The sequence below is a fragment of the Staurois parvus genome, unplaced genomic scaffold (genome assembly GCF_062004578.1).
Source record: "Staurois parvus isolate SC_StPar_1 unplaced genomic scaffold, SC_StPar_1.0 ptg000154l, whole genome shotgun sequence".
NCBI lineage: Eukaryota > Metazoa > Chordata > Amphibia > Anura > Ranidae > Staurois > Staurois parvus.
The window spans coordinates 7,045,637-7,117,725 of NW_028317950.1; the positions used below are offsets into that span (position 1 = coordinate 7,045,637).

General features: G+C 44.3%; 1 protein-coding gene across 1 annotated transcript; it reads right to left on the reverse strand.

Annotated features, from left to right (window-relative positions):
• Window positions 1–15,680: 15,680 nt before the first annotated feature.
• On the reverse strand, window positions 15,681–49,239 carry CDK20 (cyclin dependent kinase 20). Its single transcript, XM_089674986.1, has 8 exons — window positions 49,051–49,239; window positions 31,466–31,579; window positions 28,619–28,807; window positions 28,419–28,540; window positions 26,243–26,305; window positions 26,043–26,166; window positions 25,812–25,967; window positions 15,681–16,864 (listed from the first exon to the last, which is right to left on the reverse strand). The coding sequence occupies exons 1-8, from the start codon at window positions 49,123–49,125 to the stop codon at window positions 16,685–16,687; spliced, it is 1,023 nt and encodes a 340-aa protein (XP_089531112.1). The 5' UTR covers window positions 49,126–49,239; the 3' UTR covers window positions 15,681–16,684.
• Window positions 49,240–72,089: the final 22,850 nt, after the last annotated feature.

The window sequence follows — 72,089 nt, forward strand, 5'->3', positions numbered from 1 at the left end:
CATTTTCTTCTTCTTAATGGACATTTTGCTGCTGAAATTGGGTTCATAAGCGAAGTTAAAGGCAGTGCTGGCTTGGAAGACCCCTGTGTCCCCATACTAGAGATGCCAACCATCCCTTATTAGCAGGGAGGTCCCATTTCCTCGAACCCTTGAATAATGATAAATAGCAGCTGTTGAGAGGATGCAGAACCCTACACAAGCCTACTGACATTTAAAGGAAACTACTTCCAAAAATGTACACTTGGATGTTTTGCATCTCCTCACCCAACTGGCACAAGTAGAAGCATCAAAAGCTCTGTCTGCCCCGGACACATGATAAGAAAATTGTACGAAACATTTTGCAGAACCACTGATCCAACGATTTTCTCTTTGTTAATGATCAGGATGTTTTAACGATATTGTGAACGAAAAAATCCGGTTGAACGACAGTGAAAAATGTTGCCGTTTTGCATACGAACGACTGATTTTCTATGCGATGGTATGACGGTCGTACGGAAAAAATCTATAAAGCGCTATCACGCATCAGCGGAAACAGAAGATGACTCGGATGTTTATGTCCAAGGAATCTTCGTAAACACGAACGAAAAATCCAAATGTTAAAAGTAGATTGGCCTTGCTTGCCTTTTACAGGCCCTTAAAGCACTATTTCTCTCACTGCCATGAGGTACTAATACATGAAACCAGCAATGGGGCACAATTCCTCCCAATGACACCAACAATGGAGCACAATTCCTCCCAATGACACCAACAATGGAGCACAATTCCTCTCAATGACACCAACAATGAAGCACAATTCCGCCCAATGACACAAACAATGGGGCACAATTCCTCCCAATGACACCAACAATGGAGCACAATTCTTCCCACTGACACAAATAATGGGGCACAATTCCTCTCAATGACACCAACAATGGAGCACAATTCCTCTCAATGACACCAACAATGCAGCACAATTCCTCCCAATGACACCAACAATGGGGCACAATTCCTCCCAATGACACCAACAATGGAGCACAATTCTTCCCACTGACACAAATAATGGGGCACAATTCCTCCCACTGACACCAATGGAGCATTGTTCCTCTCCCTGACACAAGTAATGGGGCACAGTTCCTCCCACTGAAACCAATGATGGTATGGTATGATTATTTACTTCCAGTGACATAGGGGCATTTTCTATTCCCACTGGCCACAGTCTGGCCCACTTAAAGTCTAAAGGACAGGAATCTGGCCCTTTAAAGTGGACCTCCACCCAAAAGGGGAAGTTCCACTTTGACTACTCCTCCGCTCCCCATTAAGGATTGGCACCTTTGGGGAGCAGGGGAGGGGGAGAGCGAGTACCCGAATTTGACAGGTACCCGCTCCCACTTCCGGTCCAATCGCCTAGGCGATCAGAAGCGGAACGCATCCTCCCTCCCTGTAGTCTTGTGGGACACGTGACAGGTCCCAGAAGACTACAGGACCATTCATGAAGTGCAGCGCTACTCTACTTGCGCATGCGCAGTGGATACCCGGCTCTGAATCTGCAAGCTATCACAGCCGGGTGCCCAAACTGAAGATGCCGGCCTCCTGGAATACAGGACAGCCGGTGAAACGGGCTGCGGGGGACACACCACGGGACCGAGAGACAGGTAAGTGGCTGTTTTTTAAAGGTCAGCAGCTACAGTTTTTGTAGCTGCTGACTTTTATTTTTTGATAGGTCAAGTAGAACTCCGCTTTATGATTGGAGACCCCTTCCTCAGTGCCTCTGCTCCTTTCTCTCTACCTGGCAGAAAAGAGCATATTTCAGGTGAGGTGTGCAGAATTTTATGGATGTCAGGCCTACTACCTGCCTTTTTCGTCAGTAGCAACCAATCAGGTTTCAGGATCAGGCTTGTGAACCATTTGAAGCGCACCATATTCTTCTTTACATGTTGGAGGAAAACTTGGCCACATGACTTTGAAAGGCAGATTTGTATTGGTCAATAAACTGTCACCAGCAGAAAAAAAAAATCCAATTTGCTTCACTATATCAGAACGTCAGTTTTTACAAACCTCTTTCTAGACCAATACACAGTATGTTTAAAAGTCATAGCAGGCAATGCCTTTCTCCCAGCCCAGTTCCACCCCTATGTTGTCATGGACCACAGTCTTACTCAAGGCCTGCTGTGAAACAAAACACATAAAATGTCACTTCACTCAACTGAATCAGATCTATTGCTCCTTTACAAAAGAAAACTACTAAACACGTGAATTGAAGGATATCTGCTGATAGAACAGAGCCTTAGGGACAAGCTGCACATGCCCAGTTTGGTATGTATTGCTAGAGTGGTTTTTTTTTTGGGAGCGTGCATGTGATCAGTCAGGGCCAATCAGCACTGTCCAGACAGAGATTCAGGGGTTATTCAGCCTCACAGGACAATCGGGAAAATGAAAACTCCTCCTACAAGCTTGAACCAGTGCTGGACACTGATAGAAGTTACAAGACTGCTACAGTTGTGTTGTGCATTGATATTGAAAATATGACTGATCATGCCAAAAAATGCTCTTTTATTGAAGGATGATGATCATATGAAGCCATTTATTATCAAATAGTTGTTTGGCTCCTTTTTAAATCATAATAACAGAAATCACCCAAATGGCCATGATCAAAAGTTTCTGGATTTAGGTCTGGACTTGGAATATGCTTTGATCTAAACCATTCCATTGTAGCTCTGGCTGCATGTTTAGGGTTGTTGTCCTGCTGGAAGGTGAACCTCCGCCCCAGTCTCAAGTCTTTTGCAGACTCTAACAGGTTTTCTTCTAAGATTGCCCTGTATTTGGCTCCATCCATCTTCCCATCAACTCTGACCAGCTTCCCTGTCCCTGCTGAAGAAAAGCATCCCTACAACATGATGCTGGCACCACCATGTTTCACAGTGGGGATGGTGTGTTCAGGGTGATGTGCAGTGTTAGTTTTCCACCATACATAGCGTTTTGCTTTTAGGTCAAAAAGTAACAATTTGGTCTCATCTGACCAGAGCACCTTCTTCCACATGTTTGCTGTGTATCCCCCACATGGCTTCTCGCAAACTGCAAACAGGACTTCTTATGGCTTTCTTTCAACAATGGCTTTCTTCTTGCCACTCTTCCATACAGGCCAGATTTGTGGAGTGCATGACTAATAGTTGTTCTGTGGACAGATTCTCCCACCTGAGCTGTGGATCTCTGCATCTCCTCCACAGTTACCATGGGCCTCTTGGCTGTTTCTCTGATTAATGCTCTCCTTGCATGGCCTGTCAGTTTAGGTGGACGGCCATGTTTTGGTAGGTTTGCACTTGTGCCATACTCTTTCCATTTTCAGATGATGGATTGAACAGTGCTCCATGAGATGTTCAAAGCTTGGGATATTTTTTTTAAAACCTAACCCTGCTTTAAACCTATCCACAACTTTATCCCTGACCTGTCTGGTGTGTTCCGTAGCCTTCAAGATGCTGTTTCTTCACTAACGTTCTCTGAAAAACCTCTGAGGGCTTCACAGAACAGCTGTATTTATACTGAGATTAAATTACACACAGGTGGACTCTATTTACTAATTAGGTGAATTCTGAAGGCAATTGGTTCCACTAGATTTTAGTTAAGAGTATCAAAGTAAAGGAGGCTGAGTACAAATGCACACCATACTTTTCAGATATTTATTTGTAAAAAATTTTGAAAACCATTTATCATTTTCCTTCCAGTTCACAATTAGGTGCCACTTTGTGTTGATTGATCACATAAAATCCCAATAAAATACATTTACGTTTTTGGTTGTAACATGACAAAATGTGGAAACTTTCAAGGTGTATGAATACTTTTTCAAGGCATTGTGTCTCCCTCCTATCTATAGGGAGGTCCTGTAGTTGTGATGACTCTACTGTACAGAAAGAAGGATCTTACTGGGTGGGTGCAATCTCTGATCAACAAATGGTTGACTCTGGGTAACATATTAAATACAACCTCTAAGTAGACTTCTAACATGTGAGGGGACAATCCATGTTCATCCAAGGAGCTAACTGGCCAACTATGCCTCAGCATCAGTGCTATAAGCCACTAAGAGTCATACGATTTGTGCCTTGGCATATGATCACATAATTGGCAGTGAAAGGATTCTGCAACAGCTGTTTCTTTAGGACAGGTAAGTATCTATTTGGTGTTTACCAAGCCACTGGACCGAAACAAATTTTCAGATTCGGAGGTGAGACATACAGCATTTTAACCACTAGCCTACAGGGCACTTATACCCCCTTCCTGCCCAGGCCATTTTCAGCTTTCAGCACTGTTGCACTTTGAATGACAATTGCGCGGTCATGCAACCATATTAAATTTTTATCATTTTTTTGTGACAGATAGAGCTTTATTATGGTGGTATTTAACCGCTTGCCGCCCTGCCACTGTATATATACACGTGTGCAGGGCGGCACTGGGGCGCAAAACCACGTTTTAAAATGACGTTTTCGCCGGCAGGGGGCGCGCGCGCTCCTGCCGACCCGCGGGTGACACCATTCGATCCCGGAGGGATCAATCATTAGATTTCGGCCAGTGATGTCTGGCTGAAATCAGATGATCGGTCCCTGTCCTATGTTGACATTTACACAGGACAGGATATGATGTCATTCTTCTCTGCCTGGACACATTCCGTTCCAGACAGAGAAGACACAGAAACCGTGAGTACAAAGCACTACACTAACAGTTAGAACACACCTAGGTCACATTTATCCCCCTGATCGCCCCCCCCCCCCCCAGTTAACCCTTTCATTGCCCTGTCACCAGTGTCACTGATCAGTGAATCGATTTTTACTGATCACTGTACCAGTGTCGCTGGCGACTTCCGATAGTGTTAGCGCCCCTCCCAGATAGTGCCAGTTTGCCCGCCAGTACACCAGTAATCCCGTTTAACCCCTTAATTCCCCCCCCCCCAGTTAACCCCTTCACTGCCCTGTCACCAGTGTCACTGATCAGTGAATCAATTTTTACTGATCACTGTATCAGTGTCGCTGGCGACTTCCGATAGTGTTGGCGCCCCTCCCAGATAGCACCAGATTTCCCGCTAATACACCAGTAATCCCATCTAACCCCTTGATCGCCCCCCCCCCCCCCCCGAGTTAACCCCTTCACTGCCCTGTCACCAGTGTCATTGATCAGTGAACAGATTTTTACTGATCACTGTATCAGTGTTGCTGGCGACTTCCAATAGTGTTAGCGCCCCTCCCAGATAGCGCCCGTTTGCCTGCCAGTACACCAGTAATCCCATTTAACCCCTTGATCGCCCCCCCCCCCCCCGAGTTAATCCCTTCACTGCCCTGTCACCAGTGTCATTGATTACAGTGAACAGATTTTTACTGATCACTGTATTAGTGTCACTGGTGACTTCCGATAGTGTTAGCGCCCCTCCCATATAGCGCCAGTTTGCCCGCTAATGCACGGGATTTTTTTTACCAAAAACATGTAGCAGAATACATTTTGGCTTAAATTTATGACTAACTTTGAGTTTACGATATATTTTTTTATAGCTGAAAGTAGAAATTTTTTTTTTTTTCAAAAATTTTGTGTTTTTTTTGATTATAGCGCAAAAAAAAAAAAGCGCACAGGTGATAAAATACCACCAAAAGAAAGCTCTATTTGTGTGAAAAAAAAGGACGTAAATTTCGTTTGGGTACAGCAATGCATGACCGCGCAATTATCATTTGAATTAGTGCAGTGCTGTATAGCAAAAAAAGGCATAAATTACAGTATCTATACCATAGTTTGTAGACACTAATAACTTTCACACAAAGCAATCAATATACACTTATTGGGATTTTTTTTACCAAAAACATGTAGCAGAATACATTTTGGCTTAAATTTATGACTAACTTTGAGTTTACGATATATTTTTTATAGCTAAAAGTAGAAAATATAGTTTTTTTTCAAAATTTGTGTTTTTTTTGTTTATAGCTCAAAAAACAAAAAGCGCACAGGTGATGAAATACCACCAAAAGAAAGCTCTATTTGTGTGAAAAAAAGGACGTAAATTTTGTTTGGGTACAGCATTGCATGACCGCGCAATTATCATTTGAATTAGTGCAGCGCCAAACAGCAAAAAAAGGCCTGGTCATTAAGGGGGGTAAATCCTCAGGAGATCAAGTGGTTAAATCACCTCTGGGGTTTTTATTTTTCTTAAACAAACCAAAAACCACTGAACATTTTGGAAACAAAACTTTTTTCTTCGTTTTTGTTATAAAATGTTCTAAATAAGTGATTTTTCTCCTTCACTGATGTGCGCTAATGAGGCTGCACTGATGGGCACTGATAGACTGCACTGAAGGACACTGATAGGTGGCACTGATGAGGAGGCACTGGTAGGTGGCACTGATGGGCACTGAAAGGCAGCACTCATATATGGCACTGATAGGCGGCACTGACTGGCACTGTTAGGCGGCACTAACTGGCACTTTTAGGTGGAACTGATGCACACTGATAGGCGGCACTGACTGGCACTGATCACAGGTCTGCAAAAAAATTTTTTTCAAGAGCGGTTTTGGTTATTCCATGTAATCTTTATGTTTTTTGGTGCGCTGAATCCGAAAATGACCTCCATTTTGTCATAGGACATCACGTTTCCTGACAATTTAGGTAACTATGTTAAATAAGGCAATACCTCAAAATAAATGGAAATAGACTTTTAAAATTAAAGTTTTATTACAATTTTTTCATGAAAATCTTTTTTTTAACTAAAATGAGCTCACCTACACACACTAAACTCGATTCTTCTTCCCTGTGAGGCTCCTCTTGGTGCATTTACGCTTGTGAGTAGCATCTGGAATGTCTCTCTGAAGCATCCAACAGTAGTCTGCCATCATTGTGATGCTCCATTTTCCCTGGTATCTCCTTTCCATCTCTTCAATGTCTTGGTGGAATTTTTCACCTTGTTCCTCACTCACAGCTCCCAAATTTTCAGGTAAGTAGTCAAGGTGGGACTGGAGGAAATGCGCTTTCAAACTCAGGCAACCTAAAGCTTGAAGTGCTTTCAGCATTCGTCCGATGATCTTTTTGTAGGGAGGATCTTTGTTATTGCCTAAAAATTTCTGTATGACTTCTTTAAATGCAATCCACCCTTCTTTTTGAGAATCCGTCATGGTATTGACAAACTCTTGATCAACTATAAGCCTTCTAACTAGAGATGAGCGAATCGAACATGACGAAGTGGAATTCGTTTCGAATATTAGGAAAAATTCGATTCGCGCCGAATCCGAAAATTAGCAAACTTCAGATGCACGAATCGAATTTTCCCCGAGCGGCCGATTTTCATCCCTTCTACAGCCGGCAAAAAGTGTCCCTGCAGAGAGCTCCGCTATTTCTGACAGTTCTCTGACAGTTCCTTCACATTTACAGCGGTTGAAACATTGTATCTATTTGTTTCCATTTAGGATACAGATGTTTTTATTCGGAAACAAATAGATACAATGTTTCAACAGCTGTAAATGTGAAGGAACTGTCAGAAATAGCGGAGCTCTCTGCAGATACACTTTTTGCTGGACTGGAATTCTTCTTCTTCATCCTCATCCTCTTCTTCTTAATCATCCTCATCCTCTTCTTCTTCATCCTCATCCTCTTCTTCTTCTTCCTCATCCTCATCTTCTTCCTCATCCTCTTCTTCTTCCTCATCCTCTTCTTCTTCCTCATCCTCTTCTTCTTCTTCCTCACCATCATCCTCTTCTTCTTCATCATCCTCACCATCATCCTCTTCTTCTTCTTCTTCTTCTTCCTCATCCTCTTCTTCTTCCTAATCCTCTTCTTCTTCCTCATCCTCATCCTCTTCTTCATCCTCATCCTCTTCATCATCCTCATCCTCTTCTTCATCCTCTTCTTCATCCTCTTCTTCATCCTCATCCTCTTCTTCTTCATCATCCTCTTCTTCTTCCTCACCCTCTTCTTCTTCTTCTTCCTCATCCTCTTCTTCTTCTTCTTCCTCATCCTCTTCTTCTTCTTCTTCCTCATCCTCATCCTCATCCTCGTCTTCATCCTCATCCTCCTCTTCTTCTTCTTCTTCTTCTTCATCATCCTCATCTTCTTCTTCTTCATCATCCTCATCCTCACCATCATCCTCCTCTTCTTCTTCATCCTCATCCTCTTCTTCTTCTTCTTCCTCATCCTCCTCTTCTTCAACCTCTTCTTCATCCTCATCCTCTTCTTCTTCATCCTCATCCTCTTCATCCTCATCCTCTTCATCCTCATCCTCTTCATCCTCATCCTCTTCTTCATCCTCATCCTCCTCTTCTTCCTCATCCTCTTCTTCACCATCATCATCCTCTTCTTCATCCTCATCCTCTTCTTCTTCATCCTCATCCTCTTCTTCTTCCTCATCCTCATCCTCTTCTTCTTCTTCTTCCTCTTCCTCATCCTCTTCTTCCTCTTCTTCATCCTCTTCTTCTTTTTCTTCTTTTTGTCTTCCTCTTGCAGGTCACTGCTCATGCGCAGATTTTTTATCGGCAAAAAATCATCCGATTTGCCCACTATTGCCGCGAAAATCGGCCGATCGGCAAAATCGGCCGATTTTTTTTCCAACTTTACAGAAAAAAAAAACGGCCAAAATACCGAAAAACGGCCGACCAAATAGCCCACTAACGATCCGAAAATCGGCCGATTTTATTTTCGGCCGAAAAATCGGCCGATTTTCGACCCATCTATGGCCTGCATTAGGGCCACAGAGACTTTAGGGCCACAGAATCGTTACTCAGGGACACAGAATCGTTACTCAGGGACACAGAATCGTTACTTAGGGCCACAGCTATCAAAGAATCAAAATTTAAAGTGACATACACCCTTTTTTTTTTTGGTGGCTGTCGTGCACAGTTGGCGCTGCAGTTTGCCGATTGTGCAAAATAAACTGACTTTCTGCTTCACAACCACTATTGTACGTTCAAAGAGTTAAATCCATTTACACGCCGGCTGGCGGTAATATTTTTTGGGTGATTAGTGCATTCCAGTGACATAAACGTACAGTTTCCAGCCAACGGCAAGCTGCAATTGACCGATTGTGTACAATAAACTGACTTTCTGCTTCACAACCACTATTGGCCTTCAATTGAAGCTGCTTCCGCTCCGCCACTCTGCCATTGGACTCTTGATAGTCGTCTCCCCACGCTGCTGCTGGGGGGACTTTTTAACATAGGCCTCTGTATGGCCTTCAATTTAAGCTGCTTACGCTTCGCCACTCTGCCATGGGCCCCTGTACCGCCTCCTCATGCTGCTGCCAGGTCCAGAGTGTGTCATGGGTCCCTGTACGGCCTCCCATTGCTGCTGTCTCCATCGCCACACTCTGCCATGTGCCACTTTCAGGTCTCCTCACACTGCTGGTGGGTTCCATTTTGTCATAGGGTGCTGTATGGTCTCCCATTGCTGCTGCCTCCACCGCCACACTGTGGCTCCACACTCTGGTTTTGGCCCCGTGACTGCCCAAATGAGTGAAGTGTGCGGTGATTCTAAGATCGACGGCACTCATCTGCATGTCATACTGACTGACAGTATTATTTCTCTTCCCCAGCAGACTCCAAGGGCATTTAAATTAAAGGTACAGTGTTCTGCACTAATATAAAGGCTCTCTGAAGCCTAGAAACCCTTTTTATAAGTTAAATTTGCAGCGAATATATTCGCATCGAATCAAATTTATTCCGCAAATTCGGCGAATCAGCCGAATCGAATTTTTGAATAATTCGCTCATCTCTACTTCTAACGTCTGGTCCGACGAACACACCTTCCTTCAATTTTGCCTCCGACAGGCCTGGAAACTTGGTGACCAAGTATTTGAAGCATTCTCCATCTCTTGGAAGTGATTTTGCTTCATCAATCCCAATTTTATGTGGAGAGGTGGTAGAAGAACCTTATGGGAAGGTACCAAAGTTTCTCGGAGGACATTTTTTTCACCGACTGTTAGCACCCTCGGCTGCCAACTCTTCTTGGTCCAGTGATTTTGTTGGTCTCGACTGTCCCGTAGACACAGAAAACAAGGGTATTTGGTATCCCACCCACTGGATTCTTCAGGAAAGATTAACCCCTTCTACCATTAGAGGCACAGACTCAGGGCTGAGGCTTACACTTACAGCATGCTGCTGAGTATCCCAGTAGTCAGACATGTCACTCAGAGCAGTGCTTGTATTCACCCCCTATGCAGGGGGGGAGGGGCAGAGATTGTGCACCTGCAAATAACAACAAAGGGCCAGAAGAGAACTAGGGAAATGAGGAAATAGAATTTTTTTTCCCTAAAACTTGCTTAGCTTATGTATATATTGCAGACCATCAGATTTACAGTGCTATTTTTTTTTACATAACTCGGACAACCCTTTTAAGGTTTTTTTGGCATTTTATATCTTAAATGCACTTATGTGAATTAATAGTAATTTGGACTTTAAATTTGGTTAAAAACCCATAATATAAAAAAACCCCAAAAATTTAAAAAATGTTATGAATTTGAAGACAATTTTGCATTTTGTGGCAAATCATGACGTCTATGAGTTTTTTCAATATTTTATTTGTTTTTTTAGCACACGAAAATACATGGAAATTAGATGAAAATAATCAAACAGCTTTTTAGTCGCAGACCTGTGTAGGCGGCACTGATAGGCAGCACTGATGCACACTGATAGGCGGCACTGACTGGCACTGATAGGTGGCACTGACTGGCATTGATAGGTGACACTAAAAGGCAGCTCAGATGGCCACTGATATGTGGCATTGATGTGGCACTGGTAGGTGGCATCAATGAGCACTGAGAGCTGGCACTGATGGACATTGACAGGTGGCGCTGCTGGGGCTACACAGATCATCAGGGCACACTGATCATCAGTGCTCTGATGATCTGTGTACGTGTCCCCTCTGAGGAATGCCGATTACCGGCTCTCCTCTCGAGCTGTAAGCATGACTGCTCGTGAGTAGAGAAATGCCGATAACCGGAATTTCCCTGTTTACATGTGATCAGCTGTGATTGGACACAGCTGATCACATGACCGAGCCGACATCTTCGGCTCTTTCCGTGGATCGGTGATCCGCTGTGTCTAAGGGACACAGCGCACTGCCGATCACCGTGCTGCACGCTCCAGGAGCCGCGCACGCGCGGTTAGAATGGGAGGACATCATATGACGTCCTCCTAGAACGAGAGAACCACCTTGCGCCCGTCATATTACTATATGGCAGGCGGGAGGCGGTTAAAGATAATCAACAATGCCAACCTACATAGGTCACTTCAGGCTGTGCTTCTCATGCCTCCTTACGTATAGAAAGGGGAAGTTGAGCTTGGAGAAAAAACAAATATTAGGTTTAGATCCGGTAAAGCAGAGGTCTCAAAACTTTCTAAATAAAGGGCCAGTTTAATGTCCTTCTGACTTTAGGAGGGGCTGGACTGTGACCAGTGGGAGTGAACAGTGCCCTATGTTTGCTATTAGAGAAATAGTATTCCAACACTGGTGTCAATGGAAGGAATAGTGCCCCATCGTTGGTGTCAGTAAGAGGAATAGTACCTAATCATTAATGTCAGTGGGAGGAATAGTGCCTCATTGTTGGTGTCAGTAGGAAGGATAGTGCTCCGTCCTTGGTGTCTGTGGGAGGAATAGTGCCTCATTGTTGGTGTCAGTGGGAAGGCTAGCGCTCCATCTTTGGTGTCAGTGGGAGGAATAGTGCCTCATTGTTGGTGTCAGTGGGAAGGATAGTGCTCCATCGTTGGTGTCTGTGGGAGGAATAGTGCCCCACAGGTCGAATAAAAGGCAAGCAAAGGGCCACACCCGGTCTGCAGTTTGGAGACCACTGCTGTAAGGAATTTCTGTGTAGTAATTGGAGCTGAAAGGGCCACAGTAGAGCCCATGCAATGACAGTAATCTGGACTTTAGGGTGACTGGGTATAGGGTGAAAAATCAGCTTATGCTGTTAATAGACACATACAAGTGGTAGCACTTAAAGTAGGACCCCATCCAAAAAAAAGAAATAGAAAGATAAAAATGAAATGCCAATTAAAATATAAAATACAAAAAAGTTTGCTGCAATATTCACCTTCAATCCAGAGTCGCCCCCCTCCCCCCGCAATACTTTTTTCTGCTAATAGATGTCCTCAGTCTGATGGTCAGCATAATTTAACTCACTTCCTCTGAGCCCAGGTTATCCTAGACCAGCCCCAGCCTGTGACTGGACAATAAAATGAGAAGCAGCACAGTGATGAGGTCACCTCCCTGTCACTCTGCTCTTTCCTCCTATCATTATGCTTCTTGTCAGCACATGTCCAGCTTTACATTATTATATAGCTGTTCCTTTCAACATGTTCTAGCTGAGCAGTTCTGAACCTGGAACACTTGTGTAAGGTCTAGTTTTAACTTGTTGTTGGTGGGCAGTAAAAAAAAAAAAAAAAAAAAAAAAAAAAAAAAAACTGCTCCCCCTTAAAGTGGACTTTTATGAAAACAAAAATGGGTGAACAGGCAGGACTTTTAATGCAGAAGAGATATGATAGGTCTCTTCTGCATTAAACTTACTTTTAAATAACGGTTCTAAATAAACCCAAGCAGAGTAGTTTGAAAGTAAAAAATCATTTATTACAAATCTTGCAAAAAAAAAAAAAAAAAAAAAGGTGTACACATTCCCTGGCCACAATGTTTTGCATCATGGCGTGGTAGAAATTATTGGTGGGCAGTACCACCCACTGGACTAAACCCATTCAACTGGATGGGGGCACCCTACAACTGTGTGCAATGCATGTGGTTTCAGCACACTGCTGCGGGTTTAAGGGGTAAAGACAGGCAGTGAGGAGGAAATATAATGCCTCCTCACAGCCTGTCAAATGGCATCTGAAAGGTGATCCAATGTAAATCGCTCTTCGGAGGACAACACAAGTGTAAACAAGGCCCAACTGTTTCCACCAATGATTGACAGAACAGACCTGGGGGAAAACTGACACAAGATATTTCAGGGTTTCAGGTGCTGGACTATGTATTAGTCAGGAAGATAGAATGTAAAAGTGTGGATGTCTTCTAGAATTAGCACTGCTTTGGTGCTGGAGAGGAGCCATGGCAGAACCAGGCAGGTAAGAATCAGAAAACAGGTTCCCTTGTTCCAATACACTATAGTGCCGAGTGGTTTTGGGGGGTAAAGTCCCTTCATGGCTCTCTCTGGCAAGGCAGGGGTTAACCAAGACTGCTCCGTCCCTGGTCCCTGTCAAGTCTCCAGCTGTCACACAAAATGCTGAGACATGAAGCTCCCCACACACCCCTGCGCCCAGAGTGACTGACTAGCAGTCCTTATCTCTGGCACCCAGATAACCCACTGAGCTGCGCCCGTCCCAGTCCCATCCCACTCACCAGTGCTGACTCTCTGCATCACTAGGGAAAGGCACAGGAGGCCTGCAGACAGCACACCAGTACACTCCAAGCAAAAAAAATATAGCTTTCTCCTAAAGGAAATAATTTAACTGTAAAAAAAAACAAACGAAAAACACACAAACCAAAAATAGGGCAATACAGTACAGGGGATTATAATGCATGAAAAGTAATTTGTAGTTATTCTAAAGTTTTTTTTCCCAAGTCACAGATGACTGTTGCCATGAATGCATGCTTATCATAGAAAACTGTGATACATAAAAGATGCATAGATCCCTCTAGTAGTTATCCGAACGTCAGACAGGGCTGCTGCAGATTGCTATAGAACTGCTGAGTTAAAACCCAAGATGAGCCAGATAGACATTGCATTGAGTTCAGTCAGTCTGAGCTTACTGATTGACCAAACACAACCACATATTTTTAACCACTTGCCCTCCAGAGGACTTACCCCGCTTTCCTGACCAGGCCATTTTTTGCGGTACGGCACTGCATTACTTAAACTGACAATTGCGCGGTCATGCAATGCTGCACCCAAATTAAATTTATGTCCTTTTTTTTTCGGTGGTATTTGTTCGCCTCTGCGTGTTTTAATATTTGCGCTATAAACACAAAAATTTGAAAAAAAAAATTATACTTTTTTTACTTTTTGCTATAAAACATATCCAGTAAAATAAAAAAAAAAAATCAAATTTCATCATAAATTTGGGCCAAAATGTATTCTGCTACATGTCTGCTAAGAAAAAAAAAAAATATATACCAATACATGTACATTAAATTGGTTTGGAATTTTTTTATACTAGTAATGGCAGCGATCAGCGTCTTATAGCGGGACTGTAGTGGGAACTGACTAACTGCCACTGACATCCCAGTGACACTAATACAGTGATCAATACTAATAAAAAGCACTGACACTGTACTAATGATACTGGGAAGGAAGGGGTTAACATCTGGGGCAATCAAAGGGTTAACTGTGTGCGATTTTACTATTTTTGTATGTGTGTGCTTTACTGTGTAAGCACTCTGCTTTGTATTGCTCTGTGCTGGTGTTGACAGGGGAGAGATCTGTATTGTTTACACACAGACGTCTCTGCTGTCAGTGTCCCTTGGCGATCGCCAGGTGCCGGCAGGGAATCTCCGGCTGGGACCCGTTGATCAACAGCTGTAGCCGCCAATGGCAGGACGGGTAGGGCAGCGTGCGTGCTCCCTACCTGGAAATACAAAATCTCACACACACACACACACACACACACACACACACTTTTGCGCAGCCCTGCCGCCCTGTAGCAGTACTTCTGCTATAGGGTGGTCGGGACACGGGGGCATTAGCAGGTGCCGCTGGGTAGGGGGGAGGGAGAGAATGTAATGCAGAGCGATCTGCTTTACATTACATTCAGCGGAGCACAGAGGAGACATGCAGGGTCTTTTAGACTCCAGATGTCTCAATAACGAGAACCTGTCACCAAAATGTCATCACATAGGGGATTGGTTTTGTCCCTGTGTGTTGAAAAAAGTTAAGTACTTTTTTTTTTTTTTTAAATTGTAAAAAAATTAAAGTTACATTCAAGAACATAAAATCCCCAAAATGTCTGAGGCCCCCCACACCCACATATACGCACATACAAACGTAAATGTGTGCTTCAGGGTCGCCTACACATGAAAATGTTGATTGCGATACACGTGTTACATATCACTGTGCACACCGGAGTGAGAGCAATATTTCTAGCACCAGATAACTTCCGTATTGCTAAACTGACGACCTATAGGGGGCTTTTAAAGTGTCGCCTATGGAAAATATAGGGTACTGAAGTTTGTCGCCATGTCACAGGTGCATGCAAATTTAAGGTTTGACATTTTAGATATCTATTTACTCGGTGCAACCTGGTCTATTATATTTTACCAAAACATTTAGTAATTTCTAGCGTTTGTGTGCACTAAAATTAACTTGAATATTTTTTTGCAGTAATACCTTTGTAGTAATATCGTGCAACATAAAAAGTTGAAACTACCACGTTTTTATTCTCTGGGGTGTCTGTTTTTAGAAAATATAAAATGTTTTGGGGGTTTTATGTAATCTTCAGGCCTAAAATGATTTTCTTTAAACATGTGTGCAAAAAATGCAAAATCGGCTCTAGCAGTGAAAGGGCTAAATATCCAAGAGGATATCTCCATCCTTGTCCAAGTCAAGCATGTGCCACCCACCACTGTGATCCTCGGCCACACCGCCAGTGGTGATCATGCGGTACTTCTCATACCCTCGTACTCAGAACACAAGTTTATGCCTGCTCACAGTGAGATTTTCAGGCAAGTTGGCAAGTTTCCCTGAACAATACCATTCAGTAATAAAGATCTTCATTTTTATTTTCTTTATTTCATAAGAAAATTGCCCCCAAAAAATTGAAAGCAACCCTGAGAATATGGGATACCACTTGCTTTTACTTGGTCATTTAGGGGCAGATTTAATCTGATTAAAAAAATGTTAGCTGCAACCGCAGCATCACAAATAAACTGATCAAATACGGCTGTTCCCATATACATATACAAATCAACTAGATAGACAATTAAAAGTATTAACATATACAGACAGGACTGTTTACACTAAGGAAGCTTGAAATGAGAGAAATATTGGGGTAGTCATTGCTACCCCCCTTTACAAAATACTAGTTGCCTGGCTGTCGCTTTCTGAATCACAGAAATGTAACAAGCAAGTCAGCATGACGTCAGAGCTCTAGAATTGCAGACCAGACTTGACAGCCAGGCAGCTAGCAACTTCCCAAAAGAGAAGCCAGTAATTGCCTCTATATTCTCTCACTACTCGTCATGTGGGACATGCAAGGGCTGCCATTGCTGGTTTCCTTTTTTTAAAAACATGCTAATTACCTGGCTGTCTGGCTTCAAAACTTGAGTCACTGACCCACAGCAAGCATGCAGTAAATGAGTGTCAGAAAGTATCCAAATGATCTCTATAGTTGATCAATGACAGGCAACTAGCATTCTCAGAGGGAATGTTAGCAATTTCAGCCTCCATACTCTTCTCCTGAGAGGAGTACATGAAGGGGAGCACAGTTGGACAGATATCCATTTAAACATCTCAATAGATTCAATCCATAGGTTCCCTATAAATACATTGAAGAACACAGATAAGCCTTCCCTTTGAAGAAATACATACATATTCACAGTTGTGGGTTCTAAAATCTAACGCGTTTTGTTGTGTGTGAGTGCCATGAGTTCTGGCTGACTCAGATCATTAATATGGCTTCCAATCTTTAACACCGCAAGTCTTCTGAGTCCTTTACAATAGATAGCAGTCTCAAGTTGGTCCCCGCAGTAAAGGGTTTGTGTGTCCCAGCATAGTTCAGAGTCCCTGGAGGTAATCACTGAGCAGTGTGGGGTCTAGCAGACTGTCACTCACAGGCTGTTCTGTATGAAACTCCCTCTGAAGCTGACGGTTTCTTCTTCCTCCTCTCTGGGGGATGGGCAGCTCGGAATGGTGTGCAGGAAGGGGTTCAAGGAAGAAATATGGGTGAAGGAGGGCCTGTACGGAATAAAAATAGAGGATCAGTAGAATGTTATTGTCAGACGGGCTGGCGGACTTCTGCCAGCCATTATATACAGTAGATTCCTGTGAGTCAGACTTAGGGGACCATTTATTAAAGAGGAGTTCCACCCAAAAGGAGAAGTTCCAATTTAAAGTGAAGCTCCATCCAAAAGGGGAAGTTCCGCTTTGAGGACTGATCCTCCACTCCCCATTAAGGATTGGCACCTTTGGGGGGTGGGGGGGAGCGGGTACCCGAATTTGACAGGTACCAGCTTCCACTTCCTAGGCGACCGGAAGCGGAAGGTGTCTTCCCTCCCTCCTGTAGTCTTTTGGGACATGTGACAGGTCCCAGAAGACTACAGGACCATTTATGAAGCGCAGTGCTACTCACGCATGCGCAGTGGGTATCCGGCTGTGAAGCCGCAAGCTATCACAGCCGGGTGCCCACACTGAAGATGCTGGTGCCTGGAACACAGGACGGGCGGTGAACGAGCTGCGGGGGACAGGTGAGTGGCTGTTTTTTAAAAGTCAACAGCTACAGTTTTTGTAGCTGCTGACTTTTATTTTTTGACAGAGTGAGTGGAAATCCACTTTAAGTACTGATCCCCCGCTCCCTATGGGGAACTGGTACCTTTGGGGAGTGGGGGAAAAGCGAGTACTCAATTTTAACAGGTACCCGCTGACAGGTCCCAAAAGACTACGTGACCATTCACAAAACATAGCACTACTCGCGCAGGCGTAGTGGGCCCCCATTGTGAAGTCGCAAGCTGTCACAGCCGGGTGCCCACACTTAAAATGCCAACACCGGGGAGCAAGGACAGCTTGTGTAACAGGCTGCGATGAGTGCACCGCTGAATCGAGGCACAGGTGAGCGACTGTTTTTAAAAAGTTAGCAGCTACAGTTTTTGGCTTTTTTCCTTTTTTAAGCATCGACTAGAGCCCACTGCCACACAATAAAAAGGCACATTTCTATAGCACAGTGACAAATTTTAAAATGTGCTTGACACTTTGCTTTCTTTAGGAAAGAACAGGTGAAACCCCCATTCATTTTCATAAATGTGTAAAAAAAAAAAAAAAAAAAGTGCCAAGAGGATATCCCTCTCACATGACCTATCAAAGTCATGTGACCAGGCTCAACAACTCACTACACCACTATGCAGAGAACACTTGGGCACCACAAACGCCACCGTGTCTAATGGAGAGCAGATAATACCTCATTTGCATTTTATAATACAAATTTTTTTAGTTTTTATGAGAACAGCCTTATACATGAAAGTGAACACATACATATCCAGACATCGACAGGATTCATATATCATACAATACAATAACAAATGCAATTAGAAAGTGATTTTAAAGTGTTACTAAATCCATGACCCTGCATTCAGTATATCTGGTCTTCCACAGTACACAGAACATGAAAATGCAATTATGTTATACTTTAGAATTATTATTATTATACAGTATTTATATAGCGCCAAAGGGTATGCTCAGCGCTGTACAGTAGCAAGGGGGACAGAATACACTACACGAGGGGTTCGAGGGCCCTGCTCCTTCGAGCTTACAATCTAGGAGGGAGGGGAAGGTGGTACAGGAGGAGATGGCTGTGGGGGATGGAGTGGTGGGAGGAGTGGAGGAGGTTAGTTGTTAGGTGAGGTCGGGTGTTAGGTGAGGTTGGGGTAGGCTTCCCTGAAGAGGAGGGTTTTCAGGGTGCGCCTGAAGGTGAGGAGGGTAGGTGACAGTCTGATGGATTGGGGTAGGGAGTTCCAGAGGATGGGGGAAGTCCTGGAGAAGTCCTGCAATCGGGCGTGGGAGGAGGAGACCAGGGAGCTAGAGAGTAGGAGGTCCTGTGAGGAGCGGAGGGCACGGGTAGGGTAGTATTTGGGTATCAGGTCAGTTATGTAGTTTGGGGCGGCATTGTGAATGGCTTTGTAGGTCAGAGTTAGCAGTTTGAATTTGATGCGTTGGGCAATTGGGAGGGATTGGCAGAGGGGGGAGGCAGATGTGGAGCGCTTGGCGAGGTAGATGAGTCTAGCCGCTGAGTTTAGGATTGACTGGAGTGGGGATAACGTTCGTTTGGGTAGGCCGGTGAGAAGGGAATTGCAATAGTCCAGGTGTGAGATGATGAGGGAGTGTACGAGTTGTTTGGTGGTGTCTGTGGTGAGGAATGTGCGTATCTTGGAGATGTTGTGGAGGTGGAGCCTGCAAGATCTAGATAGCAGTTGCATGTGGGGTAGGAAGGAGAGGTGGGAGTCCAGGGTGACACCCAGGACTTTGGCGTGTGGGGTGGGAGAGATGGTGGCGTTATTAGTGATGGAGAGGATGGGGGGGCACGGGGTGGGGGGAAGACCAGGAGCTTGGTTTTGGATAGGTTAAGTTTGAGGAAATGGAGCGACATCCAGTCTGATATGTCGTTTAGGAGGTGGGCGATGCGGGCGGAGAGTGAGGGGGTGAGGTGGGGGGTGGAGAGGTAAATTTGGGTGTCATCGGCATAGAGGTGGTAATTGAAGCCGTGGGAGTGAATAAGTTTGCCAAGGGAGGAGGTATAGATGGAGAAGAGGAGGGGCCCGAGGACAGAGCCTTGGGGGACCCCGACAGAGAGGGGGAGGTGGCAGTGTTGTAGGTGACGCTGAAGGAGCGTTGGGAAAGGAAGGAGGCGAACCAGAAGAGAGCAGCATCCTTGATGCCAAGGGAGTGCAGTTTAGCAAGGAGGAGAGGGTGGTCAACAGTGTCGAAGGCCGCGGAGAGGTCAAGGAGCAGGAGGATAGAATAGTGGCCATTGGCTTTGGTGGTTAGCAGGTCATTGGTGATTTTAAGTAGGGCGGTTTCAGTGGAGTGCAGGGGGCGGAAGCCAGACTGTAGGGGGTCAAGGAGGTTGTTATCAGTGAGGTGGGCGCTTAGGCGATTGTAGGCCAGGCGCTCAAGGAGCTTGGAAGTGAAGGGCAACAAGGAGATGGGTCTAAGGTTAAGGTTAGTGGGGTCAAGGGAGGGTTTTTTGAGTATGGGGGTGATGTGTGCGAGCTTTAGAGGGGAGGAGAAGGTGACGGTGGAGAGGGAGACATTGAAGATGTGGGAGAGGGAGTGAATGATGGAGGTGGGGGGTGACTGGAGGAGCTGTGAGGGGATAGGGTCCAGGGGGCAGGTGGTGAGGCGGGCTTCAGTGAAGACCTTAGAGACCTCCTCGGGGGTGGTTGGGCTGAAGAAGCGGATTGCGTCAATCTTGTTTTGGAAGTGAGTGGCAATCTCGTGGGCGGTGAGTGAGGTGCTTGGTGGGGGTGGGGGGGGGAGAGCAGGGATTTGAAAGTGGAGAAGAGCCGACGAGGACAGGTGGAGAGGGTGTTGATAAGGGTTATGAAATAGGCTTGCTTGGTGGCATGGAGGGAAGTGGTGTAGGCAAGGTAGGCGGCTTTATAGAGGGAGAATGCGGGAGGGGATCTGGTTTTGCGCCATAAGCACTCCATTATACTAATTATACTAAATACCTTTTCTCATCAGCAGTATATAAAAATTTTTTACTGCTATCAGTGTCCAGCTGTGCACTGGTTAAAGCTTGTAGGAATTTTCATTCTCCTCTCATTGTTCTATGAGGCTGCATAACCCCTGACCCTCTGTCTGGACAGTGCTGATTAGCCCTGTGCCGATCAAGTGCAATCTCCCAAAGAAAAACAAAAACTATCTAGCAATACACACCAAACTGAGCATGTGCAGAGGGACTCTGTGCTATCAGCAGATGGACTAGGGACAGCAGAAGAGTAGGAGGATCAGAGAAGAGAGGATCAAACAGCCTTTTCATACACTGTGGAGAATTAACCTCTTAGGCTCCACAGTGAGTATAACAAGCATGCTTTACTGCATATACAGACTGACTTTACTGTTGTAGGTTTAGTAACACTTTAAATAAATGCTAACCAATGATGGTCAGTTTTTCCCTTTATTAATAGGCCTCTGTATATTACAATCTTTTACTTTATTTCTACTCCAGAAGTCTTGTTTAGCTCTTTATGCTGAACCCTTACTTACCTTTTTTTTTTTTTTTTGCTCTAGTTCTTGGATATCAAAATTCAACAGTTAACATGAAGATCCCAAAAAGAAGACAGTATGTCCTCTAAAACCACCAAATCATTTCAGCCAAGGCACCCCCACCTTTTACAGCTCTTTTTGAAGTCCAATGAAAGGGGAGTGTTGATATCAGAGGCATAGGGGTTGATTTACTAAAACTAAGAAGTGCAAAATCTGGTGCAACAGTGAATGGTAGCCAATCAGCTTCTAACATCAGCTTGTTCAATTAAAGCGAAACTTTAGTATTCCAATCAACATTTAAATTTTGTGATCCTTCTGATGCTATTATTAGTAAATAGATAGGAAAGTATATCATATTTACTTGTTATAAACTTTGTTTTACATGTCTTCAGTTACTTCCTGGTTTCCATGCCTAGGCAAATGATGTCATACATCCCAGGAGTCTTCAGGAGTAGAGGAAAGTTTTTTTTTTTTTTAACTAAGCACACCCTCCTTTCTGATTGCTTAAAGTGATTCTAAAAGGTTTTTTTTTTTTTTTTAAATAACAAACATGTCTATACTTACATGCTGTGTGCAGTGGTTTTTCACAGAGCAGCCTTGATCCTCCTATTCTCGGGTCCCCCGCAGGCTCTCCTGGCTCTTCCAGTCCGTTGGGTTCCCCCACAGCAAGCAGCTTGCTATGGGGGTACCTGCAGCTCCATGCGTCCATTCACACACAGAGCCATCGCTTGACCCCACCCCCTCTCTCTCTCATAGGCTGACTGGCTGTGATTGACAGCAGCAGGAGCCAATGGCTCCCGCTTGCTGTCTCAGCCAACGAGCAAGCAGAGACCCGGGGCAGCCGAGGCTGTCACTCATATCGCTGGATCGTGATGAAGCTCAGGCAAGTTTGGGGGGGCTGGGGGCACTGCTGCACAGAAGGTTTTTTACTCTCATGCATAGGATGCATGAAGGTAAAAAAACCTTCAGCCTTTACAACCACTGTAAGCTAGGGGAACATGGATTCCAGGAATTAAATACTCCTGCCCTTATGCAAGATGGCCACAGCCAGAAAAATAAAGCATGGAGACATGGATGGATGGAAGAGTTTGCTTTGCATATTAAAAATGGATTAAATTGCATTTTTGGTTTGCGGCACTCAGATGCACTGTAGTTCCACTTTTACAATAAAACTTGGCAGTTGACTAATTTCTTTGCAGAGCTGCACCAGATTTTGCACTCTCCAGTTTTAGTAAATCTCCCCCATAGTATAAAAATATCCATAGCTTATAGTACAAGAATTTCAAACCTCATACAACAATATTCGCAGGATGATACAAACAGGACAGAATTGGAAAGAAAAAATAAAAAAGGATAAGTAAGAAAGAGGAAAGACAAGAAGAAATGGTTGAGAACTCTACACCAGGTCTTGGGTGAATGAAGTATAATGGATTCGTGGACCCCATGTAACCTCAAACTCAGCTAATAAGTTATGTGGTATGCTCATTCATTTATTTGCTCAATTCTTTATTTATTCCAGAGAATATACAGTCAGGTATTGAGACTTGAAAGACAGTAGTTCAATACAGTACATATTCATTAAAAAATAGCGCTCAGTTATCCAGAGGTATTGTGTAAGGAATTGCACTTGAAAAAGACTTGTTTGCAAAATACCGGCAACTGTATAGGTGGCTTGAGCTTTGGAAGTGGGGTGTCTCATGGACAATATGAGGGAGATTTACTAAAACTGGTGCACTTAGAATCTGGTGCAGCTGTGCAAGGTAGCCAGTTTCTAACTTCAGTTTGTTTAACAACTTCAAGTCCGGACACTTTCACCCCCTTCCTGCTCAGGCCAATTTTCAGCTTTCAGTGCTATCACACTTTGAATGACAATTGCGCGGTCATGCAACACTGTACCCATATGAATTGTTTAGCATTTTTTTGAGACAGATAAAACTTTATTTTGGTGGTATTTATTCACCACTGGGATTTTTATTTTTTTGCTATATAAATTAAAAAGTCCAAATATTTTTTTAAAAAAAGCGCTTTGCAAATAAATAATCTTTCTTCATAAATCTTGACAAATCTTCACAAATCAAAATGTACTCTTCTTTTTAGTAAAAAAAAAATAACCCAAATTAGTTTATAACCAAAAATTATAATTTTTAAAAAAATTGTTTTACTTTTTCATATTATTAAGGTTTTTTTTTTAACATACTGTCACCCTAGCAGTACAGTGTCACCATAGTGCGGGGTGAAGATTTTTTTTTCTTTTTTTTTTGCACTGATTGCTTTTACATCCATAAAGGCTGTAAAAGCAATCATTTCTCCTTCTCTCTGGCTGCACTCTTGCAGCCATTGAGAAATACTGTGAGAGCTGTGATTAGTCACAGCTTGTCACATGGTACAAGGCTGTTGTGAATAGCCTTGTACCATGTGACCTCTGTGATCATTCACAGATTTCACAAGTAGTAAGCAATGTCAGGAAGTGACATCTTGTTTACTACTATTCATGTGATCAGTGATTGGCCAATCAGTGATCACATGAACCAGGACTTCACACAGAGGTACCATACAGCGATCACGTTGCCGCATGCTCCCAGGGAGCGCGCACATGCAATGGATGCGGGGGGACAGTTAGAAACGTCCACCCACTTCAGCAGCGCTCCTTCCGGCCATTTATCTACATGGGCTGGACAGGAAGTGGTTAATTAAGTTTTGACAGTAAAACCTGGAATCTGGTTATTATGCAAGTTGCAGCAGATTTTGTACGTCAACAGGGGGAAGGTGAAACTAGTTAGTTGGATAAATGACGTGTCCTGATAGGAGACGTTTACCCTCACTCGTAATAGAAAATTGGAATAAATTTGTTCATTTATCATTAAGCATGACCCAGTTAGGTTTGATCTTGACCAACTCCAAAAGGCATTGCCAATTTACGCCAGCATCTCCCAATCACAATTCTAGGAGCTAGAAATGTAGAACAAATCAATTTGCTCAGCCCCTAAGGTACAGAAAGTAACCAACTACAAAGAAAAGCATCCTCTGTGGGCTTTTTAGGATTTATCACAGTCACCGTATATCTGGTGCATAAACTTCCTCTCCATTTTAAATAGGCCCCATAGACAGCACACTCCTGCTCCAGCATTTAGCCCTGGGAGCTTGGCTGCTCATATTGTGGGATGTGAGGGGGTGCGCCTCCTGCAAGTTCTCTGGTACGTCCACACTGAATTAAATGCACTGAAAAATCATTGCTGCTTACGCCCCATAATCCAATTTGGGGACTGTATGGGTACACTTTCAACACATTTTTCTCTTTTATCATTAAATAAATAAATTCTTCTCCATACTACTTCTCCTTTGTGCCTTCTGGGGTAAGACCTAAGGAGGGTTAACTCCTTCATGCCTAAGGGTAAAACAAATCTTAATGCCTAAGCACAATTTTGCAACGTTGACATGTGTTAGTAAAACTGTACATATCATCACAACTACTTTGTACATCCAGGTGAATTATACCTTGTTTTTTTCAGGACAAATTGGGCTTTCAATTGGTGGTAAATGGTAATGGATATCTCCTGATTTTGTTTTTTATCAAAGGAAACTGGCCCAAAATAGCTAAATTAAAAAAAAAGATTTTTTTTTTTTTACTGTGTGTTTCTTGTTACTACCATAACCTACCTCCAAAGAACCCAAAATAAATTCTCCAGCTCTTGGCGATCGCAGCGATACCATATATGTGTATGTTATTTGTACCCGTAGTACAGCCCAGAAACAGTAGTGAACATTTTTTTTTTTTATCTAAAACACACTGGCACTGGCATTGACACTAACACCAATTTTTTTTAATCCTGACCTTTGACCCCGACCTTGACCCAAACACTAATGCAGGCCATAGACGGGTCAAAAATCGGCCGATTTTCGCACCATTAGTGGGTTAATTGGTCGGCCGTTTTTCTGGGTTTTGGCACATTTTTTTTTTATCGGTAAAGTTGGAAAAAAATCAGCCGATTTTCCCGCCAATGATGGGCAAATCGTCCGATTGTTTTGCCAATAAAAAATCTGCGCATGAGCCGTGACCTGCAAAAAGAAGAAAAAGAAGTAGAAGAAAAAGAAGAAGAAAGAGAAGACGAAAAAGAAGTATTCCAGTCCGCTATTATATTTTATATGAAAAGTATTGCGGTTGCAACAATGTATCTATTTGCATCCGAATAAAAACATCTGTATCCACAATGGATACATTGTTGCAACCGCAATACTTTTTCATGTCAAATATAATAGCGGAGCTCTCTGCAAGGGACAGAAGTAAATAATGCCGTCCGTAGACGGGACGAAAAATCGGCCAATTTTTTTTTTACCATTGGTGGGAATGTCGGCCTATTGAACAACCGATTTTTCGTTTTTTCTTTTTAAACTGACGGTTTTCGATCCATCTATGGCCTGCATAACCCTGGCACTGAACTAGATCAAACCTTGATCTAGGTATTTTTTCTTTATTTTTTTAATATTTCTTTCTTTATTTATATATTTATTTTTTACAAAAAATTTTTTTTTCTCTCTATGCCAGGAGTTGAGAGATACCATGTATCTCTTTCTTCCATTCATAGAGAGAGAAAAATAAACACAAGGGGGCCGGGCTGTACAGTGACTGATGACTGTGATAGCCAATCAGAGGCGATTGCTGTGACAGCCAATCAGAGGCTATCACAGCGATCATGTGATCCGGAATCAGGAGTCCCGATCATTACAATGGGACCCGGTGCTGTCAGTGACACCGTGGTCTTTGTGCTGGGAGCGCACCGTGCAGCGCGCTCCCCACACAAAGACAGGTACGCAAATATGCGGCCCCATGGAAAAAAGCCCAGTTCTGTGAGGCTGCATATTTGTGTTACGTCGGCGTCAAGGGGTTAATATGCAGAAAATACCAGGTTCTCCCAGCAGAGCTCACCTCAGCCGCTCGGATCCTGTGGGTGGATGGATATACCAAGAAGAGCATAAGAAGCTGTAGGGCTTCAGGGGAGGTGTCAGGCACGATACGCTCAGGAGGGAGAGGGCGATGCTCCTTGAATGAGATCTTGTTATAATCTGGCAATTCGGTAATTTCCTAAAAATGACAAAACACATGAGCAGAGGAAGAACTGGAACATGTGAAAACGAAAAATTCCAACATTTTACTCACAGGCCAGGTTTTAGCAGTGGGTGTCCCCAAAGTCCGCAAAACGCAGCACAACTGTTCAATGTCATTCTCCCCGGGAAAGAGAGGAGAGCCATTCAGGAGTTCCCCAAATATGCAGCCAACCGCCCTTATAAGAAAGGCAATGTTACTAGAAGTGTAGGAATCAGTGCTTTGATGTCTGGATGAAGAAAGAGCATACTCACCATAAGTCCACTCCTTCATCATACTTGCGGGCTCCATATAGCAGTTCGGGTGCTCTGTACCACCTGTAAAGAGACATACAGTGAGGAATAGAAGTATTTGAACACTCTGCAATTTTGCAAGTTCTCCAACTTAGAAATCATGGAGGGGTCTGAAATTCACATAGTAGGTGCATTCCCACTCTGAGAGACAGAATTTAAAAAAAAATTCAGGAAATCACATTGTATGATTTTAAAAGAATTTATTTGTCTTGCACTGCTGAACATAGGTATTTGAACACCTGAGAAAATCAGTGTTAATATTTGGTACAGAAGCCTTTGTTTGCAATTACAGAGGTCAAACATTTCCTGTAGTCCTTGACCAGGTTTGCACACACTGCAACAGGGATTTTGGCCCACTCCTCTACACAGATCTCCTCTAGATCTGTCAGGTTTCGGGGCTGTCGCTCAGCAACACGGAGTTTCAGCTCCCTCCAGTTCTATTGGATTTAGGTCCGGAGACTGGCTAGGCCACTCCAGAACCTTGATATGATTCTTATGGAGCCACTCCTTGGTTATCCTGGCTGTGTGCTTCGGGCCGCTGTCATGTTGGAAGACACAGCCACGACCCATCTTCAATGCTCTGACTGAGGGAAGGAGGTTGTTGCTCAAAATCTCACAATAAATGGCCCCATTCATCCTCTCCTTAATACAGTGCAGTCGTCCTGTCTCCTTCGCAGAAAAGCACCCCCAAAGCATGATATTATCACCCCCATGCTTCAGAGTAGGGATGGTGTTCTTGGGATGCAACTCATCCTTCTTTTTCCTCCAAACACAACGAGTGAAGTTTAGACCAAAAAGTTCTACTTTGGTCTCATCTGACCACATGACTTTCTCCCATGCCTCCTCTGGATCATCCAGATGGTCATTGGCAAGCTTCAGACGGGCCTGGACATGTGATGACTTGAGCAGGGGAGCCTTCCTTGCAATGCATGATTTGAAACCATGACGGCGTAGTGTTCTACCGACAGTGACCTTTGAAACTGTGGTCCCAGCTCTCTTCATGTCATTGACCAGCTCCTCCCATGTAGTTCTGGGCTGATTCCTCACCTTTCGTATCATCAGTGATACCCCACGAGGTGAGATCTTGCATGGAGCCCCAGTCCGAGGGAGACTGACAGTCGTCTTTAGCCTCTTCCATTTTCTAACAATTGCTCCAACAGTTAATCTATTTTCACCAAGCTGCTTGGCAATTGCCCCGTAGCCCTTTCCAGCCTTTTGGAGGTCCACAATTTTGTCTCTGGTGTCTTTTGACAGCTCTTTGGTCTTGCCCATGGTAGTAGTTGGCGTCTGACTGACTGTGGGGTGGACAAGTGTCTTTAAAGAGCTCAGACAGGTGCTACTAAGTTAGATTAGTGAGTGGAGTAGAGGTGGACTTTTTAAAGGCACAGTAACAGGTCTTTGAGACCCAGAATTCTTGCTGTTTCTTAGGTGTTCAAATACTTATGTTCAGCAGTGCAAGACAAATAAATTCTTTACAAATCATACAATGTGATTTCCTGAATTTTTTTTTAATTCTGTCTCTCAGAGTGGGAATGCACCTACAATGTGAATTTCAGACCCCTCCATGATTTCTAAGTGGGAGAACTTGCAAAATCGCAGGGTGCTCAAATACTTCTGTAAATCACATGAGGACCCCGATTAAAAGAAAACTAGAAGATCAAAAACAGAAACCAGAAGGTCAGCATAATAGCCAGGCAACTGTTATTTTCATTAGAGGTCAGCGACAGTCCATTGTATTTCTCTCCTTACAGTCCAGCCCAAAAGCACTGTGAAAAGCCTCCTAAGTCTTCCTGTAGTGGAATATATGAAATGCATTCAAACAGAAGAGTTTGTAACAACTCTCCTAAAGGTATGTCATTTGTTAGTTACCTGTTTGCCTGGCGTTCAGCTTTAATGATAAAAAACAATGAGGTATCAACTTATACTAGACAAGTTGCTCTTTAATGTGGAATTCTGGGATTTTTTGGAATAGTGAGAATATTTGAAGAAAAAAAATATATATGTATATGGGTTTCACTTTATGACTCGAACCCCCCCCCATTTTGTTTATATAGTTCTAACTGCCAGAGGTGATATCCAGAATGGACTCTTACTACAGGCAGTAGAATTAATTAAACAGATAAACATCACTACTGACCGGGTGGCTACTTGATGACTGTACAAGCGCCCCTGGTCATTGGAGAAAACCCGGGCTAGGCCGAAGTCGGCAATCTTCAGGATGCCGGTAGAGCTGATCAGAAGATTTGCTGGTTTTAGGTCCTATCAATGGAATCAGAAAAACTGGTGAGTAGACGAAAGACGACGCTGAAGAGTATAAACACTCTGATAAGTACCTACTCGATGCATGATGGAATTCTCATGGCAGAACTTGACCCCTTTCAGCAGCATCATCATGTAGCCTTTAACCTGGGCCTCAGTCAGCGGCTGGTCAGAGTTCCTGATGACTTCAGAAAGGTCAGAGAGCATGTACTCAAAGACCAACACAAACCCTGTGCCATGTGGGAACATATCTCTTAGTTTAACTACCTGAAATCAGATACAAGGTGAAAAGTAATTAAAAACATGGCATTGTGGGTAATAAGCTCAGAAATAATTTCCTAAAGCCTAATTCCACCTTAAACACAATGTGATAAATTGTAGATTTTCAGTCCTTAGATGTGGTGGCTGCATTAGTTTTCTTTATTTCTGGCTTTTTTCCCCCCTTTATTTTCAGCTGATGATCCTGTAAATAATACACTTCCTGTCCTAATGTGACAACGCTCACTCACCGCATGGTATTTATGTACAGTAGGAGAAGCAGCGTCAAACTAGAAAGGAAAGGGGTTAGGACTACAGCACACACACCTATCTACCTACCTACCTTCCCATAGCAGTGGATGTTTTGTGATCTACAGAGATATCTGGAACAATGGTAACTGATAACAGTGATCAGAGACCAAGAGTAAAAGAAGTTACCAGCTCACAAGATTTTTGGCAGGATCAACAGGTATTTTTACAATTAAAACAGTTATATCTACCTTATATCCACAACCCACCAGCTTTTATTTTTTAAGCTCTGCATACCTACCTTTTTGCAGGGATCTTCAGTCTGATCATGTGACATTAAAGCGGAGTTCCACCCAAAAGGGAAGTTCCGCTTTAAAGATTGGTCCCCCGCTCCCCATTAAGGATTGACACCTTTGGGGGGGGTTATGGGTACCCAAATTTGACAGGTACCCGCTCCCACTTCTGCTGGGATCGCCTAGGCAATCGGAAACGGAAGTTGTCCTCCTTCCCTCCCTCCCCGAAGTCTTGTGGGACACGTGACAGGTCCCAGAAGACGATGGGGCCATTCAGGAAGCGCAGCACTACTCCCGCATGCGCAGTGGGCACCTGGCTGTGCTGTGAAGCCGCAAGCTGTCACAGCCGGGTGCCCACACTGAAGCTGACAGCACCTGGAATACAGGACGGCCGGTGAGCTGGTAAAACGGGCTGCGGCGGGGGCACCACGGGATCGTGGGACAGCTGAGTGACTGTTTTTAAAAAAGTTTTTGCAGCTGCTGACTTATTTTTTTACAGAGTGAGTGGAGCTCCACTTTAAGGGTACTCTTTTCTCTACTTTTGCCTCTGGTGGTGGATCCTGAATATTGCAGAGAAAGGTGTTAGAGCATTTCCCCATGAGCTCAGGCTGACCCAATGACCCACTCCCAGGGGCAGCTGCCTAACACCTAGGGTTCATAGGAAGTGGGTTGATCGAGGGTAGCCTCATTCAGGCCTTAGCCAACGCAGGATCACAATGCATTGAGTTTGCAGGAGACAGCACCAGAGAGGAGGTGAGTATTGTAGCTAGAGCTTCAATGACACATCACAGGGGGCAGCTGCTTGACACCCAAGGTCTCAGGAAGTGGGTTGATTGATGATAAGCCTCATTCAAACCCAAACCAGTACTGGATCACAGTGCATTGAATTTGCAGCAGTAGACAGCATCAGAGAGGAGGGCGTTTTGCAGCTAGGGCTTCATTTTTTATTCGTAGGAGTGATGATCCTTGTTAGGGAGATCTACCCTCTCTACCTGTCCTGTTTACCATTATGATGGCAAGTGAAAGAAAATCCCACATTTTGGGTTATCCCTAGAAAAGTAATAGAGGGGAAATCTTTCAAAGGGGACACTAGTTCTGGTGACCTGGGGGTCCACAACGGATTCCCTTAATTTGCAGGGATTTTCTCCCACTTCCTATTTTGTCTATGGCAGGGCTTGAAATTTCCACTCGCCTGCTTGCCAATGGCGAGTGGAAATTATGGTGGGGGCGAGTGTGTCCCCCAGGGCCGTCTTGCTGAGCAAGCTCGGAGCTCAGACCGGATCTGTCATTGGCACTGGGTGCCATCAGACTGCCCAATAGCTGAGCGCAGTGAAAGCAAAGGAAGGAGTGTGTGCTGTGCTCTCTTCCTCCCCCTAGAGTGCAGTACCAGGCTCTGTGAGTGAACAACTAAGTACTGCAACTTTTTATGGGGTGTGTGTGCGCGCACACGTGTATATGTGTGTGTGTCTGCATGTACATCCACGTGTGTATCTGTACATGTGTCTGCGTGTATGTACATGTATGTGTGTGTGTGTGTGTGTGTGTGTATACGTGTGTGTGTGCGCATGTACATGTGTGTGTTTGTGTGTATTTAAGTACGTGTCTGTGTATGTACATGTGTATTTCTGTGTATGTACATGTATCTGTGTGTATGCGTGTCTGTACGTGCCTGTGTGTGTATACATGTGTCTGTATGTGTGTGTGTACATGTGTCTCTGTGTGTATGTACATGTCTGTGTGTGTGTGTGTACAGGTGTCTCTGTTTGTGTGTGTTTGTTGGTTGCGAGTAACTGGCTAGTAGCTCAGGACTTGAAATTTTAAGCCCTGGTCTATGGGACAGGTAGCGAAGGTCAATCTCCCCAATGGGACACAGATAACCAAAAAAGAAATCTGACATGGGTTATAACCCTCCCTTATTCTATCCAAAATTAGAAAAAGTTTTGCCATTCGTTCTACTTTATAGTAAAGAAACTGGAAACGGGTGTTAAACATCTGAAAATGTCTGAATTACCAGGGAAAGAAGTTTGTGCATAATTCCACAGCAGATTTCAGTTTACTGCAGTCGAAAGAGTAAAATAAAGTTTTAAACAGCTGCTACAGGTTAGCACTTTGCCTGGTCACTCACATATGGGTTGTCTTCAATTTCTCGCAGAGCTTTAATCTCTCGTAGGGCTTGATTTGGGATACCCTCTTCCAACTTTCTCAGTGCCACCTTCTTTAAGGCAACAGCTTCCCCTGTCTGGAAAACAAAAATACAAAAAGTAAATCTATGTATAGATGGAATATACACATATGTCGAGTTGCTGTCATAATCTTTATCTAAAGCTATTTTTGAAGTCACTTTAATTTTTCCATGTTTTCTGTACCATTTTTGCAATACATAGATGTATAGAATCTCTTTCCTGGTTATCTGTACTTCACTTAGCAGGAAACACAACCTGCATGAGCAAAAATGGCTGCTCAGTGTTTAGGTGTAATTCAGTAAAAATGTTAAGCCTTAGCACATGCTAATAGAATTATGTACACCTTACAAGGTATGTGGGGAAGGATAAGAGCCCCTGTCAGTGTTTTGTTTTTTTAAAGATATGTTTGAGTTTTAACACAAGGTATACAAAAGAAAAAGAAAGAGAAACCCAGCACAAAGTCCAAAAAAATAAAACGGAGAAAAATCAGAGCATCTCACGGTGTCTCACATGTCCGATATACCAAATTGTACAACAAACAGAATGTACTCAAATAAAAGAGACTATACATAACCAACCTGGGTATGGAGAACTGACTTCAAGACATTGGATCTATAGAGGATAAAGTAAAGGGATTGGAAAGCCACCTGTCCCATATTTTATGAAACACTTTGGATGTTTTCCTAAACTCAAAAGTAAGTTTATGCAGGGGGAGGGAATCATTACCAGGTTTAAGCCAAGAGGCCACTGTGGGCCGACTTCATCCTTTCTAGGACAATAGAAGCACTTTCTTAGCATAAAAATACAACATCCGTAACAATCTTTTAGCGTACTGTGAGAGTACTAGATCTCCAAAAATGTCTAAAAAACAGTTCTTGGGATGTAAGCCCTGTCAGTAGTTTACTGCTATCCAAGGCTCCAGTGGGGAGATTTTGCCTAACTCACTTTCCTGGTGGTAAGGAAGAGAGAGAGGAAAAAAGATCAATGTGAGAAGTGATCTCTGGAACAGAGCCACAAATAGCAGTAAAAACCGTTAGGGACGCTAATCCTTCCCCACTCATTCCAACACTGGAAACCATTTTAACTCAACAAACATTTAAAGGTGAACCTTTAGTAAAATGCCAATTTCATTTGTAACATCCGGTTCCTTTCCCCATGTAATAGTCACTAGCTCTTGGTATCCAAAATGTACCTTTAAAAGAAAAAATAAAATTCATACCTATCTTACTCCACCCTCCTTCCCAGCCTTCTCTCCGTGGTGCCTAGGCAAGTGGTGGTGGTCAGGCTAAATGTAGGCATGTAACACGGGAAGCTGCACAGCTGTAGAACCCTAAATAGCGATGACCCCTTCTAGCCGTATAGATGATGGGGTTGTGTAATTCACATTAGTATAATAATAACAAAGTGCAGCGCTGAGAAATTTGTGTAAATAGTAAAAAGTCCGTAGTTATCAACTACATATAAATATATAGTCCCAAGAACAAGCTGATGAAGACCAGGAAGCAATGGAAAGAGTGCGCACTCACCGGACGCGCATGGAAAATGCGCATGAATGAATAACTCCTGGAATCCTAGAGTAGATGGAGAGGGTGAATTCCAATATATAGGATCAGTCAGCCTGGGAAGATATATCAGAGATCCGGAGGTCCCCTTAAGGTTGGTGTGATTTTCAGCCAGACTCCAACAGCTCCGTCCCTCTGGTGGTGATAGGTGAGTACTACAGGGACCCTGCAAATGGATTTAGCTCCCAATGGGAACCAAGAAACAGGTGCCCATAGTGTAGTATTTTATAGTAAGTTTATTAAATGTAACTCAAAATGACAGGCAGGGTAGTAAGGTTGTGTACAGTACATATAGGAAAGCAGAGTACGCAGCAATGGTACTAACCCTGAGTTAAAATGGCCGCGGGGCTGTCTCGTGGCTCCGGGCAGAAGATGACGTCATGCTCTGTCGGTTTAGGAGGAACCGACAGAGCATGACGTCATCTTCTGCCCGGAGCCACGAGACAGCCCCGCGGCCATTTTAACTCAGGGTTAGTACCATTGCTGCGTACTCTGCTTTCCTATATGTACTGTACACAACCTTACTACCCTGCCTGTCATTTTGAGTTACATTTAATAAACTTACTATAAAATACTACACTATGGGCACCTGTTTCTTGGTTCCCATTGGGAGCTAAATCCATTTGCAGGGTCCCTGTAGTACTCACCTATCACCACCAGAGGGACGGAGCTGTTGGAGTCTGGCTGAAAATCACACCAACCTTAAGGGGACCTCCGGATCTCTGATATATCTTCCCAGGCTGACTGATCCTATATATTGGAATTCACCCTCTCCATCTACTCTAGGATTCCAGGAGTTATTCATTCATGCGCATTTTCCATGCGCGTCCGGTGAGTGCGCACTCTTTCCATTGCTTCCTGGTCTTCATCAGCTTGTTCTTGGGACTATATATTTATATGTAGTTGATAACTACGGACTTTTTACTATTTACACAAATTTCTCAGCGCTGCACTTTGTTATTATTATTCTGCTGTTTACGGGTACACTGTGATTACCTCTAGTGCTAGCTGCTTGGTTAGGAGCGCTCACTTTATACCATCCTTATCTAATTCACATTAGTGACTGAACAGAATTACAAATATTTTAGCAAAAAAAACTTCACATATATGCATTCTTCTTGATGAAAAGAAACATGACAATAAAGAGGTCAACCATCCAGATGGTAATGGCATCAGTGAATTAGCCCCTCTGGTCAGTTGAACCCCTCTGTTTAGCAACATTTTGTCTCAACCATTTCAAGGGAAAGAAAGGGAAAGGGAAAGAAAAAGAAAAGAAAAAGAAAAGAAAAAGAAAAAGAAAAAGAAAAGAAAAAGAAAAGAAAAGAAAAAGAAAAGAAAAAGAAAAGAAAAAAAGGAAAGAAAAAAGGAAAGAAAAAAGGAAAGAAAAAAGGAAAGAAAAAAGGAAAGAAAAAGGAAAGAAAAAGGAAAGAAAAAGGAAAGAAAATAAAAAAGGAAAGAAAAAGAAAAGAAAAGAAAAAAGGAAAGAAAAAGAAAAGAAAAGAAAAAAGGAAAGGAAATGAAAAGAAAAAGAAAAGAAAAAAAAAAGAAAGGAAATAAAAGAAAGGAAGGAAAGGAAGGAAGGAAAGGAAAGAAAGAAAGGAAGAATAGGAAAGAAAGAAAGGAAGGAAAGGAAAGAAAGAAAGGAAGGAAAGGAAAGAAAGAAAGAAAGAAAGAAAGAAAGGAAGGAAGGAAAGAAAGAAAGGAAGGAAAGGAAAGGAAGGAAAGGAAAGGAAAGGAAAGAAAGGAAAGGAAAGAAAGGAAAGAAAGAAAGGAAGGAAAGAAAGAAAGAAAGGAAGGAAAGGAAAGAAAGAAAGGAAGGAAAGGAAAGAAAGAAAGGAAGGAAAGGAAAGAAAGAAAGGAAATAAAAGAAAGGAAAGAAAGGAAATAAAAGGAAAGAAAGGAAAGAAAGGAAATAAAAGGAAAGAAAGGAAATAAAAGAAAGGAAAGAAAGAAAAGAAAAGAAAAGAAAGGAAAGGAAAGGAAAGAAAGGAAAGAAAGGAAAGAAAAGAAAGGAAAGAAAATGTTACAAATGAAATTGACATTTTACTAAAGGTTCACCTTTAAATGTTTGTTGAGCTAAAACGGTTTCCAGTGTTGGATCGAGTGGGGAAGGACTAGCGTCCCTGACGGTTTTTACTGCTATTTTTCTAGAGATCGCTTCTCACTTACTTTGATATGAAAAGACAAAAGTTGCCTGCACATTTGGAGCTGCAGTGCCACACAGTGGAAGATGACAGCATGACATGATACAAAATGTTTTCCTAAAGCTGAATTCCAGGCAGACATACAAATCACAAACAATGCAGCTCTGTAATGTTCAACACATCCTTAAAAGACAAAAATAAAATAAAAATAATCAGTAAAAGGGACATCACTTACAGCCAGTAGGATGTGTTCCTTGTGGTGATATCCTCCTCCATCGATGGCCCCCAGGAGATTACAATGGCGGGGTAGGGGGCATGGGGTATATAGAGCCATGGGGGCTGCTACATGCTCTCAAGAGTGCCCAACTATGCCAGCCCCTTCTGCCCAGCTGCTCCAATCATAGAAGCCATACCAGTTTTTATGTCTGAAACAGGATCTATGAATATCCACTTGAAGACCAAGCATTCACTGGCACGTTTTGTTTACATGTTTAAATCAGGATTTTTTGCTAGAAAATTACTTATAACCTCCAAACATTATATATATATATTTTTAAGCAAAGAATCTAGAGCAGGGGTCTCCAAACTCTCTGAATAAAGGGCCAGTTTGCTGTCCTTCAGACATTGAGGGGGGCGGACTGTGGCCAGCATGAGTAAAAAAATGCCCTGATGTCAACGGGAGTAAACAATGCCCCATCATTGGTATTAGTGGGAAGAATATTGCCCCATTATTGATTTTAGAGAAAGAAATACACTAGATCCCCATCACTGGTGTCAGTGGGAAGTAGAAGGTGCTTCAGTTTGAAGTGGAAGAATAGTGCCCCATCATTGGTGTCAGTGGAGGAATAATGCCCCATTATTAGTGTCAGTGGGAAGAATAGTGCCCCTTTGTTGGAGAGAGTGTTAGGTATAGTGCTCTATCATTGGTGTCAATGGGAAGAATAGTGCCCCATCATTGGTGTTAGTGGTAGGAATAGTGCCCCATCACTAGGATCAGTGGTAGGAATGGTGCCCCACCCACTAGGATCAGTGGTAGGAATGGTGCCCCACCACTAGGATCAGTGGTAGGAATAGTGCCCCATCACTAGGATCAGTGATAGGAAAGGTGCCCCATCACTAGGATCAGTGATAGGAATAGTGCCCTATCCCCAGGATCAGTGGGAGTAATAGTGCCCCATCACTAGGATCAGTGGTAGGAATAGTGCCCCATCACCAGGATCAGTGGTAGGAATAGTGCCCCATCACCAAAATCAGTGGTAGGAATAGTGCCCCATCACCAGGATCAGTGGTAGGAATAGTGCCCCATCACCAGGATCAGTGGTAGGAATAGTGCCCCATCACCAGGATCAGTGGTAGGAATAGTGCCCCATCACTAGGATCAGTGGTAGGAATGGTGCCCCATCGCTAGGATCAGTGGTAGGAATGGTGCCCCATCGCTAGGATCAGTGGTAGGAATAGTCCCCCATCACTAGGATCAGTGGTAGGAATGGTGCCCCATCACTAGGATCAGTGGTAGGAATGGTGCCCCATCACTAGGATCAGTGGTAGGAATGGTGCCCCATCACTAGGATCAGTGATAGGAATAGTGCCCTATCCCCAGGATCAGTGGGAGGAATAGTGCCCCATCGCTAGGATCAGTGGTAGGAATAGTGCCCCATCACTAGGATCAGTGGTAGGAATAGTGCCCCATCACTAGGATCAGTGGTAGGAATAGTGCCCCATCACTAGGATCAATGGTAGGAATAGTGCCCCATCACTAGGATCAGTGGTAGGAATAGTGCCCCATCACTAGGATCAGTGGTAGGAATGGTGCCCCATCACTAGGATCAGTGGTAGGAATGGTGCCCCATCACTAGGATCAGTGGTAGGAATGGAGCCCCATCACTAGGATCAGTGGTAGGAATAGTGCCCCATCACCAGGATCAGTGGTAGGAATAGTGCCCCATCACCAGGATCAGTGGTAGGAATAGTGCCCCATCACCAGGATCAGTGGTAGGAATAGTGCCCCATCACCAGGATCAGTGGTAGGAATAGTGCCCCATCACCAGGATCAGTGGTAGGAATAGTGCCCCATCACCAGGATCAGTGGTAGGAATAGTGCCCCATCACCAGGATCAGTGGTAGGAATAGTGCCCCATCACCAGGATCAGTGGTAGGAATAGTGCCCCATCACCAGGATCAGTGGTAGGAATAGTGCCCCATCGCTAGGATCAGTGGTAGGAATGGTGCCCCATCGCTAGGATCAGTGGTAGGAATAGTGCCCCATCGCTAGGATCAGAGGTAGGAATAGTGCCCCATCACTAGGATCAGTGGTAGGAATAGTGCCCCATCACTAGGATCAGTGATAGGAATAGTGCCCTATTGTTGGTATCATTGACAGGAATTATGCCCCATTGTTGGTGTAGAAGGAACAGCACCTTGCATAAATTGGAGGAATAATGCCCCAAGGGCCTGATAAAGTCGACAAAGGGCCACATCCGACGCCCGGGCCGCAGTTTGGAGACCACTGCCCTAGAGAATGAAATGGTGATCATTGCAATTTTTTATGTCGCAAGGTATTTGCGCTGTGGTTTTTCAAACTAAATTTTTTTGGAGAAAATATGCTTTAATAAACTATAAAACAAAAAACACAATATATACCCCAATCTTTTTTTGTAAAATATAAAAGGAGGATGTTATGGTGAGTAAATAGATACCTAACATGTTCCGCTTTAAAACTGTGCACGCTCGTGAAATGGCGACTAACTACGGTACTTAAAAATCTCCATAGACAATGCTTTAAAAATGTTTACAGGTTACTTAGAGTTATAGCGGAGCTCTTGCTCTAATGCAGTGTTTTTCAACCTTTTTTGTGCAAAGGCACACTTTTTTCATGAAAAAAATCACGAGGCACACCACCATTAGAAAATGTTAAAAAAATTTACCTCTGTGCCTATATTGACTATATATAAAGTAATTCTCTTGAATAGGAATCAAACACAAAGAAATTATTTTATAATTACTTTATTATGAAATAATAAAGTATTTTATAATTGGACCCGGGGGCCGGACCAAGAGTAGATGAATGATGTGTATGTGTCATCCATAGTAAGTATAGTAATATTCCCCCATAGTAAGCATAGTAATTAATCCCCCATATAGTAATTCATCCTCCATATAGTAATTCATCCCCCATAGTAATTCATCCCTCATATAGTATTTCATCCCCCCATATAGTATTTCATCCCCCCATATAGTATTTCATCCCCCCATATAGTATTTCATCCCTCATATAGTAATTCATCCCTCATATAGTATTTCATCCCTCATATAGTATTTCATCCCTCATATAGTATTTCATCCCCCATATAGTATTTCATCCCCCCATATAGTATTTCATCCCCTCATATAGTATTTCATCCCTCATATAGTATTTCATCCCCCCATATAGTATTTCATCCCTCATACAGTAATTCATCCCTCATATAGTAATTCATCCCCCATATAGTATTTCATCCCTCATATAGTATTTCATCCCCCCATATAGTATTTCATCCCTCATATAGTAATTCATCCCCCCATATAGTATTTCATCCCCCCATATAGTATTTCATCCCCCCATATAGTATTTCATCCCTCATATAGTAATTCATCCCTGATATAGTAATTCATCCCCCATATAGTATTTCATCCCCCCATATAGTATTTCATCCCTCATAAAGTAATTCATCCCTCATATAGTATTTCATCCCCCACAGTACTATTCCCCCCCCCCCCTTCTAGTAAGCCAAGTCCCCCGTGTCAATTCACTTACCTTTTGCGTTCCTCTCGCTGTCTTCCCGCGCCGTTCGGGTCTTCAGGGCGGACTGTGAGAGGAGCCTAGCTCCCCTCCCCTCACGTACGGCACGCTGCCCCGCCTACACACATCCTGACAGCCACATCCGCAAGCCGGATTAAAAGGTCCGCGCGGACTTTTGGGGCTGCCAACCGAGAGGAGGCAGGGGAGCGGCCGACCGAGAGGAGGGAGGGGAGCAGGCGCCCGGCACACAGAAGAGCCGCATTAGACTGGGTAAAGAGCCGCATGTGGCTCGCGAGCCGCGGCTTGCCGACCACTGAATCATTAGATTCTAATGATTGGTCTATTTGTGAGCCGAAGCCACATGTTACAGATGAAATTGGAATTTTTCCCACGGCACACCAGACAATATCTCACGGCACACTAGTGTGCCGCGGCACAGTGGTTGAAAAACGCTGCTCTAATGTTCACGGCAGTACCTCACATGTGTGCCACAAACACAGTTTACATATGCATGCAGATGTGACGTCATGACGTCATTCTGGTCCTCCATCACCTCGGATGGTTTCTCAGGCACGCCAGTTTACACGACAGTAAGCACAAGAACCACCCGTCTCTACGGAAAACATTCTAGTGGCTAATTAGATCATCAGAAAGCCGGCACTAGGCTGGAAAAAAAAAAAAAAAATTCTGGGGTTATGGCCGATATGTTCCGCCATAACCCTGGTAAACCACTCGAAACCCACAACATGTATATACGTATCGTGGTCTCCAAGTAGCAGAGGGGCTGAACCAATCAATCATTCTCCCATCCTCCATTCATAGTTTGCGTCTCAACTAAAAGAAAATCACAAATGTTGTGTCACCAGGACGGGAGTAGAAGGACATCTTCCAACAGTGACACTAGTTCTGGTGACCTCCTGACTATGGTGGGATTTCCTCTCACTTCCTGTTTCAACCATGGAACAGGAAATGACCCTCATTTATAACCCTCCCTTATTCTACCAAAAAAGAAAAAAAAAAAAGTTTTGCCTTCAGTTCTTTTTTGAAGAACGGCACTTTTCATGAGGATGCCCTTTACGTAACTTAGAATGTCTGGCACTCCAAATCGAAATGTCTTTTTTTTTTTATAGACGCAAAAGTAAAAAAAAAAAAAACAGACATCACTCCACTGGTGTTTCAGGGACACACAGGTCCATGTTCTCAGGGTGATAGCCTGTATGTGTCCCCAAAATGTCAGTGGAATGATGCCCGTCTTTGTACTTTTGCACCAACGACCTCAGCCAAGAACTGAGGAAATTCTGATTTGAGTGCTGCTCATTCTTTGCTGCAACCCTCCAGTTGATGCCATTGAAGGGATCGGTGCCAGATGGATGGTTGGTTGGTGGGTTATAAATAAGAAACCATTCTTTCCTACTCTGTCCAAAACAGGAATATTAAAAGTGGCAATAAATTCAAAATCCAAAAATGTAATATGTTGCAGTTTACCAATCATTAGATGTGGTGGTTGCATTAGTTTTTCTTTTATTAGGATTTATTTTCTTATTTTTAACACACCTCCTGTATTAGAGTGCCCCCGCTCTGGATGAAGGATCACAGGGGGCACCTTTGGACAGCAGCACTGTGAGCCTGGGGGAGAAGAGTGTTCGATGTATTAGCAAATTTTGATGGACTTGATGAACAAATTAAAGCTGAAGTCTAAAACTTTATAAGCAGTTACAGCAACAGTTTTTCCTTTTGTGACAAAGGTTTTACATAAAGTAACAACTTGGCCACTGCCTACCACAGATTTATGCAGCAGAGTGGCCCTGCTGCACCAGATCATGTACATGTATGTGAGCTGGCTCTTCCGGGTAAGGGGTGCGCACAAGTGCCCACTGCCCTGGCTGTGCTGCCATTTGCTCCTGCAAATGCCAATCAGTGGGTCCCAGCCAATGATTTATGGCGGGGACCCACTGATCTGAGTGAATGACAAAAGAGAGCTCTGTGTTGGTAAACAACACAGGGCTCTCTACAGACAGCAGCGATGTGCATTTGTTTTCTCCCTGCAAAGCAGAGTGAAAGCCAGCACACTGCTTAGTGAAAATAGCACACAGTAAACATTGCTAGGCACACAGCTAACCCTTTGATTGCCCCCCTTTCCAGCCAGTGTCATTAGTACAGGGACAGTGTATATTATTAGCACTGATCACTGTATTAGTGTCACTGGAGATGTCAGTGTTTAGTCAGTTCCCTCCCAACGTCAGTTAGTGTCAGATTACCTGCCACACAGCCCCACTATAAGTTGCTGATCTTCGCCATTATTCATATTTAAAAAAACTAAAATTCCAGAATATATACCATCATTTGTAGACATTACAACTTTCACACAAACCAATTAATATACACTTATTGGGATTTTATTTTTAACCAAAGACATGTACCAGAATACATTGCGGCCTATTTTATGATGACATTTTATTTTTTATTGGATATGTTTTATAGCAGAAAGTAAAAAAATTTAATTTTTTTTTTCAAATTTTTAGGTCTTTTTTCATTTATATAATAAAAGATAAAAAAAAACCCAGAGGTGATCAAATGCCAACAAAAGAAAGCTCTATTTGGGGGGAAAAACTATAAAAATTTCATTTCGTTACAGTGTTGCATGACTGCGCAATTGCCAGTTAAATTGGCACAGGGCTGAATAGCAAAAAATGGTCAAGAAGGGGATAAAATCCTCTGGAGCTTAAGTGGTTAATAAATGCTGATCATTGTAAATATCTGTCAGTGTTAAACCAGAACTAAACCCTCCACAAGCAGCTATGACAGTTATCATTCACAGCATGCCTTGAATTATATGGTTTTTGGAAACCGTTAAATCCAATGGGTTTAGTTCTGCTTTAAATGGTTTGTCTCAAACATCTAACTGCCACTTTTGCTGGACAACTTTGGTTTGTTAAAGCAGAACTAAACTCATTGATATAATGTTTAAAAAAACAGTTACATTCCCAGAATTCTAAGAATGTAACTGTCACATTTGCTTATGCTCCCAACCAAACCGTCAAACCATGAAAGGGCTGGTGTCATAACTGATCACATGTGGAGCACCATGGCAACTGCAGATTAAATACAGTCTAAGATGGCAGATTCTTAAATCAAAAAGGATCAAAAGATTTAGTTCAGCTTTAACCGTTTCCTAAAACCGTTACATTCAAGGCATTTCATGAATGATAACTGTCACGGGGGCTTGTGCTTCCAACCAAACTGTCAAACCTTCAAATGACTGATCACATGCACAGCACCATTACAGATGCAGATCAAGCAGAGGCCAAGATGGCAGCTTCCTTGGCAGAAAAGGTTGGGAGGGTTGAGTTCCGCTTTAAAGCAGAGCTTCAGTCAGTTGTGCAAAAATTCAAAGTCAACAGCTACAAATACTGTAGCTGACTTTTAATAAACAGACACTCACCTGTCCAGGGATCCAGCACCGTCCTCACCTTTCTTCACCTGGCTTCTGGTCCCTGGCACCAGCTCTTCCCAGCTTGAAAAAGTATCTTGTTCTCTTTGTACTGCTTCCTTTGTGTGTAATTTCTGGTGTTCCTGCCAGTTCCTCTGCTTTTCCATTAAAAACTGACTACACTGATATCGATTCCTTTCTCGCCCTGGTCCCCTGGTTCTACTTTTTGCACTTTCGAGTTTGGCACGGCGCCCTTTTCACTGGCGCATTAACTAGTCTCTGTTGACTACTCCGGTCACTTGCCAGCAAATTTAATCTTTCATACAAACATAATTTACTGACAACTCAGAATCTGTTTCTTCGGCAGTGCCCCTGTGGGAGGCACATAAAGCTATGGTGCGGGGCCACATTATACAGCTGGCTGCGGCTCAGAAGCAGGCGCGGGAGCATCGTTTTTCGGATCTCCACCCTCTTCTAGCTTCTGCAGATACTCGCTGAAAGTCGCACCCGTCGGCGGCCCATAAAACGAGCATGCAACGCCCTGGCTGCAGAATTGGACTTACTTGCATCTTCAGAGACTGAATGGGGCCCTGTGCTGGACCAAACGTAAATTTTATACCTGCACTAATAAGTCGGGTCCGATGCTGGCTAGGAAACTCAATTCTATGGAGAAACCCTAAAAACCGGTCCAGTTGCGGCTCCCTGCAGGGGGGTTGCACCTCAAATCCCCAGCAGATCGTCTCACACATTTTGTGGACTTCCTTTCGCATCTGTACGCCAAACCGGATCCCTTCCCTGTAGCTCAGGCGGAAGCCTTCTTTCAATATTTAAAGCTCCCTGGATTGTCCAAAGCAGCACAGGCAGCTCTTAATGCGGGTATAACTGTATCAGAAGTACTCCAAGCTATCAAATCCTTACGATCCACCGCGGCCCCGAGTCTGACGGCTTTTCAGGTCTCTATTACAAGAAATTTGCAACCCTGTTGGTGCCCTTTTTGGCTAGTTACTTCAATGAATTATGACAGGGCTCTTTGCCCTCTCTGGATGCACTCAGGGCTCATATCTCAATGATTCCTAAGACGACAAAAGACATGCAGGAACAGCAAGCCTTTCGGCCCATTTCTCTTCTTGATGAGGATTTGAAGATATTGAGCAAGATTCTTAGTCTTCGTATTAATAAATATTTGCGCAGTCTGGTCCATAGGGACCAAGTAGGTTTCATCCCTGAGAGGCAGGTCGGTGATAATGTTCATAAAGTGGTCCACCTTATACATCTTCTGCAACAGTGGAAAATTCTGGGATTCTTACGGTCTCTAGACATCTACAAAGCTTTTGATTCCCTATCCTGGGAATACCTGCAGTTTGTGGGGTTTTGGGGATTCTATCCTTTCTTGGATTCAGGCCTTGTATTCCTCCCCTTCGGCTAAATATGCAGGGTATTTCTCGGATCCCTTTCTCATTTGGCAAGGGATGAGACAGGATGCCCCCTGTCTCCGGCACTCTTTGTCCTGACGCTTGAGCCGTTGGCTTTGGCGCTCCGGGCAGATTGTAATATATCGGGTGTCCCTTTTGCGGGACAGGACATTAAGTTGAATCTTTTTGCAGACGGTGCCTTATTGATTCTCATTAGTCCATTGACGACGCTCCCAAACCTGCAACGGGTTCTTGCATGGTTCTCCTTGATATCGGGTCTCTATTATTCTGGATATGACTGTTGTTCTCAATATCACTTTGGCCTAGGATTTGGTTTTGTGCCTACAATCCCATTTCCTTTACAAATGGGCTTCCTCTTCGCTTGAATACGTGGGCATTCACCTGACCCCCTCCTATGGCTCTTTCTTTGCAGCGAACTATTAGCCATTGCTTCGCTCTGTGTCCTCTCTTATGCACTCTTGGCAATTCCCACACCTGTCCTGGATAGGGCGGGTCAACACGGTGAAAATGACTATCCTGCCCAAATTGTTATATTATTTCCGCACTCTCCTAGTGCCGGTTGATTCAGGTGTGGATTATGCGATTTATCTGGGCCGCAGACACCCCAGAGTCTGCAGAAATACGCTTTTTGTTCATAGACTGGAGGGAGGTTTTGGGGTACCTAATGTGGCTAAGTATTACCAGGCGAACCAGATTGCCCCACTGTCCATGTTGCATGCTTCCTCTGATATCCCTTTTTGGGATCTCCTGGAACTACCTAACTTTGCCTCTATTGCGACGTCGACGCTTTTATGATTCCCCCCCCCTGCTCTACACTCGACGGCATTGAGTCCAATTCTGCTCCATGGCCTGCAGGTGTGGGATTCGATACGTCACTCCAGTGGTTTGATGTCACACTTTCTACCCTTGCTCCCAATTTCTAATAATCCTCTTTTCCCGCTGGGTCTAGATCAACCATGGACATTTTCTTGGTGGGTGGCCAACGGTTATTTGCAAGTGCGACACTTCCTGACTTCTAGGTCCTTCCCCACCTGGAACTCTCTTCGGGAATCACAGCATGTTCCTCAGGCAGAATTTTTCCGTTATCTTAAATCGCGTAATTGGCTGACTTCCCTGCATGACACTTCCGCCTTCCAATATCAAAAATCTGCCTTTGAGCAGCTTTGCCAACAGCGTCCTGTCGCCCTGGGTCTCGTCTCCCTACGCATCCTTGAATAGGCGCCCAACGTGTACTTCTCTATCATATCAGTGGGAGCACAATTTGGAGGCAGTCGTGGATCTGGAGGACTGGAATAAGGCCTGGTTCATTTATAGCTAAATGTTAATTTAATACAGCCACGTTGGAGGCGGCATACAAAGTACTGTTTCGTTGGTATTGGGTCCCGGCTTGTATAGCCCAGGCGAACCCTGCTTATAGTGATCGTTGCTTTCGGGGTTGTGGTCATCATGGAGATGTCTTCCATATATGGTGATCGTGCCCGGGACTGATTTATGTTTGGTCTCGGGTATTTGGCCTTCTTTACACCTTGTTCCATCTCTCCATATGCCGGGAAGCCCGGTATGCCTTACTCCATTGCCCCATACCGGGCATGTTGGCTGACGAGCAAAAGCTGGCTTCCTATTTGTTCTTGTCAGCAACCAGATCAATTGCTCAGGCCTGGAAAAGTACATCTGTCCCCCTTAAGGGAGTGCGGGAGAGTATGACTGCTCTGATGCTCAATGAATAGATGTTGAGTATCCGTAATGACTCCCAACAGAAATTTTTGAAAATGGGAGCCATGGTTGACGCATGCCTTTCCCACGCTCCCCCTGGCTAGTCTGGGTTTATGTTGCTGATCGGTATATGAGTTCTCGAGCCCCTGCTTCTGGTCTTGTCGTCTTCTTCTTCCCTAACTCTTTTTCCCTCTCCACTTTTGTCTGATTTTTGTGAGGCGGTATATATCTGCCCTCAATTTGATTCACTATTGGTGTTATAGCACTGTTTTCTTTGTATTTTATGTGCCATTGATAGCCCCTGCGTGGGCTTGCCTTTTGCTCAAGTCTTTCTATGTTTAAAAAGTTAATAAAAATAATTGAAATACAAAAACTGACTACACTAGGCAGGAGAACAAAGTGTGGTCAGTTTTCTGGCTGTGTTGACAACTCAGTCTGCTCTCCTCCAATGATCAGACTTGAACTAAACTGAATGGGTTGTTTAACAAGGTGGGGGTTCACAATCACATTAATGGTAATGACAGTCTGGATCACACATGGCCATCCTGATTTTAGTACCACTATAAAGAGGATCTTCAGTTATATGAAAAAAAAAATTAAAAGTTAGCAGCTACATATACTGGGCTGGGAGGGAGGGGGAGAGAACTTCCGCTGGGAATGCCTACATGATGGGAGTGGGTACCTACAAGAAATAGGTACCCACTCCATAAAAATAAAAACCTGCCAAAAGTAAACAAGTAGAGGGGAGGAGGAGGATTAGCTGAACCTTAGGCCTTAAAGAAGATCTAAACCACAGGTGTCAAACTGGTGGCCCTCCAGCTGCAGCCAAACTACAAGTCCCATGAGGCATTGCAAGATTGACAGTTACAAGCATGACTCCCAAAGGCAGAGGAATGATGGGAATTGAAGTTTCGCAACAGCTGGAGGGCCGCTAGTTTGACACCCCTGATCTAAACCTTCGTCTTTTTTTTTTTTATCAAATCGTTCATCTAACCCAAGGCAAACCTAGGTATCAACTATTTTTTTAGTTTATATCTTTACAATTTCTTACATTTTTTTTTTTTTTATCAATTGCTTCCTATATTAAAGTGAAGCTCCACCCAAAAGGGGAATTTCTGGTTTAAGGCTTCGCCCCCCCGCTCCGTTAAGGATTGGCACTTTTGGGGAGCAGGGGGGGAGAGGGTCCTCGAATTTGACATGCACCTGCTCCTACTTTTGATAGCCTAGGTGATCAGAAGCGAAAGTTGTTCCCCCCCCCCCCCCTTTTTCCTCCACGTAGTCTTCTTATACATGTGACAGGTCCCAGAAGACTACAGGACCATTCACAAAGCTCAGCGCTACTCGTGCATGAGCAGTGGGCACCCGACTGTGAAGCCGCAAGCTGTCACAGCAGAGTGCCCACTCTGAAGATGTCGTTGTCGGGGACACAGGATGGCCAGTTAACCCGGCCAGTGTGAGGACACGGCGGGATTGAGTGACCGGTGAGTTTCGGTTTTTGTAGCTGCTGACCTTTTTTTTTGTTAATTTCGACTGGAGCTCCACTTCAACCTCTGATCTGGAAGTGCAGAGACTCTGAAGAACATGCACTGCAGCCGTCACCTGATCACCCATGTTGGGTCCTAGTGTGAACCCACCTGAGTTATTCTGCCATGAAGCTGGCATTGCATGCTGCCAATCAGAAATGGCCAAAGCATTCCCTGCCCTGCAAACCACACATATACAGGTGTACAGGGTGGGGGGGTGTCTTGGCCACCTAGAAATGTTGGTCCGCAGTAGCGGGATGGCTCAGGCAGGTCCTTCATGTACAATGGGGTTTTATTCACATTTTTAAACAAAAGGTACAAGGAAAGAGGAGCAATACAGGTCTATGTATTGAATGCAGCTGTACAGCATTGACTCAAAGGGCCAGTTCACACTCCATGCGTTTCAGTTGCTTTCTTTTCTGCATCCAAAACGCACAGAAAGTAGGTTATATGGTTGTCAATGTCATAGTTCACATCAGTGTTTGCAGTTGCAGTGTGTTCTGGATGCAGAAAAAAAAGGAGAACATGCTGCACAGAACTGTACTGGAATGCAGTAAAATGCATAAATGGTTAGCACTTCCACCTGGCAGTACTAGGGTTGTTGGTTCGAATCCCAACCACAGCACCACCTGCCTGGAGTTTGCATGTTCTCCCTGTGCCTGCGTGTGTTTCCTCCAGGTACTCCGGTTTCCTCCCACACTCCAAAGACATGCTGGCAGGTTAATTGGTTCTTGTATAAATTGGCCTTAGTATGTGTATGTATGAATGTGAGTTAGGGACCTTAGATTGTACACCCCTTGAGGGTTAGGGACTGATGTGAATGTATAAATAAATGTAAAGTGCTGCGTAAATTGACAGCGCTATATAAGTACCTGAAATAAATAAAAATAAATAAAAACTGCATCAAAACACACATGTCCCTATTTAAGTTGAAGAAAAAGAGAGGGGCAAAAATGAACTGGAATGTGTCAAAAATGCATAAACAAAAAACGCACTGGAACGCGCAAAAAAAAAAAGCACCTGGAACGCATCTGGACTGGGTTTCTATAGTGTGAACCAACCCAAAGAACGAATACTATAAGTCACAATGCGGCTCCCAGCACACGGGGCGTTTTAATAACGCTGGTAGCGTTAGCTGCGTAAAGTTGCGTTAAAAATGTGAGTTTTCCAAAAGTTTTTAGCTTTTTTGCATTAGCGTTTAGCTGCGTTTTTCCGCATTTGCGTTTCTTTTTTTAGCACAGAACAAGTAAATAAAATGCTTGATCAAAAAAAACACCCAAAAAGTTGCGTTTTAGCGTGTTTTTCATCGTTTAGGCGTATTTACAGCTAAAAAATTCCTCTAGAACCCATTTCCCGGCCAAAAAACATCCATTAAAGCCTATGAGTGCATGGACACAGGATAGCATGCTGGAGTATGAAAGGGGGCACCGCCTACCAAACACCCCCATGGAGATGACTGGCAGCGCATAACACCCTCCAACCAGGCACTTGGCTGCAATTGCGGGCACGGGCAGGAAAAAAAAAAGCATCAGGAGACAGCAGTAATGCCTCCTGAATGTCTGCTAGCTGTTATACTGCCATCTGATCCATTGTGGATTGCTGTTCAGAGGGTGATAGGCTTACTGCATGTCTGAAAAAGGCCTAGCAGAGGGCTCAGCTTCACAGGTGAGTGGGTCTCCATTAATCAACCATTAAAGTGTTTTTTTTTAATGCGTTTGAAAAATATATTTTTAAAAACTTTCCATTTCGGTTTCAGTTTTCGGTGCGTCCTGAATTTTCAGTTTCGGCCCCAGAATTTTTATTTCGGTATTTTATTTTTAATTAAAATTTGATTTTATTTTAGTATTTACTGCCGCTGCTCAGCTTATCTATATAGGTCCCTGGAAGTGGGCTCAGCAGACACCCTCGGGTCCCAATGATCCCGCACTCCCTATCCCCGCTCACCTCGATGTGTTTGGCTTTGAAGACGATGCCGTGAGCGCCCTCCCCGATCCGGCCCAACAGGCTGTACTGCTCCATCTTTCCGGAGAACCGGCCCGAGACGCTACCCGCTGTTACCTGGCAACACGAAGCACTTCCAGGTGACAGCGAGCTCAACCGAGACCGCCCCTTTCTCTACCGGGACCGCCCCTCCGCTATGAACCGCACCGCTCCTTCCTCTTCCGGGACCGCCCCTTTCTCTACCAAGACCACCCCTCCGCTCTAAACCGGACCGCCTCTTTGTTTGTTCGCTCTCCGGGAGTGTCACGTGGGTGGGTGGTTGAGGAGTGCGGCTGTAAAATGTGGGAGGACCCTGCAGATTATCTGTAATCACACTGACACCCGATATAATGGCGTCCTCGGAGTAAATCCCCTGTGGATTTATTTCACAGGACATGGCCAGATGTTTTGGCTATTTTATCTGCCTCTCCTGGCTTGAGGACTAAACAGGAAGTGAGAAGAATCCCCCCCCATAGCAATACACATTCTAATTATTTCTCATTACACTGACAACAACGTCCTTTTATTGTTATATTGTTCCTGTGTGCCCATTAGATGGTTTCTGTGTACTTCCTGTACTGGTGACAACATAAATTTTCCTCTAGAGAAACAATCATTAAAAAAGCCAAATTCTAACCGTTTTGGACATGACTATGTTATAGAGATGAGGAGGCGGAGGTGTTTTGTAGTCATGACATTTCTGCTTTCAGGGGGTGACAACATTGCTCCTCCATAAATACAGGATGGTAAGTGAGTGTGGTCAGCCTAGGACAGGAAGTATGTTACTGATAGGATCACCAGGTGAAAAATGAAAGCAGTATTAAGCCTTTCGTCTATTTTCATTTGGTGATCCAACCAGTAAGGCCTCTTTCACAAGGGCGTTCCGTATGTCCGTTTACAGATGAAAAATGGACACCCATGTATCTCTATGGAGTAGTGGATGTAAGCGGATGATCATCTGTTTACATCCGTTAGTGTCCGAACCCGTTAACATCTGTTATTTTGAATGGAAGAAAACTAAATTTTTCTTCCGCTAAAAAAATGGAACGGACAAAATCGGATGTAAACAGACAAAAACAGATGTAAATGGATGAAAAACAGTAAAAGCTTCTTTCTGGCACCTCGACCAAACAGCCCATTTTTGTTCAAGTATCACCGTATTGTACTCCTTATAAACAAATACACCATCTTTTTCCAGAGCAGCCTGTATATCTTTTGAGGTTGCCTGTGGGTTTTTCTTTGAGTCCCGGACAATTCTTCTGTCAGTTATGGCTGCAATCTTTCTTAGTCTACCTGACCTTGGCTTGGTATCAAGAGATCCCCGAACTTTCCACTTCTTAATAGGTGATTTAACAGTACTGATTGGCATATTCAAGGCTTTGGATATCTTTTATGTCCTTTTCCATCTTTATAAAGTTCCATTACCTTGTTACGCAGGACTTTTGACAGTTCTTTTCTGATCCCCATGGCTCAGTATCTAGCCTAGTCAGTGCTTCCATGTAAGAGCTAACAAACTCATTGACTATTTATACACTGACATTTCAATTTAAAAAGCCACAGATGTGGGACATTAACCTCTAATTGGCATTTTAACCCATGTGTCACCTTGTGTGTCTGTACCAAGGCCAAACATTCCAGGGGAGGGAAACTTTTGATCAGGGCCATTTGGGTGATTTCTGTTATCATTATGATTTAAAAAGGAGCCAAACAACTATTTGATAATAAATGGCTTCATATGATCATCATCCTTCAATAAAAGAGCATTTTTTGGCATGATCAGTCATATTTTCAATATCAATGCCAACATTTCACAATTTCTGCCAGGGTATGCAAACTTTTAAGCACAACTGTATATCCAAGAGTTGTGGGCAGTCTGGGTTAAAACATCCTCTAGGCTGTTGTTAAACTAGTGACTTCTGGCATAGAGGGGTGACCCCTGGGACAGGCATTTTAAGCCAGAAGACATGGTCTCACCAAGCTCACTGGTATCCACCTTAGTTAATGGGCAAAAAGTCCCATGCCTAAATGCTACCGGGTCAGAGGTCACTGTCATGGAATATAATTTTTTATTTGCAGAGATCTGGAACATGAGAACAACTGAACCACTGCTGGCTGTCCCTCAGAGTAGCCAATAACCTCCCTATCCTGGTCAAGGACCAGGTAATGGAGCGGATAGGAATAGTAGTGACCTATGGCCCAGTTAACCCGGAAGTGCCCGTTGTGTTTGGTATGAAAGTTCTGGACCTCACCTATTGGTCAAATATGAACATTCAGCAGGCTGCAGCTTTCAACTGATTTGGCTCAGAGTGCTCCGGGCCTATGAGGCCCAGCGTAGAGCAACCAAGAAACAACCGGAGCAATTAAGGGTGGTCCATATCCCCCTCAAAAAAACCTACACTTTGCACCCCTGCATAAGGTGGTCTGGTCACTCGCTGTCAGGGGCCTAATAGAAGCTACAGGGGAACCCCACAAGGACCCCATGATGCCAGGAGAGTGGCTGGTTGGCCATACCTTGCCTAGGGTCCACCAGGGAAGAATCTTAGTGCAACTCATCAACCTTGGAACAACACTAATCTTGATGCCCAGGCATACTACCTTTGCTGAATTATGCAGTATGCGGTACCTCGTCACTGCGTCTCCAAGGCCCAACCAGGGGTGCCAGCAGTATGTGCCTCTCTACAGGCAGCAATGGCATCCAGGGATGAGACCCAATACAAGTCACTACTGGAACAGCTAGACATTCCCTTCAAAGACTTTTCTCTACCCAACAGTGACTGCTTCATCAGCTACTGGAAAAACACCTGCTAGTGTCTGCCACCAGTTCACATTATTACAGATTCACTGAAGCCATTGACTACTCAATCCACACAGGGGATACACCACCCATCGGGGAGTGGTACTCTCACATTCCCCCAGCGTTGTGCCAAGAGGTCAGGGATTTGCTCCGCAATTCCAGAGTGGAGTGATCCAGGAAAGCCACAGTCGTTGGGCCACTCCTGTCGTCCTCTTGTGAAAGGATGGCAGCCTGCGGTTCTGTGTGGACTACTGTAAACTCAATGCTTAAATACATAAGGTTGCCTACCCCCTGCCTCGAGCTGAGTAAACTTAATGGCTCTTGGACAAGCCAAGTTCTTCTCCACCCTGGACCAGGCTACTGGATACTGGCAAGTCCCAGACCAGGACCAGCAAAAGAGCACCTTCATCACACCCCTGGGATTGTTTGAATTTAATCGTATGCCCTTCAGCCTGAGCAATGCCTCCAGCACTTTTCAGAGACTAATGGAAAGATGTCCTGGAGACTTCAGTTTCAAGACTGTGGTTTACCTCGAAGATGTTATCATCTACTCCAGGACATTCAAAGAGCATGTGAAACATCTGGACCGGGTGTTAGTAAAGAATACCAAGCTCACCAGAGGAGATAAACTAGAGCCCAAGTGGGAGCGCACCCCATATCGGGTGGTGGAGAAGTGTTTCCCACCTACTCCTGTCTACGACCTGGTCTCAGAGAGGCTAAACCCAGTGAAGAAGTGATTACACTGAAAGTATGTTGAGACCTTGTGTGCTGGGGGGTGGCTGCTCCAAGAAGCCTGCTGATGATTAGGAGGCATTTGACTCTGCAGAACTTCCAGCCCCCACTGACTGGTTCCTGCAGCCCTCGTGCTTGAGTCTCTGACCTCCAATAAATCAGGGACCAAAGACTTTAGTGTCCGGAGCCCAGGAGACCCAAAAACCCCATTCATTACCACAGACTGTACTGATATGTCCAAGGATTCTACTTTTGGCCCAGGTGAGGGGGGAAGCGTAAGATACAGTACGTGTGACCCCTTGTCGCTTCTGACCCCCGAGCCACTACCCAAAGATCAACCTTTGCCAAGTGACTTAGCTGAAAGGCAAGAGAGTTGTCACCGATTACGATCTAACCGTGGGCAACTATCTTACTATGTTGTTTGAATTTATTTTATTGTTCTGCCTCGACCATGCTCTTATTGTACTTTTATTGCTGTTGTTTTTAATCTTTTGTGATGCTGAGGGCAGCATCTGTCAAAAGGGGGGGAGTGTAGGCAGGTGCAGTCTGCCTTCTCCGCTGCAGGTAGCATTCGACCAGAGCGGTACAGCAGCCTGGAGAGGAAGTCAGGAGAAACATGGTTTCTCTGTGGTTCCCCAGGTCCTGAAGGCAGCACTGTTTCCAACTATTTAAGTCCCTGCCCCAAGGTTTTGGCACACATTTTTGCGAAGTGGCTGAATAGGGAAATGGTGCCTGTCAGGGAAAGTGATAGCAGCAGGGAAAGGTTCCAGATGAGTAGAGAAAGGGTAAGGACTCGCAGTCCTGCACAGTAGCCTCCCTTTTGGGACTGGACTGGCCATTGTGCATCCCACCCTCTGAAGACAGACGATATCAGTGCATCTTTACCCACTACCTCTCTTCCAAGAACTGAACTGTGAATGTACCCTAAGCGGCACTCTTGTTGGAGTTGTTTGTAGTTGACATTTTTCTGAAATAAAAGTTCTGATTTTATCTGCAACTGTCTTTACCACGTTGCACCTCCCCACAAACCCACGACTGCACACTAAATATCTCATAGACCTGAATGGGACAGTGCTGCTGTATTACGGGTACATCACATTCAAGTCTAAGGGACATTGGTGCATGGGCAGTTTAGCATTCGATTTTTACAGGACTGCAGATCACATTGAGAGGCTTTTTGTAAAAAATCCTGTACTTGTTTTTTAAATCCCTTTCACATGGATGCCTTCCTGTTCTGTGAAAATAGTGTCATCAATAACATTCACCTTTACTTTACTGTTAGCATGTCTGCTGGGACTTGGATGCCACCAGTGCGGTCGTGTGTACCTGGCACCCGAATATTTGTGTGAGTAGCAGCCATTTTGTTCACGTCATAAGTCTCCCATGCCATTTTGTCATAAGAAGGCATAGCCACAGTGACCTTTCCCCCCTCCTTCCTTCAGTTTATACAATACACAACTGTTACCTGATGCCAGACACCCCTTATCTGTCTGTTAATAGAACTAGCAGAATCAAACCTCCAATACACATCTCAGGGCCCATAAAAGTGTCTGACTTAGCCTTCAGTAAATAGAAGAATTAACAGACATTGGGTCATAAATACCTTAGTTGGAAGTCTGTAGAACACACATATCTGTCTCTCAGTAGAAGCCATCTCCCACTACTGTATTTTTCATAACTTCCGAAATTATAGCCAGAATACAGTCATATGCACCTTCCTCAGTTATTGGGTAGCATTTTGAACCCAAACACCCCTATGCTAGGAGGTACCAGAGTGGATTAGGCCTCCACACCTGCTGTCACTTACCTGATTGGAGACTGAAATGACGAGGTCGGCCTCACTTGTGTCACTAGCCCTGACCCCACTGGAAGTGGAACAGGGGGTGTCTAGGGACCAGGGGGACAGGAGTGCCAGCAGATGTTGTTTGCAGCACTTGCAGCTGGAGTCCTTAAAAAACTGATGGACCACCGATTCAGGAGCAGTAGCGATATGCAGAGCTGGTATGGTAGATCACCAGGCATGCACCAGAGAAAGGCAGGAAGCTGTGATGGGAGAAAGGAGCAATGTCATAGGAATAGCCAGGGTCATCAACGGGCAGACTGCGAGGTACCAAATCATAAGCAAGCCAAAGTCAGCAGCAGAGCCAAGGTCAGGAAAAAGTATCAAGCAGGAGACTAATCAAGAGTCAGGTCAGGAACAAACCTGGTCAGCAGCAAGGAAATCACACAGGAACTAGCAGGAAACGGGGAACTGCTGAAGACCAGTCAGCACAGGCAGAGGCACCCTTTAAATAGTCTGTCTGGCGCCAATCTTCGCCGTGCGTGATCGCGCATTTCTGTGCTCATGCGCACGTCTATTGGTGAGCCGTCTCACAGGAATTCCCTTACATTGCCCCCCCCTTAGGGGCAGCCTCCGGGTGCCTACTACAGCTTGTTTTTTCAGGATGAAGATGAAGATAAGCTTGCATTAACATGGAGCATGAACATTAGCGGATGGTTCCCAGGAATTATCCTCTGGACCGTAGCCTTTCCATTTGATGAGGAACTGGGTCTGACCACCCCTCTTTCTACAGTCCAGGATGGCTTCTACTTCATATTCCTCATTACCTTCGACAAGCAGTGGAGCATGGAGCAGTGGAGGTTCTGGACCTCGATCCGGAAATAGACTTGGGACTGTTGGTTTTAATAAAGAGACATGAAATACCAGATGGATCTTCATAATCTTTTGTAACACTAATTTAAAAGCTACAGGATTAATCTTTCTTTTGATTGTAAATGGTCCCAGGTACCTTGTACCAAGCTTCTTTGAAGGGCAGCTCAATTTCAAGTTTGTTGTGGATACCCAAACCTTATCTCCTGGTTTCAGATTCACGTTCCCCCTTATTTTTTTGTCAAAAAATCTCTTGTTTGCCTGAGCCTCTAAAATAGTTTCTCGTAACATTTGACCATTCCTATTGAGGAAATCCAGCCTTTCATGTACCTCTGGGACAGAGGGTTCCCCCAGCATTTCAGGGAGGAAGGAAGGATGGTATCCATAGTTGGCATAAAAATGGGACTGTTTGGTAGCAGAGTGAATGGAATTGCTATATGCAAATTCTGCCAATGGAAGGAGAGACACTCAGTCATCCTGTGAGTAAGAAGAGAAACATTGTAAATATTGTTCAAGGGTCTGGTTTATCCTTTCAGTTTTCCCATTCGTTTGTGGATGAAATGCAGAAGAAAAGCGAAGTTCGATCTCTAGTGCCTCACACAGCTTTCCAGAACTTAGATTTGAACTGCATTCCCTGATCGGTTACAATATTTCTGGGAATACCATGTAACTTCACAATCTCGTTAATGAAAGCAGAAGCAGTCTCAGCAGCAGAAGGAGTCCCTCTCAGGGGTATGAAATGGGCCATTTTTGACAAACGATCAACCACAACAAAGATGGCGGTGAACCCTTCGGATGGGGGAAGCTCTACTTCGAGAACATAAGCTAAAGCAGGATCTGGATGCTTTAGGATAGGAGCAGAAGTGAATAAGGTATTTAGTTGTTCAAAAGCTGTTTGAGCCTCAGGAGTCTATTTGAAAGCAACATGTTGCCTGGTTAACTGCATGACTGGTGCAATGATACCGGAAAAGTTCTTAATGAATTTCCTATAGAAATTAGCAAATCCCACGAAGCGTTGTACCACTTTCCTGTCTCCTGGGATGGGCCACTCTAATACAGAGGTCACTTTTTGAGGATCCATAGTAATGCCATCGGGAGTAATCACAAGTCCGAGGAACTGAATGGTCTGTTTCTCAAATTTGCACTTTTCAGCTTTGGCATAGAAGTGATGTTGCCGTAACCTACCTAGTATCTTCTTCACGTGGTCCCGGTGTCGTTCTATTGAGCTTGAGAAGACTAGGATGTCATCCAAATAGACAATGATAAATAAATCAAGATAGTCGCGGAATATATCATTAACAAAATGTTGGAATGTTGCTTGGGCATTACAAAGGCCAAATGGCATAACCAGGTATTCAAAGTGCCCAAAGCATGTTCGAAAGGCCGTCTTCCATTCATCCCCTTCACGAATTCTGACTAAATTGTATGCACCTCTCAGATCCAGTTTTGAACAAACACATACCCCTCGTAGCCTTTGGAACAATTCAGGAATCAGAGGAAGAGGTTAGCGGTTATTGACTGTTATCTTATTGAGATCACGATAGTCCACACATGGTCTAAGAGTATGATCTTTCTTTTCGACAAAGAATATGCCAGCTCCCGTTGGTGATGTAGAGGGCCAAATAAATCCTTTTTCCAGGCTTTCATCTATGTAATTCCAGAGGACCTCTAGTTCCAATTCGGAGATAGGGTAAATTCACCCAAAAGGGATCTCAGCACCGGGCAGGAGTTCAATAGGACAATCGTAGGGCTGGTGCGGGGGAAGAGCATTGGCACTCTTTTTGTTGAATACATCCAAGTAATCATGGTAGGCGGCAGGGACAAGTTTCATCAACTCTGAATCAGGATCGATGCTAAGAAGAGGAGTCACTGCGCATAGTTCCTTTGGAATGCAATTAGTCTGACAGTATTTGGAAGAAAAGAGGATTTCCCTGGAGAGCCAGTTGATGGATGGGTTGTGCGCCCTTAGCCAGGGCATGCCGCGGATGACCGGAAACATTGGTGAGGTTATGACATCCAGACGTAGAAGTTCCTGATGTCCTGAGGATGAGTGGCAGAGGATTGGCATAGTCTCTTGCATCACTGGGCCAAAACTGATACCAGAGCCATCAGCCAGATGGACCAAAAATATTTGTTTCTTGGTACAGAGAGGGATATTGTATTGATTAGCAAAGGTAGAATCCATGAAACAGCTACAGGCACCAGATTCTATAATTGCTAGAACAGTAATAGTTCTTTCAGCAAGTTGCAAGTGAAGAAGGAAGGAGAGGTGCGTTTGACTCGTTCCTAGTGGATGCATCATATGGAACCAGCTAGGAGAGGGCTTAGGAGGTCAGACTCGTTCCATTGAGTGTCAGAACTCCATATACGGAACTTAGCCACATAGTCCTCTATAGGCCTTTGGCCTTGCTGTAGCTTGCTGAGCATAAATTCTGCAGTCTGATGACGGAAAGGATCAACGTAAAGTTGTGACATGGCTGAGAAAAAAGAGTCCGTAGAAGTCAGAGCCGGATCATGTTGCTCACAAAGGTGGTGTGCCCAGGATTGGGGTTCATTCTGAAGGAGTGAAATAATGAATCCCACTTTGGTGCTTTGTGATGCAAAGGTTCTTGGTAGCAGAGAAAAATATAGCTCACAGGAGTTACGAAAGGTTTGAAAATTCCTGCGGTCTCCCGTATTCAGGTATTGGCACCCGGAGTTCAGGTAGAGGAAAGTTCCATAAACCATGCTGAGCTCTGTCTGAGTAGTTATATCTGAGACTGCAGAGGGACTCATGGTTGCTGAAACATCTGGCTTGGCTGGTAGTTTGTTCTCCATGTAATCAAGATTTTTTTGCAAACTCTGCACCATGTAAGACAAGGCAGAGATTGATTGGCAAATGTCCCCCAATGCAGAGGCCTCCCTTTCAGACTCCATCACTGGCTGACTGGGATTGTCACGTACCTGATTGGAGACTGAAATGATGAGGTCGGCCTCACTTGTGTCACTAGCCCTGACTCCACTGGAAGTGGAACAGGGAGTGTCTAGGGACCAGGGGGACAAGAGCGCCAGCAGATGTTGTTTGCAACAAGCTGGAGTCCTTAAAAGACTGATGGACCACCGATTCAGGAGCAGTAGCGATATGCAGAGCTGGTATGGTAGATCGCCAGGTGTGCACCAGAGCAAGGCAGGAAGCTGGGATGGGAGACAGGAGCAATGTCCTAGGAATAGCCGGGGTCATCAACGGGCGGACAGCGAGGTACAAAATCATAAGCAAGCCAAAGTCAGGAGCAGAGACGAGGTCAGGAACAAGTATGAAGCAGGAGAGTAATCAAGAGTCAGGTCAGGTTAGGAACAAGCCGGGTCAGCAACAAGGAAATCACACAGGAACGAGCAGAAAATGGGGAACAGCTGAAGACCAGCCAGCACTCAGCACAGGCAGAGGCACTCTTTAAATAGTCCGTCTGGCGCCAATCTGCATGTGCGTGTGCATGTGTGCGATCGTGCATTTCTGTGCGCATGCGCACGTTTATTCGCCAGCCGTCTCACAGGAATTCCCTTTCACCTGCCATATCTATATCCATTTTGATGCTAATTTCATACTGGGCAATAATATGCAGGCCAGCCAACTGTACCCTGCAGATATTCAGATATATGAATACTTATAGAAAAATATATCTGGGACTTGACCATAAAAGTGGTTACATCCCAGCAACCACCCCTCAGATGCTTAATTGGTCAGATGGCCTCTGTCAACACCCCTTTGATACCACAGAAAAGGGGAAAGCCAGGACACCTTGACAGCTCTCGCTTTAACATCTACCAAGGAACACCTAACAGGACTTGTGAGAGCCACTGTACCATTTTTGATTATGCACTTGACTTTGCTGAAACCAGGATTTGCAAGTATTCTTCATTTTCAGCTCCTTTTTATCTCTTTGTTGCTTTATTGTCTCTTTGTTTCCTTGTAACACCCTTTTTCTGTAAATATTTTATTTGCACCATTTTGTCCTTTTCATTATTAAACCAGACTGGATGACAGTGTGTACTCTCCAGCGCTCCAGGGAGTGAATTGCCAAAGGGAGACCAAGGGAACCAGGACAGGAGTGGCCCAAGGGTAATGCTTCAGGGATGCAGCCCTCCTCAGATGGGGGAAATCAACCACTGGAAAAAGAGCAGACAGGTGGTGCAAACACCTAGTGCATTATCCCAGATTTATTCAAAAGTGTAACAGACAAAAACATACTCAGAGACATAGCATGTGTAAAAAGCTTTGCATATTAGAGATGGCCGCAACAATGGGCAGGGTGTTCCGACTATCAGTGTGGTCAGGATGTTGACGTGTTTTGGGGACGAATCCCTTTCCTCAAAAGCTATGCTTGAGGTGATTGTAGCCGTATTAGTGCACTTGCGACAGAAACAATTGAGTACTGTCCGTGATACTTTTTTTATTTGCACTAACATACAATTTTGAGGACAAGCTTTCGGGGTATGTCCCCTTCTTCAAGGTCTAAGCTTAGACCTTGAAGAAGGGGACATACCCCGAAAGCTTGTCCTCAAAATTGTATGTTAGTGCAAATAAAAAAAGTATCACGGACAGTACTCAATTGTTTCTCTCAAAAGCTATGCAAAGCTTTTTACACATGCTATGTCTGTGAGTATGTTTTTTGTCTTTTACACTTTTGAATATATCTGGGTTAATGCACTAGGTGTTTGCACCACCTGTCTGCTCTTTTTCAATATTAAACCCTATTTTGAAAAGTGTTGACATTGCCTCTAAGGCTCTTAATGCAAACTAAAAAAATCCCTGTCTCTTGAAGATTGCTACTGTAGTATAAATCTCTGAACATACCTGTCTGTGGTGACAGTGCGTGTTACAGACATTTATTCTAAAATCATAGTTGTTATTGCTACGATTGTGGGCTTCCTGCTTCTCGGTAAAAAGGTGGTGGAAGTCTAAAGGGCCAATTGCTTCGTTAACTAAACCCAGTAACAATTGCTCTTAGTCTGTTGGTACCTAGATTGCGGTCTCTCAAGCTGGAAAATCTTTGTGCAGTGTGGGGCTGGGAGTGTCATTGTTGCGTAAGTGACAGTGCGGTGTGAGATTGACCAGTCTTCTGTAGGTGAAGAGGGCGGTGGTCATACACCTGCGTTTGTCACACCCAGGGCTCGAGGTGCAATGTTAAATGTGTAGGAAGCAGACACTCCCCAACAACCCTCACAGAGAGAGTTCATATACCTTGTTAAATGGCATTGTTATGCAGACAAGGTTCAGGCAACTACAATATGCAGTAGCAACCAGGACTAGTGGCTAGCTGGACGCCAAGCATGCAGTCATTAGGACTGGCTAGCAGCAGGAAGAGGCAGAGTCCGTTATCCAAGCAAAGATCTGAGCAGGCAGCAATCAGTAGCGTATCTGTTATCCAGGCATGACAAAGGTACAGGACCCATGCCATGTACCTGATAGAAGTCTGAATTGAGGAGGTCAGCCTCTTTTGTATCTCCACCCTAGGCCCCACTGAAGGTGGAACAGATGGTGCTGAGGGACAGGAGAAACATGAGTGCCTGTGGATATTGATTGCAGAACTTGCGGCTGGAGGTGTAACCTTGGTAAATCAAGCAGGGCCTCCAATCAGGAGCAGAGGAAATGCCGGAAAAGTCAGCTGAGGTTAAGGATGCACTCCACTGAAAGTGCAAGATCCAGGTAGGTGACTTGCCGAAACTTCTGATAAGCGTGAGGCCGGAACACACTGTGAAAACCAGAGCTGATATAATGGATAGCCAGGACAAGCACTCGGCAGGACTGTAGAGCCAAACTGGAGCCGGAAGCATGGTAAGAGTAATAGCCAGAGTCAGCAACGAGCAGGCGATGAGGTACCAGAACATCAGACAGGTACAAGGTTAGGAGGAAGCTAGGATCAGAAACCAATGAGCAGAAGCATAAACAGAATCCAAGAGCAGGTAAATGGCAAGCCGGGTCTGTAACGGATACACACAGGATACAGCAGGACACAGGAAGTTAGCTGAAGACCAGTCAACACTGACAGAGAGTAAGAGCCTCCTTTAAATAGTCTGGCGCAAGAAACTGTGGGCACGCTCCTGCGTGCGTGTACCTGTGTGCATGCATTCTTGCGCGCATGTGCGAGCGTATGCTCATTTATATTAGCAATGTGCCCTCGCTCATTTCTATGATGATATTGCACGCATGCGCATTTCTAGTGGGCCAGCCGCTGTACAGGAATTCCCTTACAACCCAGTTAGCTGATTTGGCAACAAAGATGCCATCCTAGGGGAGTGACCAGTAGGAAAAGGGGCATTTCTGCAGTACAGGGACACTCCAACCTGGGAAGGGACAGTGGCTGAATGACGGCTGCCAGGAAAAAGACAGGAGGAGCAGCAGCGTGTCTGGCACCAGCTGTCCTAACACCCAGGGACGGACTGACCATTTGGAAACTCGGTCAGTAGGGGGCCCCATGAGATGCCCCTAGTACCTTTTTCATAGGCTTTTTTGAGTTTGGGCAAGGACACAGGGGCCCCATGATCCCCTATTGCCCGGGGGCCCCATGAGTTGTCAATCCGCCCCTGCTAAGACCTCTACATCTCAGCAGAGGATCGTGCTGGGTTGGATCAGAACAGAAGACTTCCATGTTTGTTCTGATTTTTCACCATTATGTAAAAAAGGGACCCATGTATTCCTGGAGGTGGCTGAATTTAAACAGAAGTGCATCTGCCTATATCCGCACACATCTGGTTAAGTCAGTAAAAGTGGACCTGGACTCAGACCTTTTCCATTCGGCCTGGAAAAGCTGAACAGACTCAGATGTGGGCAGATATAGAAGGACGCATGTCAGCTTTCATCCAGCCTCCTATAGGGATACATTGCAGTCCATTTATTAATATTATGTAATCATGGGTCAAAAAAGGAGTGATGGAATGGCAACTTCTGTATGTATCCCTACTCAGAGCCCTATGATCTCTTAATACAATGCATTCTAGCCTATTGAGAGAAGTGCATAGCAGGGGGGGTCAGGACTTTGGAAGAGGAGGAAATTGAGCTGGGGGCAATTGGGGGTGCTTAGGAAGATAAAGAAAGACATATGCAGCTACTTCCCACTTTCATCTTTTTATGTTATCTTTAGCGTCTGTCGGGTGTGGCAGGGGTTGCTTTAGCTGTTAGGCTTGAGAAAGGATTATATAATAGAAAGGCAGCGACAGACAAGGAATATTTAATGTGGGCACGTCAGCAGAGAGAACAGGCATCCCACTCAGGGCGAAGTGTGAATGAAGTGTTCACCTGACACCAACGGTGAGATCTTTTTAACTCCTCTCTGGCCTGATGTTCACAACATCCTACTTGTACCCGACTGGTGGTGTGTTCTCAGAAGTACATTGCTCTGCAGAATGGTATGAGCCATGTCAGACAACTTGCCAGCAATGACCTTTCCCTATGGCGTCAGTCCCTCGCTTTAATGAGATTCTGCAGCATTCCGGGTCAGCGACAGAGCAATTCCATTAGAGGAAATGGTTGCCACTCCTTTATGATTCACTCATCTGCCGAGGCAGTAAGTCTGGTGAAAGAAAATAAAATAAGCTCTAGGCTTTAAAGCGTATTTAAACCTCAAATTAAACGTAATAGATTGCAGCCTACCAATCCTTAAATGTGGTGGCTGCATTAGTTTTCTTTTTTTAGGCTTTTCCCCCCTTTATTGTCACCTGGTGATCCACCTAGTAACAAATCTGGTACTAGGGTGTCTCCACTCTGGATGGAGGAGCAATGGAGCCACCTTGGCATTGTCAAGATGGGGAGAGGGTAATGTTAAATGCATTAGCATTTACATTGACTTGAATATCAAATTAAAGCTGAACTTAAGCTTACACTTTATAAGCAGTTACGGCAACAGGTTTTTTTTTCTTTATTGGGATAAAGGTTTTACATAAATAAATAAAAGCTGACGATTGTAAGCACCCAACCAGTGGTAAATGGTTTGTTTCAACCCCCTGACACTTTTGCTTGAAAGTATAACCTGTTAAAGGAAGCTGAAAAATAGCAGACTTAGTGGTCAGATCACCAAGTGAAAATAAAGGAGAAAACAGCCTAGAGAGAAAAACAAATGCAGCCACAACATCGAAGAATTGGTAAGCTGCAATATATTACATTCTCATTTTTGGGTTTAGCCTTTATGTCACGTACCTGGTTGGGGAGCCTGATGTGGAGAGAGGGAGTCCTCTTACAACTCCTGCTCGGAGCCCCTGGAAGTGGGAACAGGGGCGCAGAGCCAGGAGTGGCAGGAGTGCCGTGTAGATCTTGAAGCTGTCGGCAGGTAGCTGGGGACCCAGAAGATTCGGACACAAGCCAGGTGCGGGTGCAGGAACGTAGGTGCAGCAGCAAGCAGGTGTGGTGGCAGTCAGGATGCGGGTTTGGGACCGAGCACCGGTGCGTGGATGCGGTGGCTGACAGGTATGGCGGTGATCCGTATGCAGGCCAGATGCAGGGCCGTGGGTGCAGTGGCAGGTGAGTATGGTAGTCGATAAGATGCAGGTCAGGTGCAGGCAGGATATAATAGCAGAGTCAGACAAGCCGGGTCAGTATCAAGCAGGCAGATAAAGTAAAAAAGGAGCAGGCAAGAGAATGGTCAGGGATAGCCAGGGTCAGTGCAGGCGGAGTTCTTTCTTAGTCAGGTAATGCAGAATACAGGTATCAGGATCAGGAATATATGCAGGAACGTTGTAGACCAGAAGGCAGTGATTTTACAACTAAGCAGGTTTAAATAGCCCGCCTGACATGTGCGCTTACTGCGCATGCGCGAGTTTTCCGCGCTACTGCACATGCGCGGCCGCACGCTCCCGCGCCTGCACACTCACAAAACCGCAACTCGAGGGGATCCGTCGCCGTTGCACCGCTTCACAGCGACAGGATCCCTGACACTTTAGGTTCACACATGTGCAGCATTTTAGAAATCGCAGCCCACACGGGAACTGCAAGTGCAGTGCAGTGCAGTTCCCAGTGCGGAAGCGGTTTCAAATGCATGCGTTGTGTCATTAGGATGAATGGCACCAGTGCACCTTCTGCACATTTTTCTGTGTGGGTTGTTGCGGCTGCTGAAACACGTGCGAACCTGTAGTGAGATCCACCCGCAAAGATATGAACCTATGCCTTAAACCTGCTGGCATGACCTGACCACCCCAGGACAAAAGGTTATTTTAGTGGAGAGGTTTAGGGTGTATACTGATTTATCTAGGGGGGGACAGTAGCAGCTGAAACAAATTCTGTGATTTGTCTGATCACTTATTACTCCTGACAGTGACTGCAGACAGTATCATGGCCCATCCATCCAAAGACACAAATGTGTTCTATGATCCGACCACTTTAGGCAACTGTCCTTTCATGTCTTTAGGTACTTCATCAAAAAAACACAAGGTATTGTAACACGTATATTATTTATTACAGGTATTTACGTATATAGCATCAGCAATTTACATATTACTTTACATATTGTGCATTCACATTAGTCCCTTTCTGAGATGAAAAAGAGGGACTCATTAGCATAAGATATATAGAAGAAAAGCACACGGAGCACTTTCTGACGCATTTCATGGACATGTGCCCTTCCTCCGAGCTGAGCTCTGAGGAAGGGGACACGTCCCTGAAACACGTCAGCAGGCCAATCTCACCACCAGTCGGGTACTCTGCCACCACGCTGGGCCATCTCAGCAGTTTTACAGGCATTTATACGCATCTCTATTTGTGAGTATGTTTTTTGTTTCTTAATATTTCAATAAACCTTGGATAATGCGCTAGGTGTTTGCGCCCCCTGTGTGCTTTTCTTTCCACTTTTTGGTTGACCCCCAGTCAGAAGAGGGCTGCACCACCAGGACCCTTTTCCTAGGCCAACCACATGTCTGATTCCCTTGTCCAATTCTTGGCATTCACCCCTTTGAAGCGCTGGAGAGGTTGTTCTTTCATATAGCAGAAAGACACTGTGATTCCCCAAGTTACATACATCATGAAGAATTAATATCCAGCAAAGTGACTGGTAAAGTTCAACTACAGCCAAAACTAAAAACAGAAAAATCAGCACAAGGGACATAACACACAGTAAGTAGAATGTGTCCCAGGTGCTGATGCCTCTTCTTTTAGTTTAAATCCTCCTACATCCATGACCTGCCCCCACCCACTGCACTGTAATATTTCGATGTGGCGGGGGTTAATACAACTAAGGGACTGTCACAGATTCTCATTAGGAGAGCCCGACTATACCTGCCCTTTTTGACTAGCTGCTCCATTTATAGAAGCCATATTACAGTTTCTATTAATGAAACAGGGTAAATCGGGATGATTGATAGCTCTTCCCCTCCTTTCATAGATCATGATTCATTCATAAACGCAGCAGCTGAGCAGAAGTGGCAGCCATATTCAGACTCTCCTGACGAGCACATGTGACAGCCTGTTAGTTGTATTAACCCCAGCAGCATCAGAAGACTGAGGTGGCGAATAGGATGGGGGTCAAGGAGGGAGGAGGATTTTAACTAAAAGATGAGGCATTAGCACAAGGGATACATCTTGCTGACTTTAAGTTATGTCCCTTGTGCTGATTTTTCTTGGGTTTTTTTTGGCTGCGCTTAGGCTTTAAACCACAAGTGATTTTTTTCTACTGCTACTTTTTCATTACCCCAGCATTTGGAACAAACGTGTTTGGATGTATGGTTTACTACAGTATAACACTTCTAGTAACTAAATAGTACATTTCTGTATAAAGGTCTGTGCATCGGACCAAAAAGTGGGACAAATGAGGAGTAAAAAATTCACAGAGGGATTTGGTTCCGAAAATGGGACAGTCCCTCCAAATCAGGCATGGTTGAGAGGTATATATGCATATACTAGGGCCAATTTACCTACCAGTGTGTAAGAGGAATCCCCACACAAACTACGTGCTGGTAGTGTCCTAAATTAGATTCCAACCAAGGACCCCAATACTGAAAGGCAGGAGTGCTAACTTAGCCACTGTGTATATGTCTACTATAAATGTTTTTCATTGAATACAGCCAAGATGACCAGCATCAACCCCACTGTAAGGGAGCAAAAAAGCAGGGGAATTACAGATTTCTTAATCCATCTCTCTGAAAGAGACCTGTAGGCAGGTGCAGGGGCGGACTGACAACTCATGGGGCCCCGGGCAATAGGGGATCATGGGGCCCCTGTGTCCTTGCCCAAACTCAAAAAAGCCTCTGAAAAAGGTACCATGGGCATCTCATGGGGCCCCCTACTGACTCCGGGCCCTCGGGCATTGCCCGAGTTTCCAAATGGTCAGTCCGCCCCTGGGCAGGTGTCTACTTTTGGGGTGCATGATGCGGTTTGCTGTTATATTGTATTGTGTATGTGCTAGTAAGTCTCGTGTATCGTAGGCTGCCTAGGGGGTTAGGTAGGGGTTAAGGATCCTTACTCCTGGATGTTCATGGCTCTGCCCTTTTGCTGTGGGCTATAAATACCAGGGCAGGTCTTGGCCGTTTTAGGCCTTCCACATGGGAACTCTCAGGAAAGACTGCTGCAATATGTAACTCTGCAAGGAGAACGTGACCTCCTTATTGCTGTACCCGGTCGGGGTCCTGGAAACAAAATATGGACCTTATAAAAGGGGCTCTTCTTTCTCAGAGCCTAAGGTAGAATGAGTTGGAACTGTGTATGCAAGGAACTTTGAGAGGCTGTGTGACATTAATTCTACATTTGCAAGAAACTTAAATGAATGTTCTTAAAGTCAATAAATGTCTGGTCTGAAGTTCCTACAAAGGGGTGTCTACAAGGCATATATAAGGACAGGAGTTACAGGAGATGGACACTATCAAAGGTTAACAAATGGTGAATGCTACAGAGCCATTGAATACCCATAGGAATGTTTGGTGGAAAGGCTGCAAGCCAGCGAGTGTGCATTGTGACTTGGCAGGGATGACGAAGCGCTCCTATAGTGAGGGGGTTTCCAAGTGCAATTCCCTACTTAGTGACCGGTGCCCCATAACCAAGACCAGAACTGCAGCACGGGACCCCTACGTATCTAGCCTGCATGTCATGGGGAATAATGTAAAGGAGGCCCCTCTGAAGTACAGAACCTCATCAAGTTTGTGTTTAATGCTAGTGAAAAGTCTCAAGTATGTCACTGGGAGTGAGGTGACATCAAGGCTAGGCTGGAGAGCAGGATACAGGCTTCACAGTATCCCCTCAGAAGGTGCTGCATGATGGAAGGAAGTCTGAGTACCATAGAAAAGTGACGGCAGAAAAAAGACAGAGTGGTCCATTAAGCCTGCCTGTTTTCTGTTTTTTTTTTTTAGTCCTGTGTGGGCATTAGCAAGCAAAGTTTCCAGAATTTCCTTTTTTTTTTAGTCAAGTGTTATGCGGCTGTGAAGTGGATGAGACACAACGAATTGTGCTCGCTTCTAAGTTGGAGTGCCGCCTTAATGCAGATTTCTCATGAGAGTGGGCTTCGCTTGCCTAGTTGGGCATTAGCAAGCAAAGTTTCCAGAGTTTCCCTTTAGGGTGCCTTAAGCCCTGCCCACAGACCCCTTGTTTGAATATAGACCTACATTTTAAACCCAACCTCCCATTATGACAACCTCGTCCTCTTATTACACTCAGAAAAAAATGACCTATGCTGCAGAAAATGCTGTGGCTGGTCACATGAGCATATTCCTAGGTATTTGGTCATGTGATCTCTTCCGAAAAGAGTTTAGTCAGCAGAAAGAGCTGGACAGTCAGAGTTTCTGCCTGAATTCTGACGTTTGCTTTCACTTTGAATTTGGACTCACTACTGTGGGAGACTGGAGCGGTGTTATATTAAGCTTTTTTTTATCCCTGCTACTATGGAAGTGGAACGGGGTGGTACATATGGAGGTTCTGATATTGGTCGTCTTAAAGGCAAATTGTTGTTCAGAAGTCTTGAACAAATGGGTTGATTATACTGCCTAAGGCTTCATTCTCTGTCTTGACCAGTCCCTACTATATTCATTGTATTTCATAAAAGGAAAATTCCAGACAACAAATAACACCTCAGAAGCTTCTAACCCTTTCCTTCCAGAACTATAACAAAGTTTTGTCTAGAGCTCCCCCTTAAGGACTTGGCATCACATACCTAGAACAGATTGGGCTTCTTGATGATGACATCAGATTTCCCATGTGCATCAAGCTGTTCAACAAATAGCAATCATGATATATTGATGGATTTTTTGTGCACCACTGACTAGGAAAATCTTGAATTAGACTGACAAGTTCTTAATGCATTTTGTATCTACGGAGCTCTTTGTATCTCTCGTCACCGACATTTGTCACTGTAGTGCAGCTATTTAGATGTAACGCAACTTGGGAGTCCAGCTCTTCGCGAGGCTTCTGAGGGGACCATGGCAGCTGTGCTGAGATGACTGCCGTTCATGGAGGTGCATTCTTTTTACAGGGACAACATCAGCACCCAAGTCAATTCATTAAAGAAAATCATTTTCTCACGTTTCCAAGATCCAATTAACACCGCCATAAGTGCCAACAAGGAAATGCCTTTCATGGGAGGTTGATACGTGTCGGAAGTGTTGTACAGGGCTCACACTGTGGCAGTTGTATGTAAGAATAACCCAAAACCAACATGAGTTTATATGTGTGTCACTGACGTTTTTGTCAGATACCTTGACATCCACAGGCAAACCTCTTTATATCAATGACTTACCATAGCTTTGGGGGTGACATTAACACAAGGATTAATTTAGAATAATTTAACAACGGTGAAAGTGTGAGGCTAATGTTTTAAACAGTCTAATAAAATAAATACATGCAAATCTTTAAAAGAAAGACTTATTTTGTTGACTGGCCATTAAAGCGGTTCCATAAAACCAAATGCAAAGGCAAACTTTTTATAGGAAACGGTTAAAATCCCAGTCAATTTTTTTAATGTCTATGTTCCATTTTGACTTCTCAGGACAAGGAAGAGAGAGGTAATTTCTCCAAAGTAAGGGAAATCCTCTCTTAGGGCTAATTTACACTTGCTTTGACTTTAACACACATGAAAGCGCCTACCACTTCAACATGCTTTTTTGATGTGTTTTTGATGCTTCGGTGATGATTCAGTGATGTTTTTTTTGAAGATTTAATGAAGCTTGTCAAAAGTCTTGTGTGTGTTGATTTTCTATTTGTTATAAAGGGAACCAGTAGAACCCAAACTCAGTAGTACCCCCACTCAGCAGATGCCCAGCTCATCAGTATATCTCTTCAACAGATCCCCAACTCATTAGTACCATCATTCAGTAGATCCCCAGCTTGTTAGTACCCTCATTCTGCAGAACCCCTGCTCAGTAGTATCCTCAGCTCTGCTGATGCCCCACTCAGTAGTGCACCCACATTTGCTGATCTCCTGCTCAGTAGTAACCCCGAGCTCTGCTGTTCCCCTGCTCAGTAGTAACCCCCAGCTCTGCTGATCCCCCACTCAGAAGTAACCTCTGTCTCTGCTGATCCCCCACTCAATAGTAACCCCCCATCTGTGTTGATCCCCCACTCAGTAGTAACCCCCAGCTTTGCTGATCCTCCACTCAGTAGTAACCCCCCCCCCCCCGCTCTGCTGATTCCCTACTTAGTAGTAACCCCAGCTCTGTTGATCCTCTGGTTTGCTGATCCTTTTCTCTTTCTAGTTTCCGCTCACCTCCCACTATATTGCTCCCAGGCTGATCACCACATCTGCTAGTCTCTCCTGCTCTGATCCCCCAGCTCTGCTGATCCTCTGCCATTCAGTCCTCTCTCTCCAGTCTCCACTCACATTCTGCTATAGTGTTCCCATGCTGCACACCATGTGTGCCGTCTGCTAGTTGCTCTGCTCCAGTACAAGCTCCTCTCACCTTCCTTCTACTCCACACTGCACATGAAATGTGACATCTGCACCAGACATTTCCAGAATATAGCATACAACTGAACCCGGAAATGACTGTTGATGACGTCTTTCCTTTTCACGTGTTGGTTTCCTAGTGTATCCTGGGATATCTCACACCTGTGATACTTCCAAAACAAAGTGAGGCTAAAGCTGAATAAAAGCCTCTAAAAAGCTGCAGGTGCTGTTGGCAAGATTTTGCATAGACTTCTAAGGAGGCTTTGGAGACGATTTGAAGCACTAAGAAAGTGCCATGGGGTATCATTTGTGAAGCAAAGTAAATGCGTGAACAGGACTGTAAGGTAACCAGGTGCTTTGATTGACATTCAGAGCGCTTTAAAAAAGTGTGTCCAATGCCACATTTTGAAGCAAGTATAAACAAGCCCTTAGAGCAGCAATGGGCAAACTACGGCCCGGCGACCTTTTAATCTGGCCCGCGGATGTGGCTGTCAGGATGTGTGTAGGCGGGGCAGCGTGACGAACGTGAGGGGAGGGGAGCTAGGCTCCTCTCACAGTCCGCCCTGAAGACCGGAACGGCGCGGGAACACGGCGAGAGGAACTCGCGGAGCAAAGGTAAGTGAATTGACACAGGGGGGACTTGGCTTACTACTTGGGGGGGAATAGTACTATGGGGGATGAAATACTATAGGGGGGATGAATTACTATAGGGGGGATGAATTACTATATGGGGGATGAATTACTATGGGGGATGAATTACTATATGGGGGATGAATTACTATGGGGGATGAATTACTATGGGGGATGAATTACTATATGGGGGATGAATTACTATGGGGGATGAGTTACTATATGGGGGATGAATTACTATATGGGGGATGAATTACTATAGGGGGGATGAATTACTATATGGGGGATGAATTACTATGGGGGATGAATTACTATATGGGGGATGAATTACTATATGGGGGATGAATTACTATAGGGGGGATGAATTACTATGGGGGATGAATTACTATATGGGGGATGAATTACTATGGGGGATGAATTACTATGGGGGATGAATTACTATATGGGGGATGAATTACTATGGGGGATGAATTACTATAGGGGGGATGAATTACTATATGGGGGATGAATTACTATGGGGGATGAATTAATATGGGGGATGAATTACTATATGGGGGATGAATTACTATATGGGGGATGAATTACTATGGGGGATGAATTACTATATGGGGGATGAATTACTATATGGGGGATGAATTACTATGGGGGATGAATTACTATATGCGGGATGAATTACTATGGGGGATGAATTACTATATGGGGGATGAATTACTGTATGGGGGATGAATTACTATGGGGGATGAATTACTATATGGGGGATTAATTACTATGCTTACTATGGGGGAATATTACTATACTTACTATGGATGACACATACACATCATTCATCTACTCTTGGTCCGGCCCCCGGGTCCAATATATGAACCCATTGTGGCCCTCAAGTCAAAAAGTTTGCCCACCCCTGCCTTAGAGTGTAATTGGTATTGTAACCACAAGGGTCCCCACTGGAAGAATTCCCCTCTGTTCCAGACCCATTACCAACTAACTCAAAATGTTAGATCTTCCTCTGCTTTCAGTACAAGTGTCAATGGTCTCTGGGACAAATAGCCGGAGGGACATCTTGGATGAAGTTGTCTTCTCAGGTGTGTATTCTCAGGTGTTTTTCAAATCCTCTGTTTATGGCAATTCACTAAAAGTTCTATTTATCTTTTTGCTTCTTTAGATATATGTAGCACTATCCAGTTAGGAGTTGCTGAATTTTGGGTCCCCCTATAGTCCTGCATAGCCAAGCAACATGAATCTTCCCCATTTAGACTTGCATCCAGGAGACAGTAACCAGTCCTTGAGCTTGTTTTTTGGGGGGGATTTTATTAGGGGGATATAAACTTGGATGGGGTAAGGGGTGTATGGGATGTCCAAGGGTAATGGCAAC

Bases quoted from the DNA above. Each gene is read 5' to 3' on its own strand.
- CDK20 (XM_089674986.1), bottom strand. From the start codon at position 49,125: ATGGAGCAGTACAGCCTGTTGGGCCGGATCGGGGAGGGCGCTCACGGC. The intron at 31,580-49,050 runs GTGAGCGGGGAT...TTTGTTTTCCAG, and splicing joins TCAAAGCCAAACACATCGAG to ACAGGGGAAGCTGTTGCCTT. The intron at 16,865-25,811 runs GTGAGCTCTGCT...TATTCCGTACAG, and splicing joins ACAGGATCCGAGCGGCTGAG to GCCCTCCTTCACCCATATTT.